Source organism: Hippocampus comes, unplaced genomic scaffold, assembly GCF_001891065.2.
Source record: "Hippocampus comes isolate QL1 unplaced genomic scaffold, H_comes_QL1_v1.1 scaffold86, whole genome shotgun sequence".
NCBI classification, from domain to species: Eukaryota; Metazoa; Chordata; class Actinopteri; order Syngnathiformes; family Syngnathidae; genus Hippocampus; species Hippocampus comes.
Window position 1 is genome coordinate 5152466 of NW_017805882.1, and position 68604 is coordinate 5221069.

At 40.6% G+C, this 68604-nt stretch overlaps 1 long non-coding RNA gene across 2 annotated transcripts; it reads left to right on the forward strand.

The window, feature by feature from the left end:
* Positions 1-25827: 25827 nt before the first annotated feature.
* On the forward strand, positions 25828-55340 carry LOC109527270 (uncharacterized). 2 transcript variants are annotated; one of them, XR_002170500.1, is made up of 4 exons: positions 25828-26080; positions 40132-40362; positions 54314-54504; positions 54685-55340. It is a non-coding gene; the product is annotated as an uncharacterized LOC109527270 (long non-coding RNA). The 2 variants fall into 2 exon arrangements; XR_002170501.1 differs by lacking the exons at positions 25828-26080; positions 40132-40362 and adding an exon at positions 44459-44526.
* The last annotated feature ends 13264 nt before the right edge of the window (positions 55341-68604 follow it).

Genomic DNA, 68604 nt, shown 5'->3' on the forward strand with positions numbered 1-68604 from the left:
AAAAGCGCCGGCTGTCTGCCAAAATTAAGTTCTTCTGTCACCGCATTATTATTGTTAGTTCAGGCTGATCTGTCTTTCATATCTCTGTCCCCTCATCCTTGTCTTCCATCCAAGTTGGGCCGGCTCTCTCTTCTTATCCTAAGTTTGAGGTTGTCAGGGTGTCAATTAATGCGAGCTGCTGCATGTTGTTTCATCAATTGGGACGTTTGATGTCTTGATATAAAAGTGCTTTGAAATCTGTTTATTTTGTGTTTGTGTTGCTCTTTATTCAGCATTCTTCTTCTGGCTGGCTGCTATGCCGCAGGCTTTTCTTATCTTGTGTGGCTGTGAATTAAAGACTGGGCGAGGAGGGGTTGGGGGGATGCATAAGGACCAATGATGCCTCTTATATAGCGGCTAAAGACGTGTTGAAGCACTACAGGGGCAAGAAGACAAAGGAGATTAATCAAAGCAGTCGATGGTATTCATACAATATAATCCTCATACACAAAATGCGCAGATTCATGATGCTTAATGGACATTTTATATAATTATAGGCCTCAAAAATGTTGATTTAGAAAAAAAATGAGTACATGTTGTAATTCCGTTCATAACATGAATACGAACTGCACAAATACGATCCACCCCTCCAATTTGTGTCAGGCTCGTCATCAAATTTGCAAACACATATCCCACCTGACTTTAATCGAGAGGTAGGTTACACCCTGGATTGCTCGCTAACCAATACCGGCGGCACATAGAGACAATTACTAATCCTCATACATGAACCTTTTTTAACAATTCAGAGCACAGGCTTCAAACTCAAGGCCTGGGGACCTTTTAGAAAAGTTAAGATATTGCATCCATTTTTTTTTTGTTGTTGTTACCAATCTCTCTGAAACTAAATGTCACAATATTTGAACGAACACTTTTTACACAATTCAACTCATCTTTTTTTTTTTTATGTAGCGCACTTTCAAAGCAACCACGGCTGCAAACAAAGCACTAGACATCAAGTAAAAATCAGACATATTAAAACAATAAATAAATATTAAAACAATAAATGAATAACTTTAACTCAATAAACAAAATAAAACACAAAAACAATGTCGAGGCTCATTCTGAGTCGAAAGGCAAAGAATAAAAATGTGTTTTAAAACAAGTTTAAAAGATGCACAGAGGGCGCATGTTGTGTATATTACTTGTATCGGCCCGAAACTTCATATGTCACAATTACATTTTAGTCGCTGTCATGTTCTGTCTTGAGTGTGTTTCAGTTCCAGCTGGAGTGAAGTGCGTTTCCCTCCAGCAGGCGCACCTGTTCCACATTTACCAATCAAGCCGGCCATGTATTTAAAAACTACCAAGCTATCGAGTCTCTTTTCGGATTATTGACCTTGCTCGCTGTTGCGCTTCAAGTCTTGTTTTCTAGATCTCTCGATATCTTTCATAGTGGTTCTCATTTTGTCGTAGAACTTTGTATTTTCATTATTCCTTTATATCGACCTTGAGCTTTGGTTTCACGTGAATGGACTTGTCATATTTCGGTTGTGTATTCTCAGTTCTCTTGTACCTTGCCTTTGCAAGAGCTTTTTGTTTTGTGCATTTTTATTTTCTTCTGGCTCCCTGTGACCAGCGATTTCAGTTTGTACTTTTCTGAAATATTAAATATTTTTTTTATCACAGTTTGTCTGAGCCTGCAGTTCTGGAATCCAGAACATTATTTGGTTTGGTTCAGAACCTGAGTCGTCGGTCATCCCTCATCCAACCAACCCCCAAGGAGAGGGTTTCTCGCTTTAGCAATAATGATATTTTGCCTCAAACACATAAAACGACCCTCTCTGTAATACTACGCATAGATAGATTTTGTTTTTGTGCATTATTTCACCATATGATAGTGGTGTGATCAAGAGGTGGATTGAGTCCCTTAAGCCCCCACTGAAGGCCCAGTTTTGAAATGCGCTGCCTGCCACTGAATTATTAACAATATATCCCACCATGATCGTGATACCTTTACAGTAGTTAGCTTACAGTTAATGCTTGAACAATCTTTTTGCTTACATCAACCAATGAAAAAGAATTGAACCTATGAGTAAAATGGTGTGATTTTCAAAAATGACAATTCCCAAATGGATTCATTATGGATGGCCCAGGGCAAATTTACATTTCAATGGAGAAGTAGTATGAGTTGTATACATGCATTCGCATAAATAATATATCATCCCAGCAATGTATGGAATTGTCTATCAATGATGTACAGTAATTGCTTAAAACCATTAAAAGCACACATCACAGGAGACAAATAGAGTCTCAAAGGCTGCAGTATTTATGCATTGGTAATTACGTCCACCAAAGAGGTTTTCATTGGCTTGGGTTTGTTGACTCGTTCTTTCTTTCTTCGTTGTTTGTATGCAACTAAATGGCTTCTCTTTTATGAAGCACTTCTAATATTTATTAAATATTAGCGAGGATCCACATTCTCATTCGGGCAAAAATGTGGGAAATTTAAAAAAAAAAAAAAAAAAAAAAAAAAAAAGATGTATTGACAATGGCTGAACCTCAAAGGTCAACTGTGAAGTAATTTTAGAAAATCCCCAAAAGAAATATATATTTTTTCTGTGTCAAGTAAAATTATTCAGCAAAATACATTAAATAAAGCGTGAAAAAATAATTTCTTTTTCATAAATTTGACAAAGTAATCATTTTCCCCAAGTGAGATCCTGACGAGCTTCGACTCGGAAAGTGACCTTTCAAACTTATCTGAGGGGATGCAGGTGTTTGAAGACTTGGAGGTAGAGGAGGTTGTGGGCAAGATGTACCATACATGTAAGAGCCAGATGCTTTGGATGCAAAAAATGTTGTGCCCAAACGTCCGGACATGGAGTGGAGATGAGTCACATCGGGATTGGAAGAACGATAAACCTTCTAGGTTGCAGTTATTAGCCTCGCATTATGGTTTGCAATTCGATGCTGTGGCGTGCTGTAAATTGCACATGGTGGGCTTACCTACTTAGTCCATGCATTCTCGTTTGCATTGCTCACGTCGTATGCCTGCAGTGTTCTTCTTGCTGGGCTTCCACCTCTGGTAACTTCCATGGTGACTACCAATAATAATTACAATAAATTGTTTTTATATACTGTAGTTCTTTTTAAGATATGCAAAAACGCAAAAAAAAAAAAACATTCACACCTAATGTAGGAACTTTTTTTTAAAAATTCAGAATGCCTCTGCAAAAAAGATTATTTAGTTTCAAAAGCACATAGCATGAATCACCATCGTCTTCTTTAGTAGACATCTTCATGAAATGAAATCAAAAAGCCTCGCCTCATTTCCCCCAAAACATTTCAACCTGCTCCCGCATTGCTCATCTGCAGATAGGAGATGATAAAAAGAAGAGCCACTACGTGCTGAACCATATTTACTTCCGTAAACATTGTCACGTGATGTAGTCTTTTGTGTAGGTTATTGACGGCGTGCTATGTGTGCATGCATGTCACATCACGGACATGTTTCGTTCATATTTGTTTTCGTAGTGTGAATGAATGCATAAAACGATTGAATTTAACACACAAAAAAAAATCTGAATGGCTCATCACAACCTGCAGCCTCAACAACGCCAACATGTAAATGTAATATTCTGCACACATCCCCCTGTTCCGCGGACTGCTTTGATTTCCACGGAGGGCTGTGAAATCTGCGGTAAATTCCATGATGGTGGAATCACCGTTTCCTGGAGGGGACTAGATAAAACTGTATGCCAAGCTACTAATTCATACACTGTATGTATTGGGTGTATTCCAAGCCATTACTCTTATCAATATTATGATCATCACTTCTTAATATATTTGCGAGTCCTGGCTCCTGACCAGGTAGGGCTAATGAGTTGGCGGTCATTGCACAAAATGAATGTTAACATTTTTAATGTGGAAATGTAAAATGGAATTGTTACCCTGTCACGCACCCTGTAACCTGATAACATGATAAGCTGTCCACTGTAACCGACTGCTGTCCCTGAAAGGGTGACTGACCACTTATAATTGTGTTCAAAATCTGTATTTCCTAATTACAACAATATCTACAATTTCTATACTCATAGCAATAGACAGCGTTCAAGTTAACACATTGGCTTGGCCCTCAGCAAGCATGACAGTCTCTCATATGGCCCTTTTGCAAAATAAATTGCCCACCCCTGCCTTAGACTGATCACCAGTCAGTCATCAGGGCACATACTGGTCAGTGCAAGACAACCATCCACTCACATCAGTGAGTGAGAAGTGAACAAATGCAATGAAAAAGATCAAAGTAGACCGCAAACTTGTTTTAAAGAGGAAGCTCCGGCCCAAATTAATTGGGCCTTTCCGTCTCCACAGTCAGGTAGCTTATTAGAGAGAGGATCTGTATGTAAACAGTCCAAAGGTAACACTTGGCTTGTCAATGTCCAGGGATGCAGTGTCAATCATGCTATAACCAAGACGTTTGCGTGGAAGGGCTTTAACAATACACCAAGGTCATGATTCAATATGTATCACCATTTCTGAACCATGTTTCGACACAGGATTCCATTTGTGGGGTGGGAGCGGGTTAAAAGAAATTGGAGCAGTGTTTCCCATCTTTTATTACTCCAACGCACATATTTTATATGAGAAAAATCTTATGGCATACGATTGAACCAAGCTGTCCAAAAAGTGGATACACCGGGAAATTATTGTACCTGCTACTATCTAATGGAAGAACGTTTAACTGTTCTTCTTGTCACTTTCCAACCCTGGCATAGTTAGATGATCAAACACTCATTATTTGTCGCGAATAAAAGATTTTGGGACCAATTAAGTGAAATTAAATAATTTCCCATGGCACATGTGATGATCTCTCACGGAACAGTAATGTGCAGCGGCACACTTGCTGGGAATCAGCGATTTAGAGCACTTAATTAAGCATGATTGTAAAGAGGGCTGGTTATAAGCTGGGGCAAGAGAGGGCATGCACAAATACGTGCAAGCTTCTTCAACTTTTTTTGCTCCGCTTTATGCGATATGTGTGGCAGCTGTCTGTCTGCCACCGTCTGCAGTGAGACTGGAGAAAGCCCCACAGAGTTTTGGTTTAAGGAAGTATGCTCATCTTGATGATTTTTTTTTTTTTTTGCTTTAAACGTTTATTAATTTCGTGTGAATTTATTTAATGCTGGTTTTTTTAAGAGTATAATGAAAGTGTGCAGTGTCACTATTTTGCAGTCAGAAATTTTGAAGATAACCTCTGCATTATATTATGAGTTTGCCTAGCGGTCTAAATGATGTCATGCGAATACACGTGCATGCAAATGCGTTCTGATTAGTGGAGAGATAATGGGTCAAATATTTATTTAATTAATTGACGGCGGCTTGAATTTACAATAAAATCAGACACCTTAAAGAGCACCACGTCTGTTTTGGGATTAATTTTAAAGGGCTTAACCAGAGGAAAAACCTGTGGAAATCAGTCATTAATAGAAGGATCCTACATTTGGAGAGTTTTTTATTCTCGAAACTTACATAGGAATTGGAAGAGGTACGTCACAAGGAAACTAACTATGGTATTTTCACAACCATAAGACGCACATAAAAGTCTTAAATCTTCTCCAAAAATGGACGGGGCACCGAATAATGCGGGTTGCCTTGTGTATGTTCCAAAATCTGTGAATGCTGTTGTGTGACTTCGATGAGGGGCCGCTTGACAGACTGATGTTGTGCCTACACATTGCTTACATAGATGAAAAATGGACATAATTGAGGACAGCATGCAGACATGAAAGTGGGAAGGGTGGGGTTGAAAGAGGATATGCATTGTGCAAAACCGAAAAGGAGTCACCCAATGAATGAGCAGTGGGAAGTTCGTCCTGATTCAAATCTCGCAGTCAGCGGTCAAGTGATTTGAAAAAAAGAGGTGGCAGGAAGATGTTGGGGATTTTTTTTTGTGGTCCCGCAGCGCACGGGAGGTTTGGTGCGCCTCACATTTGCAGTGCACTTTGCTTTTCGTGTCTGCCTTCCTTTGTTTCGTCGGTAGTTAAGTATGCTTTTAATATTATCTTTGTTTCATAATGGTTGCGATCAAAAGTAGTTGTCTGTTGGAGTGTGTCGGCAGAACCCTTTTACGTTAACAAATCGTTACTGTTAATAATCACCACAAGATGGCATCGGAACACTAACAGGGAAACAACTCAATGGGGAACATAGAGAGAGTTACAGGCTCTTTATATTAGGCGCATTGGACTACAGGGCGCACTGTCGGCTTATGAGTAAACCAAATGCTTTTAGGTGTGCCTTATAGTGCTGAAAATACGGTAATCCATATGGGACATTTGCAAACAGCTGCAGTTGCAGACCAACCTAGTAACAATTGTAATTTCTATTTGAAACAATGTCCTGTTATTTAATAATAAAAAAATAGCAATTTAACATTTTTTTTAATCTGCTTAGTTAATTAATAGAAGAACAACAGATCAATTGATTATTGGACAAAACTCTGCAGATGTAGCTCCTAAAACCCCTGGTTTACACCAAATCCACATGAACGGTATCTGCAACATAAAATCCCGAACAGAACATCCCAAGATGCAGATGTTAGTTTTGGGAATGGAAATTTACAGGGTGATTCCATGTTTTATTTTTCCATCAAGATTGAGTGATATTTTTTTTTTCATTCTGTTACCTGTTAACTGTTACCGACTACCCCGTTTTTTTCTCGATTTCTTTTTGTGTTTCTTAATGCCAAAAAGTTGCCATTTTAAATGTTTTTTGTTTTGTGGCATGTCGCTGATCAGCTTTTCCCCACAAATTTAGACATCTGAATGAACATCCTCTGAAACTGGTGACTCCATAAATTTTGCCAGGGTTTGTATTAGATGCACTAGTTAATACTAGAACCCTGGCAAAAAGACACGCATCCATGCTTGGCAGTCAACTGGAACATTTTCATTTTATTTCCAGAGTACCGTACGATACCGTAGACATGACTAGCAGATAGTATTTCCAAAAGTCTAACAGAACATTGTAGAGATTGTGACGACCGAAAAATAGATAGGCTGGAAGAGATTTTCAAGCAGAAGACCAGCTCTGTCTCTGACATAACCCCCCGATATCTTTGGAATCTTGTTTTGGATCTCACTGTGTTTGGCGAGTGTTCATCATTTTGTAGCTGGTTGGTATGGCTATTTTACGTCGATGTTATTCCTTGATCCATCATAAAAGGAAAACATAGCAAGATATGTTCATTCATTCATTCATTCATTCATTTTCCGATCCACTTATCCTCACAAGGGTCGCTGGAGCCTATCCCAGCTGTCTTCGGGCAGTAGGCGGGGGACACCCTGAACCGGCTGCCAGCCAATCACAGGCCACACAGAGACAAACAACCATCCGCGCTCACACTCACACCTAGGGACGTTTTTTGAATGTCCAATCAGCCTACCATGCATGTTTTTGGAATGTGGGAGGAAACCGGAGTACCCGGAGAAAACCCACACAGGCCCGGGGAGAACTTGCAAACTCCACACAATGAGGCCGGAGCTGGAATTGAACCCGGTACCTCTGCACTGTGAGGTCGACGCGCTAACCACAGGACCAACGGGGTGCCACGCAAGATATGTTTCTCACCTAAACGACTGTGTGTTTGCTAAGGCTGATAATGCCTGAAAAGGCAGTTCAAATATTAGTTTGTGAAGAAGTGGGGTCCTTACCATCATGGTCGAGCTCTAAACATCTAACAGCTAAAAGAGAGTTGACAGCCAACATCAAATGCTACTTAAGTTCATGAATGACTCAGACACTGCACTGCTGAACACCAACACATCAACGATGGCATCATGTCCGTTGGTACATTAATTGGCTCTGAAATCGGCCCACCAAGCCAAAGATTTGAAATGATGCTTTGTTCATCATGTTTCATCATCATCACTGAGCGGCAGACATGGACAAAGGCTGCTCCAATGCCAGTATGGAATGAGTCTACTTCTTTTATTTTGTGCATCACAACGATAGCCAAGACTCAAAGAAGAGACAAAAGTTGTCTTTTCTCCCAGTGGAGGTTTGTATCATTACAGTGGTCATATAGCAATATTGTTTTCCAATTTTGTCTGTTGCGGAGGTTGGTTAGCCACAGATAAAAAAAATGTTCCGCTTCAAACTAAGTCTGTGTGCCTAAGGCTACCCAGTATGCAATTCCAAAAACAGAGAGGCTTTCTTTTGAGTTCTTCACAGTGTGACCTTTTTTGATTGGGTGAGATTGGTTGGCATGGAAATCAATACCACATTGCACATTTGATGCAGCCTTATCTCTTCTCCACACTGTCAGCAGGTGCAGACAAGGGAATTGTGCGTGCGTGTGCTTGTCAGTGTATGTGCGCCCGTATATATTTAACACTTGTCTCGTGTGATTTCATACCAATAGAAACTCTTCATGTGCAAATGACTTGGATATGCCACTGAAAAACAAACATTCGAACAAACACGGGAAAAAAAAGCAAGTACCAGTGTCAGAAATGAGTCTGAGCAGACTGGAAAATTTCGGATAAAGCATGTCTACTTTCCACACACATCTCACCATTTGGGGTTGGAATAACAATAAGGATATTGCTAATGCATTTATCCACAGTACTGTAATTGCTATTGCAAAATAAATAACAAATACTGACAGGGTCTTGTGCTCGTTTCCATTCACTTTTGAAGCCGACCAATAATTGACCCAATATTTACGCCATATCAGGAAACTTTACAGCAAGCATTGCATCCCTGCTGATTTAAAAGCAGAGTGCAAACTTTGAGCTCAAAAGATATATTGTGAACAAAGCACCATCAGTGTAGAGGAATGAATTGAAACGAGCAGGGTTAAGCGGAATCCCACTCAAGTTCCCTTATTCAGCCTTTCTGAAAACATGTTACGGTTAACCACCTCAGCAACCAACTTTTCATGTGTTCCAAAACTTTGTTTATTGTGAATCAGAACCTCCAGAAAACTTGTCACACCCTGAAATGCATTAATTACAATCCAATTATTTTGTTGAGCATCCGTTGTCAACCATGTGTTTGCATGATCATGTGTTGAGCATGACGCCCCGACACTTTTTTTTTTTTTTTGGTGCACATCAACAGGTACAGCAGGCAGCTGTTTCTCACCAAACAGCTCCAAAATGCACATCTGAAACCATTTAAATCAAAAGCAGTCACAGTTTCCATTATAGGCATTCCAGCATGGCCTTTCACTTTGTGCTGCAGCCTTTCTCAGCATGGGTGTCTGTGTATAAAGTGGGCACATGGCAGCACAAATATGACACCCACTGTGCATTCCCCTCAGGAACACTAAAAGAGAAAGAGACCAAGAAAAGGAAAGATTGCGCCAAGCCGAATAACCTCCTTGGACTTACATTTTTTTGCTGCTTCAGATAAGAACCTTTACTATAACAAACAAACAAAAATGACAGGGAGAAGACAAATCATATCATGTGGTCAAGCAGTGAAAGACTCACAAAGGCGGAGGTAACGTTTAACTAGCGAGAAAATGAAATCGTCGAACCCAGTGGCTCTTAACCTTGTTAGAATTACCGAACCCAACCAGTTCACATGCACATTCAGCAAACATAGGATTTTTTTTTTTTTTTTTTTACAAATTCAAGACATTAAAAACGCATCTATTAAAAACTGAAAAAAAAGGAAATCAATTTTCAAGACATAAGTATAGGTTTTTAAATTTAATTGTATGGGAGAGGCTTCGTCGAACCCCTGAGACCGATTCACCGAACCCCTTAAGAACCACTGATCTAACCCGTAAAAATACTTAAATTGGAATCAGGGTTGACAAACTTTTCGTTCAGAAGAACCAGTGCAGAGGTGCAGGGTTTGATTCCGGCTTCGGCTTTCATGTGTGGAGTTTGCATGTTTTCCCCGTGCCTGCGTGGGTTTTCTCGGGGTATTCTGGTTTCCTCCCACATTCCAAAAACACGCATGGCAGGTTAATGGAACACTAAATTGTTCATAGGTGTGAGTGTGATCGTGAATGGTTGTTCATCTCTGTGTGGCTTGTGATTGGCTGGCAACCAGCAGCTCAGGGTGTACACCGCCTACTGACTAAAGACAGCTGGGATAGGCTCCAGCACGCTCGTGACCCTCATAAGCATAAGCGAATTGTAAAATTAATGGATGGGTTACAGTATCGTCATTTTTGCTAGCTCTACCGACGTTTGCTTACTGTATCCTGCGCCTTCAAACATTGACAAATAATAACTTGCTGGTCATTAAATTGCCTTTCCTGCCTTTTAAGCAGTGGTGTCAAAACGTACAGCCTGTGGGCCGGCTTTCCGCTCGACTATTACAGCCAGCAATGACACACATACAAGGCATGACCAACGGCATAAGATGCTTTGTTAGTGGGGCTTGCCTTTCAGTATGTCTGCTAGCAATGCATTGTGGGAAATTCAGAAAAGCTCGAACCTCTAGATACTGTTGCTTCAATTTGGTGCTAATTTGGCTCTTCCCCGATCGATTATGAAGGACCGGGGCTGCTGTCGTCGCTCCACCATGTCTCCATGCTTCACCGCTCAATGCACAATTCAGCATTTCACATTTTCAATTGTGGGGCAACTATATGAACACAAGTTAACCGTGAGCCAGCGCCGTCTGCACAATATCCCCACATCTACAACTGGCTTGTTGTCAAGCAGATAAAATAGCCTACCACAACTATCCAGCAACTATTTTTGCTTGTTTTGAACCTTTTACGGCAATTTGATTCCTGACTTTTCTTTTTATATGTCTGTAACAATTAGTGGCAGTAACAAGCTGCTGAAACACGCTCTCGAAGTGGCATTGATCAAAGAGAAAAAATACAAGTGTATTATTCATGAAATGCCCATTGAACCATGACCACTGTATGGAACGATTCGATACAGAATGCGTATTATTGCACCCTTAATATAAACACATCTTTTCCTCACTTGAAATCAACGGCATTAGACTGCTTATTTGGCGGTCGAGAACTTGGATGACAAAAAAGAAAATAAAGAAAAAATTTTCCAAAAACCAGGCAAAACCAATAAATATGATTTGAGACGGAGTTTGCACAAATGGGGATTTGGAGGGTGCTCACTTTGCTGCTCATCTTCTGATACAAACTCCCAGACGCAGCCACTGCCACTTTGTATTATTTCGTAGCAGCCATCTATAATCTGTTCCAGCACACTTGCCATGAAATGAGTGATGTGAGACTTGTAATGTGCTGGGCAGGCAAAGCCTAATAGATAACATGAGCATTCCCCTCCCTGCATCTAGTCCTCATTCCTTTCCACAGGCAAATCAAGCTCCCTCAGCGGTAAACAAGGCAACGATTTGGTTCAGTATGGGGGAAGCTGATTTCTCTGGCTGACTATTCATCTCATAGACAGTAAAATATCTTTGGCGAGTTGGTCTTATTGCTTTATGTTTGACTCCGATACTGTTCAAAATGGTGATTGTCATTTGGCAACTGTATTGTACGGTATGCGTGTGCTTCTATACATATGAAGCTTGACGGGAAACCAGTGCAGAGCTGACAGTTGTAGTCTGTCGTCTCTTGTGGTGGAAGAAAGAACCCTGTTTTGATTGTGATGAATATATAATTTCAGTTTTTTTTTCCCCAAGAGCTGTCCGCCTTTTCTTTTGTGCTATTGTTCCTTTGATCTGGCTTTGGTCAAAATCGCATTCCATCTGGATGAGCTCACTCTCGCCCTGCAAATAAAGGCATTTTCCACTAACATATACAGCAGCATACGAACTATAATAACCAGTGCATTGATAGGCCTGTACATTTGTAACTGGTAAAAACAACAGTTACCACATGATTATTAATCTCTTTTGTTTATTTGGGTTTCACCATCCTTTTCTGGACTTTCAGGAGGCCCGTGTGGCTTTAGTTCAAATTTATGCACTGTAGGTGTGCATGTGAGTATAAATGGTTATCTGTATCCGCATGTGTCCTGCGAATGACAGGCAACCAATCCAGCTTGCACCCCATCTCTCAAACACAGTCACCAGGGATGTACTCCAGCTCTCAAATCCCCAAAGAGAAAATGTTGGAACCAGATTAGCTTCAGCCATTGTGGTCGTCAAAGCTTGACTGTACAATTACTTTTTTAAGAAATCATTATCATGGCTGACAAAAGTTTCCACAGAAATGCATGGAAACACCACTCACCGACTTTTACTTTATTATACTTGACTGAATAATAATAATTAATAATCATCATAATATTAATAGGGCGGCTCGGTGAGCGAGTGGTTTGCGCGTCGGCCTCACAGTGGAGAGATGCAGGGTTCGATTCCGGCTTCGGCCTTCCTGTGTGGAGTTTGCGTGTTCTCCCCGTGCCTGCGTGGTTTTTCTCCGGGTACTCCGGTTTCCTTCCACAATCCAAAAACATGCATGGCAGGCTGATTGAACACTCTAAATTGTCCCTAGGTGTGAGTGTGAGCGCGGATGGTTGTTAGTCTGTGTGTGCCCTGCGATTGGCTGGACAACCAGTTCACTGTGTCCCCCCGCCTACTCCCCGAAAAGAGCTGGGATAGGCTCCAGCACCCCCCACAAACTTTGTGAGGATAAAGCGGTTCAGAAAATGGATGGATGGATGTAATGTGCAAAACACTTTATTTAAATGATATAAAAAACACGCAAGTATTCACTTAATTTTCGATTGTTTACTTTAAAAATGTCATGTGTTTTTGAATCTTTCCTTGTGAGAAATCAGGAATGGGTGTGATTACAGTACATGTACAGTATATTAGAACAATGTGACTCCCAATCATTGTGGACATGTTTGTGTCCTTGATCCTATATTTAACAAGAGGAATTAGGGATTCCCAACATGCCGTGAGCCACTTGGACAGCCTCATACTAGAAAACCCTGTTGAACAGGATGATCATCAATCTTCGAAGGACAGCGGGGAACCCTCGTCTTTTGCTCTGCTTTAGCTCGTTTTTCACTTCTCCTTCCTGAAAACATGCATATTTAATCACGTTGACATCTCTCTGATTCAACACTCCTTTTCTTGTAGTCTGTAGTGCTGCTTCTTCCCGCCCTTTAAAGCAAAACTCACCTTACTATTGCTGTGGGTCCTTGACACCAAGTGGTAGAAGGTTCAGTCCATCCATTTTTGTCCAGTATCTGAAATGCACTATCAAAGGATGCCAGGAAGGTCAAAGCAAGAATGGCTTGCTCTGTTTGAGGATGCTGCCAGTGGTTGAACAAACACGCAGATTTTGTGGTCTCCGAAAAGTGATAAATTCGGAGGTACAAGGATTCCATTCAGCGTCAATAATTTGCGATTGGCTATGTGCAGTTTTGCTCGCGTGACATCGGTCATCCGGCGCGGCCCTGCTCGAAACAATGCAACCACCGTCCCTAATTGGGTTGCGAGTCAAGTGCGTAAACCAACAGTCCAAAAGTCAGGGCTGCTAACCCGCCACTCACTTGCACTCGCTTTTGTATTTCCACTGCTCACATTGTTTGTTTAGATTCTTGCCTTTCACGTAAATTTGTAACGCGTACAAAATTAAACATATTGCTACACTGTATGTCCAGTCAGCAGTTGCCAGTTGGTCCTCAGCTCTCTTTTTCCAATATGCAACTAACAATGCCTCAGTACATGAAATCGGTGCTGTGTCTGTTGACTTGGAGTCAGGCTGTAAATGTAATTTTTGTATTCACAACTATAAAGCAGCTGACAGTCTTTTATTGTGTGAGAGAGTTTGTTACATCCCGATGAATCTCTAATCAAGACTGACTTTTGAAGGAAAATTTATGTTCATATGTGGTCTGATTTTTGTCTCCCCAAACACGACTATAATTCTCATAGCGAACAATTGATGCTAAATTGAGAATTTTCAAGTGATCAATAAATCCTAAATATTCGATAAATATGTTTTCATAAGTAATCTGATTCCATTTTGGTCACATTCTGAAAGTGCAGAACATATTTATCTCTGGGAAAAGCAGTAATGTTTCATTGTTGTTCGGGTTGTCATGTTTGACAACAAAGAAGCCCAGATTGGGATCATTGCCTTCCCAGCCATCATCTTTCCAAGTGTACTGTGGCTTTTGGGGTTCTGCAAATACACCACGAAGCAGGGTCCTCCCATCTTCTCTGAATCAAACCTCATCTGGGTGGTTTTTGTCATCTGCTTCTCGCTGTTGAGAATGCTGACAGTGAGGATAACTGTTTCCTAAACCTTATCTGGGAGCTTTCTAATTTGTGCATGTTCTTCTGCCACTTCCTCCAACCGAAGACCTTTTCAAATTTATGGCCACATCGGCACCCCTCTTTTAAAAATGTTTAATGATTTTTTTTGTCCCCGATTCTGCCAACATTCTTTTTGTTTCTGTGTGCCTTTTCACCATGTTTCTGCTAAAGGTAGTTGGCCAAGGCAAATATGTTCTGCATGATGCAATTTGAATTTACTGGCATCACATCATCATGTAATAATTGACCAAAATCAGACTCGACCTACACACACTCACACACATGCACACATTCAGTGACACACTGAAGGGATCCGCTCATACTTCTACAGTTCTGTGTGTGTATGTGTGTGGGTGCACAGGCACACACTTCTACTATCACATTTCAAATACAGTGAAAGTGACAGACCACCCACCTGCTCTGGCTCCTCTTATTTGTGTTTGCACTGCATTCGTGGGAGAGCAGCTAATGGGATTTCACTATCAGCATTTCAGTGTTGCGACCATGTCAGCTCACACTCCTCCGTCTCACTCTAAACAGTCAAGCAAGGTGAAGCTGCTCAGTCTGCACGGCGACAAAATGACTGTGAATGGCACAATAAATGAAGTCCAACATAATGCTGCTTTCGTTTCAGTTATTCACAGGCAGTGGAGGGACAGCGCCAACAGAGAGCACGCCACTGTCCGTTTGGAAGAGTTATGCAGCAACTGTCGTGACTACTACGGTATTTGCTACCTGTTAGGAGCGGAGGCCGGCTTGGAGGGTGTGAGAAACACGGCGCTTGCCAGAATGTCCGCGACAGCCTCGCGGGGCTTTACCGCCTCAGTTGTCATGGACGGCCGAGGAGGTGATCCAGACGTGGGGCGTCCCGGCCTCGCTCTAGAAGGGGCACACCAGTGTTTGAACCTTTTGGCCGATACAAATGAATATTATTGTTGAGAAATTGCGGTATAAGGTATGATATAGGAATTCATTACTTGGTTGCAATTTCACAAGTTTTATGAAGACTTTTGTCAAAAAATCAAGTATTAATATTTTGATTCATTCATATATTGACCTTGTTTTTTGTCTCTATCAGCTATCTCTTTGCCAAAACGAAAACACTCACTTCAAGTTCAAGTCGAAATAGGTCATGAGCATCACAACTAAAAATGAAATGATGGCAGACAGTCATGGTGTGATGGCACCCTCTGTCTCAGGCTGACATGAGGTAGAAGGAGTTACAGGTTTTATCGGAGGTGCAGACAGATGTTAACTCAGCAGGCAGGAGCAGAAGTGAAGCCACATCGAGTACAATTCAGTAGTGTGTTTGTCACATCTTGGGGACATAGATTGGTTTCCATTGTCACTCATGGAGTGACATAAGGAAAACCAACTTACCGGTAAATTAATCTTGCAACTTTTCTGGACATGCCTGTTTTAGTGTGTGTCTCTGTACTTGCAATCAACATAGATTTGATGAGGACATCTGGGCAGCCCACCGCCCGTGAACAGAACCGCTGGGCTGGCTATTCTGGAGGTGCATGTTATGTTAACTAAGGATATGAAATGCAAGGTAAGCATCTATTTTTAGCACATCCTGTATATTCAGACCTAGGACTAGCTTTCAAATGGTTTACTTTTCCATTTCAAATGAAAGACGATACCACAAAAAGTGTTTTGTCCGTGCCTACCTGAAAGCACAAAATAATGTACAACAAGAGAAATGACTGCTTGGATTCCGCCAAGCCTTATGCGCTTGATTAAAGATGTGTCAAAGATGAGTGAACTGTTTCCATTTTGTCACTATATCTACAAATGCAAGTCAAAAATCAAAGCAAAGTGAAAAAACACATATATCAACAACAGAAATACCACCGACTTCTCTGGGCCAAAGCTCATCTGAAATGGATTGACGCAAGTGTGGTTTAGTCATATTTCAAATTTTTTTAGAAATCATATACATCATGTCCACCGGAGAAAAGAGGAAAGGGACTCTTCTGATTAATATCATGTCAAGTTCAAAAGCCAGCATCTGTGATTGAACAGGGCATGGCTTCACAGTAAAAAGAGTGCCCATACAAGACTGGCCTGCCAGCAGTCCAGACATGCCTCCCATTGAAAATACATGTTGCATTATGAGGTGAAAAATACAACAACAGAAACCCTAGACTGAAGAATGGGAAAGAACTCCACCTACAAAGCTCCAACCATTGTACAACAATTGTTGAGTATTGTTATTGTTGTCGTAAAGTAACAAAGTTAATCAGTTTGAACATTAAATTGCTTGTCATTGAATTAGCTTTGTCTTTGTATTCAAATAAATATAGTTTAAGTTGAACATATTGACCTATTTGTGCTTTTTAAACTGTTTCAGTATTTTCGGGCCAAATTACCGTCTGCACTGAGTAAAATATTTATTGTGTTGTACCATCTTTGTGATTGCGACATTGCACGCTTCCTGTTGATTATAAACATAAAAAAAGCACATCAAAGTAATTGTCCTCGATGCAGCATATACAGTCGGTAGATGTTCCGCATTAGATTTATAATTTGCACAGCAAAAATATTCCAGAAGGTTTATTCCAAGGCAAAATACTTATACAGTGTTAAGTGTATTAAAGTACTGTATGTCTTCCATTAAGGCAACACAAAATTAATGTTGGACATAAACATACCAAAATAATTACCAAACTTCCACTAACCCACATAGGTTGTGTGGGTAAGCGGAGGTTCCACCACACGAGCTCACCCGGTCACAAATTTAGTAGCAGCCGTGTTGGATCTGTGAGTGACAGTGGGAGCAGATAGATAAGATCGTGGCACCCATGTCAATGGTGGCTCGCATAGAGCCCCTGCGGTCTACTCACCACACATAAACCGATCAGTGTACGTCTTGTGCTGAAGGAGCTGACACGTCGTAGCAGGAGGGAAGAGCTTCAGGACTAGACAGTCAGGGTTAAGAATGACAGAGAGGTGATTTCTGACATGACACTGACAACTTCTGTTCCTCCACTGACTGATGCACAAGTGTTTCAAAGGACGGAGAAATAGTCTGAACAGATTTTCTCTCTCCACAATAAATTATATTCATTGTGTTTGGACCTGTACTCTATAGATCAGGGGTCAGCAAACTTTTTGAAATGGAGACTGACATCTTGGCTATTGATTAGCGCAAAGGGGAACCAGTAGATGTGTCACAATGACTCGATCGATCAAGAATTCCTTAATCATCTCATGAATCGATTATTTTGATAAGTGAGTAATCGCTTTTAGCCATTTTCCCTTAAAATTCCTGACATCCTCTTATGTCAGCCTCACATAAGTAAGTATTTACAGATTTCTCTCATCCTCACTGAAAGCAGACATCTTTTGTTTTTGATCAATGTCAGACATTTGCAAACATCTGTTATTACTTTGGAAAACAATGATCAACATTTTTCCCTATTATCACACGTTGCGGACCAAACCCGTAATTGAGCCATAATTTATGAGATTCTTGTTTGTAGTTCAATCCATTACAACTCAGAACAATTACAATTACATTGTGTGTGGGCGTGTGTGCGTGTGTATGTGTGTGTGTGTGTGTGTGTGTGTGTGTGTGTGTGTGTGTGTGTGTGTGTGTGCGTGTGTGTGTGTGTGTGTGTGTGTGCGTGTATATATATATATATATACAGTGATCCCTCCACCATGCGCTATTTTGGTTCGTTTATCGCGGCTTCAGTGCAGCGCGGATTTTTTTCAAACATATTCATAATTTTTTTTTTTTTAAGTCCGCAAACAGTCCGCGAGAAGCAGCAAAAGTCAGCAAAACAACAGCGAGTCACATAGAGCAACATATACAGTACTACATGTATATGTTTACTGTATTTTGTTATTCATACACTAATCTAACCTAATTTATAAATGTTTAAATCTATTAGTATACAGCATTAAGTAATGCTAATTACTACAAAATTTACTTCTACATGCATGTATACCATTAAATTTGGCCTTATATTTTTAATAGTCATACACATGTCGATGTACCTATACGGGTGGGGGGTTGGGGGCGTCACTACTTTCGTTTATCGCGGGTGGTTTTGGTCCCCATTAACCGCGATAAACGAGGGATATCTGTATATATATATATATATATATATATATTATATATATATATATATAAACCAAACAACTACAGGTCATAAACTGACAAGGAACTTGACAAATAAAGGTCGCAATACTATCTTAAGTGCGCGCGCGTGTGTGTGTGTGTGTGTGTGTGTGTGTGTGTGTGTGTGTTTAATGTGTCCAAATTGAAAAATTTCCCAGTGTGAGAATAAGAAAGGTTACTTTATCTGATCTAATCTTATATTAATGTCGAAGATTATATTAACGTTTTGTAAGTAAAGGCAAGACAAACTTCATATTTGGATGTAATAAATTACAATCAATACAAGATACTGTATCTTTATTTACATAGCGTTTTCACAACAACTGCAGCTGTAACAAAGTGTCGTACGCAACATTTCACATAAAACATTGACAAGAACAGATGTGTAACTATTCCAACGTACGCCTTGTTTGAAACAGTTATAGATGAAAGAGGAGACAATCAAAGGATGGGAAGAATGAAATGCATCCCTGTAAACTGGCTCAAAACGTCACACGAACAAACCACAGACAGACTTCCAGGAACCACTGTCCACTTCCACAGTGGAAATCACTCTTTCCCAGCAATGACTGACCAAGGCATTCCTCAAGTTGGAGAAGATGACGCCATAAAAACGCAGAGAAGCTGTACATGAGGCTTGTGATGGTTCTGGACATACAGTCTTGGTACTTTGACCTTGACTCCATCTAAAGTGTGTGGGAGCAAAAAGCACAGTGTCGAAAATCCTCTGAAACAAACAACAGTGATGCAGCTGCATTCAATTTCCTGCTGCATGCTGTTTTCTATCAGAAGGTCTTTCAAGATGCATCAAGAGAGCCAAGCTTGGGAATGCCCGTGAATTTAAAACAGTTCTCCCTCAGCACTTGGCTTAATTTGGGATATTCACAAGAATGCCAGTTCTCACTCCACATCTTTCCTCATGGGATTTTCATCTTAGAATGACAACAAGAAAAATACAATAATTTAGATTTTGCAGTATGCCAAGTGTGATCTGTCACATATTTTAGCATTTAATATTGTCACTCGTGAGCAGTCACTACAATAGAGACCATTGAAAAAAATCAGTTATCAAATCCACTCTCATATTTAAAAGCCAAACCTTTCACCCACATACAAAAGCAATATCCTTACATGTCAATTGCTGATCAACTTTATGGGGCAACCATGCTTTTTCTTTGCTGTTTTTCTTCTGCTTGGTTTAAGGAGAGGGCGGCCCGGTGGACAACTGTTTAGCGTGTAGGCCTCGCAGTGTAGAGGTGTAGGGTTAGATTCCAGCTCCTGCCTTCCTGTGTGGAGTTTGCATGTTCTCCCCGTGCCTGCGTGGGTTTTCTTCGGGTATTCCGGTTTCCTTCCACATTCCACAAATATGCATGGCAGGTTAATGGAACACTCGAAATTGTCTTAAGATGTGAGTGTGAGCACGGATGGTTGTTTGTCTATATGTGCCCAGTGATTGGCTGGCAACCAGTTCAGGGTGTCCCCCGCCTACTGTCCGAAGACAGCTGGGTTGGCGATAGCACACCCGCAACCCTTGTGAGGATACGCGAATTAGAAGATCTGTTTGTGACCAACAGGTGGCACTGTAGGGCACCGCCTGCAGCTGCACACCTGTTGGTCATTGTGTCGTTAATTGTCACTTTAAAAGACTTGATGCCCGACCACTCAGTGTCGGATCATTGTTTGTTGCTGTTCCTGTTACTGCTTCTGTTGGTTTGTGTTTATCACTTTGTTTTTTGCTTATGCCATCAAGTTGCTGTTTGTACGACCCCCCCCCCGCCATTTTTTTATGCTTTCATTTTAATTTGATATTATTATCAAAGCAGGTATGTTGATGTCAATAAATGCTACGATAGAGTTTTTCAACATTCAGAAATTAACAATATAAAGAAACAGTGACCTGATATTGTTTAATTGACAGAATCAAATGTGCAATAACCATTCATGCCACAAAGTAGGTCCGAAGCATGCAAAACTGATGGTGCCGTAAACCATCCATCCATCCATTTTCTGATCCGCTTATCCTCACAAGGGTCACGGGTGTGCTAGAGCCTATCCCAGCTGTCTTTGGGCAGGAGGCGAGGGTATGTAAATGTAGCATAAGGCCAACCAGTCACAAACCCGATTCCATGTTGTCCATGGTACTGTGTGCGAGCTGATCATGTGATCGGAAATTGGACCCGATCACATCATTTTCTGGGGGAGGAAAAGATATATATCGATACATCTATATAGATATAGATAGATAGGGTGGCACAGTGGTCGACTAGTTGGCATGTCTGCTTCACATTGCAGAAGTCCACACTGAAACAGAATTTCATCTTCACACAGGTTATACACTGGTACAGCACAATGTTTCTGGTCTGCAATAGCTGTGTAAAGAGGACATCTAAGCATATAATATGATTTGAAGCTGTATTATTTTTTTGCGTTCTGAGCATCAGTCTGAAACTGCTTTCCATTGTGCATTGTGCGTCTAAAGAACAATAAGAAAGGCAAAAAAAAAAATCAATGTACTGTATCCTCAAGCAATGAAAAGTCAATAGATTTCTGAGAATCTGCACATATTGACACAACAGACGGAATGCTTGGTTTTGTGTGGCCACAATTCCTTCAATTATTATCCCAGCAATATAACCTGTCATTAATTATTTGTTGAACTGGTGCTTGTTAATTCAATGGACTTCATATGTACAGTATTTTTTTCCTTTCCACAGGCTTATATGTGAAGCAATATATGCTTCCATATTCAGAGGTGAGGATGAGAGCGATGGTGGTAATGCGAAGGGATTTTCTGGCTCGATTGAATGCTCGTATCAATTGCAATCTAGTCAAATATAGTTAGCTCATCTTTATTTTCATTATACAAGACATATGACGCCCTGGACTTACCCGATATTAGTACCACCTAATCTTCATTATAAATCTTACCCCATTTCCCTGTGTGAATGAAAAATGAAATAGATTATGCAGATGTAAATTATGCAGTCTCACTGTTTTATACACACACACACACCATATATATATATATATATATATATATATATATATATATATACATATATAGCTAGCTTGGTAAATGGTTTCTTAAAGGATGGTATTCCTTATTAAAATTCTATGAAGCACAACCTCAGTGCCTGTGTGGGTGTACATGTATGCGGTGTAGCACCCCGCCCTGACCGAATAAACTGCATTAACTATCCTTTTGCTGTCACGACCCCATAAGAAATAACTAGATAGCGGTTGGCAAAATACTGCATTTCTTATCCTTAGCAATATGTTAACCCTATTCCTCAAATGAAGCATATTATTTATCCAAGTTCCTCACAATATGCCAACTGTGTTAAATACGCACACACACACACACGCACGCACGCACGCACGCACGCACGCACGCACGCACACACACACACACACACAAATTGTTTATGGAAAATGGGTACTTTTTAAATGGGAATGAGTTCAGAGAGCGTTGACTGCATCAAACTGAAACCTGTGATCTGCGGCCAGTTCATAAACTTCCCAATGAGAAGTGAGTCCAATTAAATGTTGTTTGGATTTCATCCAGTTTTAGTTTGGGGCCATGTAATTCGGTGCAGGTTTTGGCTCGTATGTTTGCGGGGATGCATCCTGCATTATGTTTTATTACTATATATTGGTTTTGAGCATTCCAAATTAATTTTTGATGGCTATGACAAGATCAAACCTGAACTGAAACATCTGGTTGAAATGCTTTTGTGATAAAGTTAATCAAGCTACATTTTGAAGATTATTCCACATGCTCAATTCATTTGAAATCAGCATTTTTTTGTCAAATAAATACAGAAAGCTTGTTTTCCCCAATGGTCAAACAATTTGGTAACCAACTAAACTTTGGCGGACAATATGCCTCACATGATCAATTCACCCATTCTCAATGTTTGTCATCCTGTAAGCCTTCAGTGTACCAGGACTGTGGGCTCTGAAACGTCTACCTCACAGTTCGAAGTCTATGAGCAAAAAGAATGCTGACAGCTCAGTGATATCTTGTAATTATTATGATTATTTTTTTTTTAATATATAATTTCTCTCGATGTCATCACATCCCTCATATGAACCATCAAAAATGCATTCAGGTGCAAAGACTTTCCGACCAAGTTGTCTTCATTATTTACTGAAAAAAATATAGGAATCCTAACATTGGAGTAAAACATGACACACGACCTCCAGGTCTTATTTAGTGCATGCACAAAATATATGAAGGAGATCCCCGTTTTTGTAAAATAAGTAGTAAAAACATCCTAATCCATTTTACTGTTATAGTGGTGTCTTCTGTGGTCTAGAATGTGTAACACCGTGTGATACTTTCTTTGTACTGATTGGAGCGGTGATAGACTCTGTATTAGTGAATTCTTGCAAATCTAAAAGCCGGACTGTTAACAGATGAAGTGAAACCACCTCTCAAAGCACAAATAAAATCCCACCTGCTGGCGTTTTGTTGGGAAATATCAATCTCAAATCACCATGTACTCTAAACTGAACCTTGTTGTGCATCTGCGTGTCAAGGAGGGGAAGCATTTGGTTTTGGTTTATATTTTATTTAGCAGGCCTCGTAAGCAATGTGATATTGACAAAAACTACGCCTTTGATGCTCCTTTTTCGTCAATGCACCAAAACAACACTTTTATCCATTGAATGTGCTGACTAACTGAGGCTTTACTGCCTCGTCTTCACGCTTGAATTTGCAGTCGTTTGTGGTTCCTTGCTCCTAATAGCATCCTCTTAAGTCGGATCTGATATTCTCGTCTCAATTAAGCACGGTATGTCCCACAGAAAGGCCCTCGTAAATATTCCCCTCTGCTGGCTTCTTGCATGTCTTTGTCAGAATGTAAATTAGGGCTCGATCAAGATGGCATCAGCTCACCGCTATAAACAGCAAAAGGTAGCACAGAGAAGCAAATTGAAAGCCGTCACTGCTGGAGCAGTCCGGTAAGCTTGGCAGACTCCTACATGTAACATGAGGAAATGAGTTTGTGTCAGGACTATTTTGGAGATGCTTTGAAGTCTTATTTTACCCCGTTTGCCTTCGGGTTGGGGGGGGGGGGGATACCGCCGAAAGTAGGGAATAGGGGTCGTTTGAGAGGTTGCCTGGTACGATTTGGGGAAATCTACCCTCATATCCCAAAAGGCACTCTTCTCTGCTCTCCTGATCTTGTTCTTGGGTGGTCAAAGTAAAAATCTCATCAGATTTGATGTGCATTTGACTTTGCTGCAAATTGCATAGGCACACCAGTGTTGTACGATTTTAATTTTTTAATGTAGAAAATTATTGCATAATACATGCAACATTATCCATTCCGATGCAAACATTTTCAGAGTTCCCTGTTGTGTTTTTTTGTTTTCTCATTGAAAAATTGTTCACTTAAGCAGTTAAGAAAAAAGAAGAATCGAAACATCACCATCCCAGTGAAAAGGGCATTGTTATTCTTATATTGTCCAATCAATAGTCAGCAGAGAGTCTGTCGATATGAGCCTTGAGCAAAGAACTCCTCACTGGATGGATGGGGGAGGGGGACATTTCTTAAGTAGATCAAACAATCCTTTCTACTCACTTACAGGCAAAGACAAACATTTTCACATGTGGGACATACAGTACAGTGTGATATACAGTACAGCAATGGAAGAAAAAAGAATAGGCCTGGTCATTGGCAAAATTCTAGGCCTGTGTGGTTGGCCGAAGCTTAACCTGCTTTCGACTTGACAATCGACTCTCCCATTTGTTTCTATAGCATCAGCAGAATGGACGCTGAAGGACTGCAAAACTCACACACGTGCTCATGCACACATCCAGACTTCCTTGGTAAAGATGGTGGATGCGTCCCACCCCCCTGTTGCTTCCAGAGCGATGTTCCGAGAGTTGGGACAGTGAAAGGGGCATCCCGCAGTGCTGTTGGAGCGTCCTTGGCAGCGCCAGACAACTTCACTATATCCCTACCCTAGCAGGGGGCAATAATCACATCAAGCTCCGCTGACAAGAGGCATTGAATTCAGCTCCGGTCTGCTTTAGAGTTTGGCATCCAGCTGCCTCTTCTGAACATGCTGCTGAAATGCCCAAAGGTTTGTATTCCTTTTTTTCTTCCACCATACAGTTTTTTTTCTTCTACTTTTTGTGTTGCAACCATAACATAAATATATATGGAAGCGTTTCGAAATTCCATGTCACCAGGTCAAGTATCTGCATGGACAGAATCACCTGTCATCGGCATTGTTGTACCGCGCCTTCTGTTTGCCATGGTAGCTTTGATGCAATACACATTTTGCCTTGTCATTCTCTATTAAAGTATACATTTTCAGGGGGAATCATATATATTTTGGGAATCAATAAACCATATTTTGTTGACATTTAGTGTGTGGTGCTTTTACATGTATGCTGGCAAACCAATATAACTGCAAATAACCTGAATTGGCATGACGTACTTCTTCTAAAACCCACCAAAAGTGATGCTAACCCCACTGGACTGTTGTAAACAGCTTTGAGGCCCGATTGAACTCATCGGCGACCCAGTGAGTCTGGCTTCCAGCAGCTAGACTCCATTCATCACCTGCTTTCAATGGCCACCACCAAGCCGCCTCCGGCTTGAAGGCCAGGTAGGGAGCCGAGTGGTGCACAATGTTTAGGGGATTAGCAATCAAAGGAGTGCAGAGGCTAGGGCCTTATGTCTCAGGCGGCCATTCTATTCTAGCTTGTGAGAAGAGCTCCAGGAGCGGCCAAGGTCACCGTCTACTGCTCGGCAGGAGGTAATTGGGAAAGAGTCTGGGAACTGTCCGTCTGCGCTTTGCTAATCATGTGCTAGCAGACTAGCAGCACAGCAGGTGTCTCAGCCAACAAACATTCATTGTTCGTACCACGGTTAGCATGGCTGACAACATGATAATGCCTTTTGCCAGCCTTGCACTTTTCCTCCGTTCCAGTCTGTCAGATTACTTTATCGATATTTGATGTAAACTGTAGGTCAACGTAGACAACAGATCAGTTGATCTAGTTGCATTGTACCTAAGTTGTTTTGAGATATTCCCGTGGAGGATATGGTTGTGAGATGATGGGGAGTTATGACAAAGGCCTTTTGTGGAAAGGAAGTGAAATGTAAATGTCATAAATTTTCTCGTGTATCTGACAAAGCATTTATGTATTTATTTATTTTTACCATTCTTTTTTGATCATCTGTCACCATCCTGAATAGTTTTAAGCTGATTTGGCATCCCGTGGTGCAAGACACTGAGCCATTAAACTGTGATGGGCCAGCTGGTCGTAGACTTGGATCGTAGTTCATATATTCCCCGGAAAGGCACACTGAAAAGATTAGCGTAGCCTTCTACGAACGAGAGGGGGGGAAGCAAGCGGTGAGCGAACAGTGATACAAAACAATTCGTAATCCAGTTTGGAGGCAAGAGAGCAAGCATGGCTCGCCAGTCCAGCCTCCCACAAACACACCCCTGTTGGGATATTGGCAAGTTGTCATGACGACAGGGATGTTCTGCTGATGAAGTCTCGCTTAACGTTGTCCAATCAGATCGTGAAACTACCACCGCAGCGTGAACAGCGCAGGACGCACCTATTCCGGTTGCACAATTCCAAGAAAGGGCTGGCGAAATCCGAGACCACCAACGGAAAATTAACAGTCTATGGGATGTTGTCAATGGAATGCCATGGTTCGACAAAACGCAATCAGCGGGGGTCGTGGATCCAGGGGCTGCCAGGTAGGGGGTCCCCCTTATTATGCCGTTAAAGCCGTATTTCTTTCGTGTTATTAGTACAAAATGTATATTCAACATTCGTTATGATTATTGTGGTAAACTAAATCAAACGTGTGTTAATATGACTTAGTGGTTTGCGTACCGAGTTGAAGCGATCCAGCTTCTTTGGAGAACTCCACTAAAATGGTTAAACACTCCTGCAGGTGGTTTTTGCAAATCTGCACCGGCAATGATAAACCCGATGAAAAGTGAAATGAAATCTTATGAATGGTTGGAAGTGTCATGCATATTCTGTCAAATCCAAGTCATATGATCGACTGTAATGTCATTTGCTATTCATTCCACTGCGGGATGTGAACCAGGAGCAAGAAAGGCTACTGTTGCTAAAGTGCAAAGTGAGCTAAAAACTCTCCTGGTGTTATTTTGAGTCAGGCCTTTTATCACAAACTGCAGGGAGGATTTTCTATTCATTTTCTCCAAGCTGACCAAAGGAGAAGAAGCCTTAGCTATGTGAAAGATGGAGGGCAGAGTGGGGGCGCATTCTTTTTTTTTTTTTTTTTTTTTCTTAGTGCACTGCAGGTAGCCGTTACGGTCATCATCCTTTTAAGCCTGTTATTGCGTTCTATCAAATGTAACATTTTTACTAATAACACAACATGACAATTCTTTTTTCTTTCTTTTAAAACATAAAATTGATATTATTTTCAAGTAGTTTTTAGCTTTTCGTTTGTACACTTCACGTTTCTGTCTTTAACCCCTCCCTTGCTGAACTCTATTCTCTCACACTGGTTCTCTGTGGGATACCATTTGACAGACTTGGACATAACACAGAGTGTATTCAATGGTTCAGACTTTGAAAATCAAATGTATGTATGTCTTCCTGAAAATAATTTGCTTGCCTGTTGGCTGGTTTGGACTTGTGTTGGCAAAGGTATTATATGTGTCATTTTTGTCTCACAGAATACTGATTTTCGTTTTTCTTTAGTTTCTCCCAAATGTGTTTTTGTCAATTTTCTATATTTGCTGGTAAAGATAAATGCAGCAGATGGGATGTGAAGCTGTAGCCATTCAGTCAGATTTCTCGAAAGAACAAGAATAATGTGTCGCTTTTAATGCCACTTTCATTAAATGTATGAGGAATTGCAGTAAGTCACGTAACTGTGTCAACATGGCAGCTCACCACCATGTCTTTCTTTCACTTAGCGATCTGAGGCCAGTTCACCATCTTATACTCAACTATATATATTAGTTCTGTTTTGCATATAATTATCCCATTTCATTGCTCTGTATCGGTAAAATAGATTTGGGCCGAGTTCCCCCAAAACCCTCATCAGCACTGCCTGATTGTTGTGCTACTAAAGTATATGTGTGAGGATCACTTGATTATTAGAAAGTAGGGATTTAAATCTACACTGATTCATTCAGTAAAACACTTTGATTGTAACAGTAGTGAGAGCAAAAAGGTTTTCACAACTTTGTCACTTGAAGTATTACAACATGGTACATTGTCATGGTGACCACTTGAGGTTAACCACTTTGAAAGAAAAAAAAATCTACTAATGCTTCATACACTTTCTCCATGCACAATATTAGTCAAAGCAAATAGCTGTACCACACCGCATTATACTCAGTTTTCTACTTTGATTGCTCAGGTTTTAATCTCGAGTCTATTGTAAAGTTTTCTTCGTCTTTCCCTGAAAATATATTCTTGTAGGTATTTCATTTTGTGTCTGGATATGTTTAAACACCTATAGCCCAGTTTGTTTTACTCATATAAACGTTCCGTGCCTTGGTCGACCACCGTAGTCCCATCACGGCTGGTAGAAGTGGGAATAAGCGTGCCATGATTGTTCATGCACAAACACCTGAATGAACCTGGACCTGTTGTATAATTATCGCACAACCTCCAGTTATTGTGATAACCGTCATCTTGCACGAAAGCTATCCAACAGACAATAGAAAATCAGGTCAACTCAAAATAATCCCGGGAGTCGGGAAATGTGCATTCATGTATTATGAAGTAAGGACGAGTTTGTGAGTAACCATGTTGACGGATAGTACGAAAACTGACCCAGTATAAGTGCACTCTTATTCACGGATACGTGCGAATTTGAGGTGGAAAGTGATCATTCTATTTTGGCCGAGTAATTGTTTGAAATGATGCACCTCAAGCAGGGCATTAGCACGACCATCGCCACGATGCTCATTTGAGCAGCACGATGGCATATTTTCGTGGATTTGCTTGTTCGCCATTAAGGACAGCAAACGCCTTTTCTTGAATTTTGTGTATTTGAACGGAACCCAAACATTGACAATGAGATTCAAGATGACTCCAGAGGATATGCCATTTTCAAAGTCATTCCTCTGAAAGGAAAGAACCACTTCACATCTTAATACCGTATTGGCGCGAACATAAAACGGTGTTTTTTACATTGAAATAAGACTGAAAAAGTGGGGTTCGTCTTACATTCGGGGTCTAGACATTATACCCATTCACGACGCCAGATGACGCCAGAAATCATTGAAGCGAATGCTGAACTTGACTCCCCAGGCCAAAATGAACCCCTGTCACAAAGAATAAAAATAAAAATAGCGGTAGCACGAAGAAGAAAAATTCAAAATAGCGGTAAGAAAGAAAAGAGAAGAAAATAATAGAAGAGATAACAGAAAATGGAGAAACGTAGTGACAATCTGGAGAAAAGTGGGTCAAAGCTCGGCCAGGTTAACCGGCAGCTGAGGTGAAGTTATGATGTAATTTACATTTCAAAAACCAGAAGCCATTCATTTACGAATGTTATTGCACTTTAGATTTGAATGAGGCAAAACAACATGCTTTTTCTCTCAAATATATTGCTATAATCATTTGTTTCAGATGTACTTTAACTATTTTCTGTATAAAAATTAATTTGGTGTTCAAAAAGTCTTTTTTCAAACTTGAGTCTTGAAAAAGAGCGGGTCGTCTTATAATCAGGGCCATCTTATATTCGGGCCAATACGGTAATTGTCATGACCACCAACATGACTATACATTCAAATTGCCTAGCAGGAAATGTATAACGTGATGATCGGGCTTGGGGTTGGCACAATTAATTGCCTGTCACTTGTCAGAGAAGTGCATATAAAAACGAGTACTGTTGTTTGAGAGACTGTCAGCCAAGGACAATGAATGTATCCAATTTCATCCCCAACTTCCATCTGATTTAATAAAGAGAGACGTGGAGCCCAGACAGAACTGTGAGAAAGTACTCGGCTGCAGCGCGGTCAGGTTGTAAACACAGACATGAAATAAAAGAGCCGCATTACAAACAGGTTTGATCTCCTCGGGGCTGTCCAGGCTGACTGACAGGGGAGGGGGTGGGGGTGGGTGGGGGAAGCAATGGTTTGGACTCCTTTTATTCCCATTTCTCACATCAACTACCTCTCTTTTGCCAGCAGCATTGTCATTTGAGCCGTCCGGATCCAAGTGAAGGTCCTGCATTGACAGAAGCAGCACCATCAAAGAGGGAGACAAACTGGCAGACAAACGCAGCCAGAGGCTGAAGACTTGAGAAACAGCTGAGACCCACCAATTTGTTAACGGCACCATTTTCGATGGAGTCATAACATTTCCCCCCTCCATCTCAGCCTTGTCTTTCCTTCGTTATGTCTTTGTTCATAACAAAGAGGCACAAAGAGATAAGCAACACACATTTTTTACCCCGTTTAGATATTTGATGGAAACAGCAGACTCTCATTCGGATGCCAAACTAATCAAATTAAATTCCTTGATATAATTTCGTTTTCAAATGATTCAAAAGCTGTTGTCATGCCAGTAAGATTGAGTTCTTTAAGAAACTCTAATTATTATCCTCTGTGTTCTTATGCCTCTCGTCTTGGAACAACCATGGGCAGATCATGAGATAATGAGTGTGTGTCTTTCTTCCGATGATGAGGCCCAGAGTGAGGATGACACGGTCCACAGATGAAGAGGCATCCTCCCCGGCTAATTTAGACAGGAGAATTAAAGGTCTAACATAGCTCCAAAGTGAATTGTGTCCTTGAAGTAAATGTGAGACATCAAATATCATTTGTAGCTGAAAGGCAGTTTCCTCAATGAAAGATAATTATGCATCTGCAGTCGAGGAATTCGCTTGTGCCTTCAAGAATCTAAATATATTATAAGGTAATGGAGAAAGACATTAACTTTAAGTCCAACTTCATTTCCATCTGAGATTGTTCTTTATCTTACTTCTTACACACAGCACAGAAATTTACCACCCACTGCCTAAGAAAGTTAGAGGTACGTGTGACATTGGGCTTTCAGCAAAGTGTGTCATGATATTTGTGTTAGCAGCAGTATATGGAGAATGTGCAGGTCTGCTGAAGTGGAAAAACCGGCACATCTTGATTTTTGTACTGGTGCAAACCAGGTTTTGTGTCTTTGTAAATTTGGACGACTTGACATGACGCTCCCGACTAGAAATAACAGTTTTTTAGCCACCTTGTACGTCAGTACACCACAGTGCCAGTGTGAAGTGTTTTGGAGCTATGAACAAAGAACAAATAGGCTTTTTCAACTTCCGAATGCTAGTACTGTCAAAGTTTCTACACGACACGATCTAGGGCAGTGTCCATATCATGAATTACTTAACATTATGTTTGTTCAGGCTATTTTCATCACCTCTGACATCAGGAAGATCATGTACTGTAACTGTATAGAAGGTGTCCAAATGTGGTGGCCACCTTACCTAATGAACAAAAATATCCCTCAAAAGGTACCATGAAATCCTAATCGGGCAATGTAAATGTCCGATTTTTTTTTTTTTTTTTCAGGGAAGAGTTGAAATAAATCATTTCAAAGAATAACTGAGTTAGTTTTTGGCTAAGGATTGAGTGGGGTGTTCCTTTTAGTACAGAATGACAACAGTGTGCAACAAACCTTCTGAATTACTGTTGAAATCAGTTCACTGAATGCATTAAGATAAGGTAAGAAAACCTTTATTTGTCTCACAATGGAGAAATTCGCCATTTACAGCAGCAACATTTTGAATGAAAGTATTTGCATGCAAACAAATACATTTAAAAATGAACTGTACACAGTACAGAATGAAGTATAAAATATAAAATAGAAAATGTAAGCATATATGCAGCTGCATATGTGGTGCATATGGTGGCTGTGCTATTTAATATGGGTGAGTGGGGGTGAGTCCAGGTTTTCAGGTGCGTCTATTCTGCGGGTCGGCAACACGCGGCTCCAGACCCGCATGTGGCTCTTTAGCGCCATCTCGTGGCTTCCTGGAGCTTTATAAAAAATGTTTGAAAATGGAAAAAGATGCGGGAGGGAAATGTATTTTTTTGTTTTAAATATGTTGTTTGTAGGAGTAAAAACATGACACAAACATTCTTAACGTTTCCCAATGCCGTAAAAATGTGTAGAAATTAATATTACATTTCAACGTTTCTGTCAACGAAGATTTGCGTCATATGCTGTGGCACACGTTTCTATTAGCAGGGCAGGAGGCAAGGCAGGTGGCTGTTGCAAAGAACTAAACAAATAAATAAAAATAAAAAACGGCGTTTCATGTACAATTCACCGAGGGTACTGGCAAAGAGAATCTGGAGGGCCGTGAAAAGCATTTTTAAAACTGTACATGTGGGCTAAGATAGTCAAAACGCTGCAAAAGTGCGTCCCATGCCTCCGCATCAGATCTCGACGAAGGTCGGTAGGCATGCGTCTGTCAGTGTGTTGTGTATGCGCGGGTCGATTGCAGTAGGTTGGTTGGACAAAAAGTAGATCTTCGGTCAAAAAAGGTTGGGCACCCCTGCCCTACAGAATGCACTGCATGGGGAAAAAAATAATCATGAAGGCTGATCGTGTAATTGTAGCAAACGTAGTCATTTTGATAGTAAGCTAATATAGCTCATATAGATATGGATACATGTTCCAGCAAAGAAAAAAGGAGAGCTGTGGTGTTGTTTTTTTTTTTTAAACGTACATTTTATTTACGCTTTTAACAGTCTCGACAAACAAAGACACGCCTGCGTCCGACTCCGTGCCGTCCTCTCGTTGTTCGACTCGAGAGGCGTTCAAAGACAGCCTCCGGAAAACGGAAATTAATGATCACTTACATGACACTAAGAAAAGCGAAAAATCAAGCGAGGAAATCACAAATTCCATTCTATGGGGGCATTTGTGAACACACAACAAAGGAATGAATAACAAACAATTCTGAGACAGTCCAGTCTCCTACATACATACAGCCTGTGTTTCCTTCATTGTAAATTTTATAGAAGGCTTTTATTTTTTTGTGGCTCCAGACATGTTTGTTTTTTGTTTTTTTTTCGTCATATATGGCTCTTTCAACATTTTGGGTTACCGACCCCTGGTCTATTCAATAGCCTGACAGCAGTCGGCAGGGATGATTATGATTATTATCATCTTTATTCCCTCCATCCATCCATTTTCCGATCTGCCTATAGTCACAACGGTCGCGGGGGATGCTGGAGCTTATTCCAGCCGTCTTCAGGCAGTAGGCGGGGGACACCCTGAACTGGTTGCCAGCCAATCGCAGTATTATCATCTTCATTGTATTTTTAAAGTCACCCCCCTGTTCAAGGAACAGCTGAGAAGGGGTGTCGGAGGGGCATGTCACATGTGGAAGGCGATCTGAGGTGCCCCTTTCACAGCCACCTGCGATCGCACCGAGACATCATCTGGCAGTGGAGGTCACCTTGCAGTCCCTAATTAAAATACTTTGTGTGTTTCAAACTCCTGCATGAACTTCACCAAATCAGTTCCTACTTCAACCATGTCAAGGACTGGGCACCTCTCGCGCGGAAATGAGAGGAGCCCATTCCAATGTCTGCCAACTAAGTCTGCTGTTTTAACGACTACAATGGCGCAAACCGCCCCCTTCCGCACCAAACTGACTGCGTCTGCAAAAATACCAACACTTAATATACATGACAGACTTGCTCTAGACACAGATGCAGAGCCCGTAGCTTCACCACATTATTACAAAAATCGATAACAATTAGTGCACTTAATATTGAGAATTTTTATTTGCATACCGAGTTGAAGCGATCCAGCTTCTTTGGAGAACTCCACTAAAATGGTTAAACACTCCTGCAGGTGGTTTTTGCAAATCTTCACCGGCAATGATAAACCCGGTGAAAAGTGAAATGAAATCTTATGAAGGGGTGGAAGTGTCATGCATATTCTGTCAAATCCAAGCCATATGATCGAATGTAATGTCATTTGCTAAATCAACATCAATGGAATTTTCCGGATTGGTTAAGAGTGAACATCATTCAGCGGCTGAAAGTTATGCTTGCTATAGTTAGACTCCCTGAGAAGGTGTGTAAGCTGGTACAACAATTTTGAATTCATCTTATAATTGCCCCCCTCCTGTTCAAAATGGTAAGCTTCTAAATGTCCCCACTGTGGGCCTGATAAACATTGTCTTATGTTAATTTCTAGATTTACCAAAAATTGGGGAGTCCAGATCATGATGCTGGGTGATTTTGATGGTAGGGATGTGCCAATGTGTGCTTGGGCTTCAAAGCATGTTTTGCAGCATTCCATCAATGGGTTTGTGTGAACATGAAGCGTCACGAGCGAAACGAAAGTCTTGAAGAAGGCTTCCTATGAGCAGTATGTCAGGTGGTCTAATACATTTGTTTAGTGCAGTATGTGCAGTAGAACAGTACATTTTTGAATGGCCTTCTATTAATATGTACAAGCTGACAACGAACCAAAATTGTTAAAACAGCAAGTTTCCACAAAAGCTCATCATCACGTCAAAATTAGCCTAATTCAAAGTTTAATGGGCAATTTAGTACTTTGTATTTAGCTTTGACTGTCATAAATATGTTATCTCTCTATCTATCTATCTCTCTCTCTTTCTCTCTCTCTCTCTCTCTCTTCGTTCGCGCTCTGCCATAATGCCATTGCAGTGTCAAACTGAAATCGAGCGACTAACTGAGCATCGTGGTGGGCTGCTGCGCTTACTAAAACGTGTGTGTGTGTGTGTGTGTGTGTGTGTGTGTGTGTGTGTGTGTGTAATAGAAATGTTATAAACGTTACAAATATTAATTGGTTAGACAAACTACCCCTCCCCCCCTTTTTAACCCTGAATTATGTCCATTTAAAAATTCAGCATTTCATCAGTCATTGATATTGAAGGAAAGTGTTGCTCCCAGAGTTGTATGATTGGGTTGGCCATGCATTTACAGACCTTGTTTTATACACTGGAGTAAAGGCACAGTGGAATAAGCCTAGGATTGCCCAATATTAAGAAAAAATATAGTTGGATGTAGATCAATTTATAATATATTAATCAACTGCTGAAGAGGTGTATTTTTTTTCAACATGAATGTTCCTATATTCCAATATATTAACACACTCACTCTCTCTCTCTCTCTCTCTCTCTCTCTCTCTCTCTCTCACACACACACACACACACACATATACACATGCACACAAACCACACAGACACACACTAATTGGAATAGGAACATGTGTCACACACAGGACCAGTGGTTTGGTTAAAAGATGAGGAACGCTCTGCTATTCACATGACTGCCCATTGGTTTTAATTATGGCTTGCTCTTTCAACTTAAAATCAAATATACTTCAAAACGCTTTGTGATTGCCCATTGTTTCTGTAGGCCATTGAGCATGGGGGAAGGGGCCACATATGTGTGTAGGGTATCTGTGAAACTGTTCTATATTTCTCCTTGACTATATCTGACACTGGTTCCTTCATCTATTAGCATGCACGCACGCACACACACACGCGCGGATGCACACTTTTGGAAGTGATGAGCATTACTCTGTCCACAGAATTTGTGTGCTCACGTCAGCGCACGCGTTTTCATGCAATTGCAGGATTGGTCTGCTTTATTTTCCCGACACAGCTGCACAGGCACTGTATTGATGTGTAACCCAATCCGGCACTTTAAAGGGCGAGAGGCCTGGACAGACGTGGTCTTGCTAGTATACCAGATGGGGCTTTATGATGAAAAGAGCATAATCCCCATCCAGGCATCACTTCCATCACTTGTGCCCTACAAAGCCATTCACGGTTTTATTTATTGGAATAAATAATCCCTTTTTGCACACTCCCAAGCAGAGCCCAATTTCGATGTTTCTCTCCTCATCCACTTACTTTCAGTTTCTATCTTTATCTACCCCCTTCTGACATTCTTCTGTTTCTTCATGCCTTTCTATCGCCTTCATCTCTTTGCCCCTCACCCCCTTCACCAAACCCCCTTTGCACTTGAAGACTTGCAAATGTGGTATTAGCTAAAATTCAGAGAGCCAGGCAAGTGATCTCTTTTTATCCACGAGGGCCTTTCTGATTGAGCTACAGCATGTGCATTGGAAATGAGTGCTGCACTGGGGCTGGCAAACCTCATGCCTGTGATTGGTATTCAATATACATGTCACTGCAGGACATGCTTGTTTGGGGCTACGAGTTTACTATGTCTCTATTTCGTGCCCTCTCGTGAGCTTGCCCCGAATTCCAGGCTTAGAAAATGGCTTTCGCTGCAAGTATCACACAGAGAGAAAACAGTAAATTGGACTCTCTGGAAAATAGTGTTTGGCCGGGGTTGGACTTAAAGTGTGTCAACATTATGCTGCGGGTGTAGTCGGGCATATGAAAATTTTGATGATGATTGATTTCATGAGGGGTAACATTATTACAAAAAGACAGAATGCTGTTTGCTTCTCAGATTTGTTTTCCATTACCCCTTTGTATTCAGTTGAACTCTATTACATAAAATAAGAGTATTCACAGAAAATATCTTTTTTTTTTAATGTTTTGCTCATAATCTTTTCATAGTACCGTAATCTGTGCCCGCTGTCTAAAATCCCCTGCAACTTTTAGTCTAGTTGCTGCTTCAATTTTTTTTTCATCCATAAAATACACACGCGTTCTCCCTCAACCTATCGATGTAGTTGCCTGTTCTCTTCATTCTCTGAGTTTCACTGACGTCACCATGATTTTGTGATGTCTAACTACTTATGTCACACTTGCAGAATAACCCAGAGATTGAATTTGAATTTACATTAGGCAGATGCGGCACACATTACGAAAACGACATTGCTTAAGTTGGACTCAGACACTGATGTATGAATGAGCAAGTGTGGTTTTACGTGTACTTTATCTAAATGAGGAATCCTACCCCAATGGACGAGCATCTAATTTATCACCCCAAATACATGGGTTTCAAGCATTTGATGAGCAATCATGCACATTTTTTTGAGATGAAGGAGACATGACAATAGCTCACAGTGATTGAGTGTTTAGCACATCCGCCTTACAGTTTGTTGCATGTCCTCCCTACCCCTGTGTGGGTTGTCCCCTCATGCATGCAATTCATATGTTAGGGTCAGTGAAGACTCCAAATTTGTCTTAGTTGTAAATATGAGTATGAATGGTTGTTTGACACCCGAGGTCAGTTGAGATCAGCTTCAGCTCATCTGCAATGCTAGCAAGTATAAGCGGCATCGTAAATGGATAGACCGATGCCCTACTGAGACCAATCTTGGTTTTGTGGTCCAGACAAATTCTCTGAAATTAGGGGATCAATCCATACCAAAGACCTGGTCATCTCAGAGAATTGAAGACGTTGGCAGTGGCGAGCCAATATTACATAAGAGGACACAAATGCCCCTCTTCTAGTGAAACCTCAGGTCTTTTCTGTCGGTTCTTTTTTCAAGGTTTGCCTTTGCTCATTTCCAAGTGTAGAAAGTGAAGTGTCAACACAAACCCGGTCAATCAAAAGCAAAATCCTGAAGGTATTGAGAGCACTGAAAGGTACATGGTAACAAATGTGAGAGGTTTGAGTGACTGTTAAAAGAATATTCCAGGACGATACAGCAGGAAAACAGAAAGCATTTTTTTCTAGGAAACTTTGAACAGTAAAGTGTCACTTGAACAGGGTGACGGATTATTATGAGATCAGTTTAACAAAGTGCTGATGCACGGTGCTATCGTAACTGCCTGTCAAGACTTTGTAAATGAAGATGAGCCTGATATAAAGTGCAATGTTGGGTGGAGTAGCTGTTGCTCGCAAGGAATCTAAGTTTAGAGTGAAGAACAGAATCTAGTGGTTTTATTGTCGTGACAGACACATGTCTGTACTATAGATACTGGCACTGGAGTCCAAAACTGATAGAAAGACTACTTTGACCAGATGTTTCCCACATGGTAGGGGAAATGTGGTTTTGATCTGCTATAAATCTTTTTTTTTTCCACTTTAGTTGACACGAGAGTGTATTTACACAAGTTTTGAAGACATTTTTTGGGGGTCCAACCCAAGGCCTAGATATTTTTGTCCAGTGAAACCTTCAATATTCTTTCAATACACACGCGAGATCAGTTTTGTACATTGACCGAGTCAGTCCTATTTGGTAGTAAAAAAAATGAGCCAACTTGAGTCGGCGAGTATGTGCAATCATGGCAAGCCGAGTCGGTGCGGTGCAGTGAAAACGGCCGATTCAGTGATCATATCATCTGGTTACATGAACTGATTGTTGGCGGACACACATACACACACACACACACACACACACACACACACACACACACACACACACACACACACACACACACACACACACACACATTTGCGCATATCATTCTGAATGCTGCAGATGCTGTAACAGTAAAAGTAAAAACAGCAAAATGAGGTGGAGGCGACAAAGAGCTTTGAGGAAGTCGACATGTATCTCCAAGGACACATACCACCCAGCAGATCAAAGGACCCGGAGGACGTTTTTGATGGGGAAACCACAGCGGTTTTCAAAGCATTGTCGGGCCGCATCTCACCATGCCACCAAGGCTCGTGATAGAAATTCTAATACATCCGCCTGTCAGTTAATTGACGCTCGATGCTGTCCCTTGGGGGACGCCGGGCTACTCTTTGGAGAGCGTCTTTGCTCTGCTGCATGCTCATTATTAATTTTTTTTGTCCAATCCGCTCCTTACTAACATAATTTAATCGCTGAACTATATTGTGTGTCTTGTCACTGGTATCTAATCTTAGGTGAAGAAAACTCCAGTTTTACACATATTCATTTTTATCTCATCAACCTACTTGTATGACGATGTTGACTGAGGAGATGTGTGTTTGTATTTACTCAGTTTTATTTGATCATTGAGGGACTCTTTTTCATTGTCTATGTGGCTGAGGACACGAGGAGGACACGGAGTGAAAGTGACAGGCAATTGTTTCATAGCTTTGCTGCAGCTACAAGGAAAAACGCTGAATGTAAAACCAGCTGTCCTGTCATTCCAAAGAAATGCCCACAACTACAGAAAATACTTGACAAGAAGTCACACCACTCCGTGCGAGAAGTAATGATGACTGGCAGCTGATCTGACCTTGAGTTACGAGATAGACAATTGAGTTATTTCTACATATGATTATTACATATGACTTTTGTGTCATATTTTCTGACACGATCCAAGTACTTCATAATAGAGCCATAATGCATCAATTCCTTCTTGTACAATTTCTGCTCTGTACAAGAAACATTGCTATTACATGTTTGCAGAAGGTATGCAGATGTGTTTGTTTTTACAAAGCAGCCTTTTTTATTGTATTGTATTGTATTTCCCATTTTGTATTGGATCTCATTAATTCGTGCAGGTGAACACCTCTTGGCTTCTCAGTGTACAATCCTATTCTTACTTCTTTCTCTGATCATGCGAGGGACCTGACGAGACCTCATTTGGGGGCAGCACAGTGGTCGAGTGACATGAAGTGTTGCCTCACAGCAAAAAGGTGTCAGGGATCAAGGTCTTAGAGATAATAGAACCTTTCTGTGTTGAGTCAGCATGCTGTAACGGTGCTGTATCATAGGTTAATTGGAAACTCTAAATTGGAGTTGCCAATGTCAGTCAACTCTGATGTGCAGTATGTGTCAGACACGTAATTGACAGGAATTTTGCGTAGCCGCTAGCCAGCATTCCAAGTTAATTTTGACAAGAAATTAAAATTTTGTTTTAGTCCAATTTTAGTTGATGAAAGCAGAGCAATTTTAGTCAACTCAATTAATAATGAATATAATTGATGCTTTCCTTCAGGATGCACGAAAACTTTGATACAGAAAAAGACTTGTTATTACTATTATATTGAAAAAATGCTTTGACGCCATTGAAACTCTTGGTCAAATCTTCACCAATTTTCAGGATTCCTCTTGTCTTTTTTGCTCTGCATCTGCGATGATGTGCAGACGGTATTTACATTCAATATATACTCTAAACAGTTACGTGGTCCTGCCAGAGAGAAGTCTATGACGTTTTTACAAAAGAGCTTTTTGCTATTTATATTCCTAAAATGTAATGTGGTTTACTTATGCAGCTGGACGGCACAAATCAAAGCATTCATTGCCGGGGATCAAGTGCAGGCAGAAAAAGGGAGCGAGAAAGAGGGATTGAGGGGTGGAGGAGAAAATGTTCAAAGCGTTCAAGGTCACGTTAAGGGTCAATCCCCGTGCCTACTCACTGCCTGCATGAATTCATAACTGCCAATTGACTTTCCAAGGGCTTTCATAGGGAGGTCATTAAATATGCAGTTTAATAATAACAGTCATTATGCTACTTTTTTGTTTCCACCATGCATTTAGGACAGAAGCATCTAAGCTTTGGTGTATAATAATTGGGCTGGTACCTGCTTCCCTTTAGCTCAGTGTTTTCCTCTGAAATACAAAATGACAGCCAACCATTTCCTGCAACCACTCATATAAAAGGACTCCCACCACTGGTTTTTGCTCTGATTGGATCAAAGCTTTGACCTGTGTTGCCGGGTGACCTTTACTGATCCCATTGGAGGGTGCAGAGGGGTGGAGCTTTGCCTTGGACACCTGGGAATTGCTTCAATGGAGGCCTCTTCAGGGGCTCGAACCTTGGCTTTTTGATACCGCCACATGGGATATCTGACACTCTTCTCATCTGTGAATTCAAGAATGCATTTGCTTGTTTCTCCCCATCACTGTCACTTGCATTAAATATTATCCATGCTTATCTTGAAGAGTTATGCGGTCTTGCTGATTGTTTCAGGGTACAGAGCAAGGTGGTGGCAGCCGACCGTGGGAGCCAGCTGGCGACAAGGTGGTTCAGCTGGCAGTGCTCAAAGCTCCCAAGAGGAAAAGAAATGTTTGAAGAGGACACTTCAGGACGCTGGAGGATGACAAAGGACAGCTGGACAAGAGGAGGCTTGACCGGCCTATGGACTGCAGTCATGACAAACATCAAATGATGGTGACAGTCCGTCCAGTTCCGATTTGTTCAGTAAGTTAATGAGACACATGGCTTGCTTTGCATTTACACTACAGCTGTACTCATTACCTTCGCACAACACCAGGTGAAGAGCTGTTAGTTAAACGGTTACTTAGTTCGTTAAGCAGTTAGTTCAACTCGGGAGGTAGATAGGTTGGCTGGTTGGTCGATACAGGCATAAACCTATTTCTAGTCTCTGTAGAGGGATAGCACAAAAGAAGAATCCAATTTTGGTCATCGTTGTTGGAATTTGGGGCAGGAATTTACATCCATCCATCCATCCATTTTCCGATCCGCTTATCCTCACAAGGGTCGCAGGGGGTGCTGGAGCCTATCCCAGCTGTCTTCGGGCAGTAGGCGGGGGACACCCTGAACCGGTTGCCAGCCAATCGCAGGGCACACACAGACAAACAACTATCCACGCTCACACTCACACCTAGGGACAATTTAGAATGTTCAGTTAGCCTGCAATGCATGTTTTTTGGAATGTGGGAGGAAACCGGAGTACCCGGAGAAAACCCACGCAGGCCCGGGGAGAACATGTAAACTCCACACAGGGATTAAACCCGGTACCTCTGCACTGTGAGGTCAACGTGCTAACCACTGGACCACCGGGCCGCCAGGAATTTCCATGTTTTTTTTTTCTCTACTGTATTTCATCCTCTGTGACTTGACAACTGACTAAACTTGCTTAAAATGTGTGGTTGAGTTTTCACGTGTTTGTTTGTGTTGTTCACATATTAATTTTGTACGAAGGAATGCATCTTTTCCCACATTTCAAGATTAATAAGGGCCCGGGGCAAATTTCTGTTGGGGAATGCCCCTATGTACTCTCTGACCTTGATGATTAAGAATTTATTCGGCTCTTGTTTGTTCTTTTTGCGATTAACAGCAACAAATAGCTTGGTGCTGTCTCAAGCAAAAGTATGTGTTTGATAGATACCTCAATGGTCACTCGGTTAGGCTGTGTTGACACAACATAGAGAAGAAAACAGGAAGTCACAATTCACTGAGAATAAATGGACAAACTGGGTTTTTATCAGATAGCTGCAATACCAGTTATATTTCCCACGCCTCATAGTGACACATTATAATCGTAGAAGATACAATACATAAAGTGACTTGGAATCTTTAGTTTCTCCCAGCATGCTTTGCTTTTATATCCGCCAATCATCACCTAGCTCCTACGCAAAATCCAACTGTCTTTCTTCTTCTATCTCAATTCCCACCCTTTCGAACTACCACTAAGCTGTTTGGAGATACAGTGCAAACCTCATTCTAAAATGCACACAGAAATGCTCAGTGCTCCAACGTCAGCATTTCGGGCTACTACAAGTTCTACTCAACACACACACACACACACACACACACACACACACACACACACACACACACACACACACACAGAGCGAGTGCCAAGGAGAAATGAGAATGTGAGGTGAAATCTGCTAAATCAGCCAAAGCCAGGAATGTATTTTCATTAGACAAGTTTGTTTGAGGGGATTGGTTGCTGAAGGAGAAAGAGAGGTTACGCCAAGGTATCAGAAACGGTGATGGCAGTGCTGGTGCGGTAATTAGATTTGTGGACAGAACAGAAGTTTATCAGCTCGCTGAGGATGGTGACAGGGCTACAGGGACATCTTGATGGATATTGGATGTGCTTGTGTGTGCGTGCGCCCGTATGTGTCTCACCTCCACTTAAACCACAGTGTTTTGTCACCTTTGAACTGATGACATTGAAGAGTCAATTGCCTCTAAAATTGTCCAGTTAAGAATTTAACTCAATGTCAAACTCAATGAATTTAACTTCATTAATACTGGTGCACGTGTCCCACTAAATGAGGTCTGGGGATGACCCTATTGTCAATGTTCTGTCTTGAGCAAGCTATCTGATGAAAGCAACTTTCTGAAAATCAGATCAGGATAAAGAAACTGATGAATGTTTTGCGCCATCTCTCGCAACTTTAACCCCCCCCCCGCGCATTGGCTGAGATGGATCAAAATGGCTTTTACCTGGAAAATAGGGGCGAGGTTTATGCAGATTGAAGCGCCGCAGGCATAATTCATCATTTAAAATGAAATCGGAGTCATTAACATATGCACAGAGGTGCGAATAAAATGGGCCAGTGCGCTTGTGTGATGAATCTGACGCTGCGCAAAAAACATTTCTATGCGTGTATTACGAATGAGGTCCAAAGACCCTTTACGTATGTGTAAACAAACGAGCAAAGAGGCAAAAAACATTTTATGCTAACAGTGTGTGGGGGCGGGATTTGAGTCGTGTATTCCGCTTTTCATCCAAAGTCGGCTGGGATAGGACACAGCACCTTGTGAGCGTGCACAGGATAAGCGGTATCGAAAATGGATGCCTGGATGGGCTATAAAAGAAATATGGAACTAGTGGGTGGGAGCACATGTGGCGATTTTCACTCTGTGTGGATGGACACTCTGAAAAAACATGTATGTTAGGTTCAAGGACCTGTAGCATCAAGGTGGTCCACTTTTCACTTACAAGTTCACTTTCCTCAGGAAAACGAAACTAACATTCATTTTCAATAATATGCATCTGTTTTGGAGCACTTTGAAAATAACTCAATGTACCTGGCTGGATTGCCCATTTTTCAGGATCTTAATCAAAATCGATACAATACAATACAATCAATACACTAAAAATCAATGTCATATATGTCTTGGTGACATCTGGCCATTGGGGCAGACTGTGCAAGTATCTCTGGACTTCTGTCAGAGGGGGGATGCCATGGACCCGCAAAATGTAGCGCACTCGGAAATTGGCAAGCTTAAACCCGAAAGGGAGCTTTTGAGCAAGACAATGAAGTGCGTCATCTTTGAAAAGTGGGCCACAATCGGAAGGATGACTATTACTTCTCGGAGGAGGTTAGTCAGTTACAAAATCTAATGCAATGTGGGCCCATGCGCTGGATGGGCTGGGGGGGGGAGGGGGCAAAAGATCAGTAGGAGCCGCATGCAATGCTGATGGAGTAGGCAGGAATAAATTGTTTGGCATCTGGAAGAACAAAAAAAGGAAAAACAGAGGGAAGAGCCAACTGTCAGAAGAAAGAAAACATAACTCAGAGGATCATGACACTCTGTTGTATATTTGGTGTTGCCCACTACACAGAGGACCACGTTGCGCACATGCAGGCATGCACCGAGTGATGTCAAATTGAAATGAGAGAACAAAAATGCTCCACCACTTCATCTGGAGAGGTGATGCCTGGCGCATGGGCACCTCAATACTCTCAAGCGGTACTCTGAACATGACCTTTTGCTTTCAGAATCCAAACTCTTCATTTTTAACTATGAGTAAGAATTAAAAGCATTCATGATTCAATGATTTGTATTCCGTGTTTCATCACTGAATTCCCTTAAAGAAATTGTTTGAGAAAAACAAAAACGAAATAACTACAAATAAAAATTTACTAATCAGTCACGAGGATATACTGGTATTCACATCCTAACACATGATGCAACAATAGCATCACCTAAAATTAAATAATGTCAGGTGTCATTTCCCACGACTAGTATTCTGTGGAGTTTTTTTTCAGAAAACACGTTGGTGAATGCCACATTCTTCTTGAAATGTGCATGGGGCAAAATGGTTTGTGAATAAAGCCACGAGAGCCCTTGATGTCTGAGGGCACCTAAATGTCACAATAATAATATTCATTTTAAGACCCAACTTGTTTCTCTCCTGAGGTCTTCTTTTTCTTCCTTCCTTGTTCTTTTGCCACCGTCCTTGTCACCTTGAGGTGTAACAGCAGAGTGATGGATGATATTTAGAGACCCGGTTAGTGGAGAATGATAGGAATGAAGGGAAAATGAGAAAGATGAGACAAGCATAAAGGGAGTAGAGGTGATGGTGGGTGTTTTTCTTTTTCTTGCCGTTTCTTGCATTAAACTCCTAAGGTGGCTGTGCACGGCTGATAGCACTGCAATTGGCACATGAACACGCATTATAGATGCAAACATGCGCTTTCTCTCGCTTTGCTTGCTCTACGTGGCAATCACCATGGTAACAAAATGTACAGAACACAATCGGCTGGGATATTTTTAAGTTTCAAAGACATGGAAACAACAACGGGGACAACAAAGGGAGGAAGAGAACTCGGGACCAAGAGAGACGAGTGAGCGAGAGAGAATAAGACTAACATCAATGTAAGTGCAAGCAGATGGAAATCTGAGGTGTGCGAGTGTAGTGTGTGTGTGTGTGTGTGTGTGTGTGTGTGTGTGTGTGTGTGTGTGTGTGTGTGTGTGTGTGTGTGAGTGTGTGGCTTCAAGGTCACAGCCGAGAACTCTCTGTACTGAAGACATCAAATGATAGTGAGGTATGGAATATTGACAAGGGGTAAAGAATCTTGAATATTTTCTTCAAAATAATTTTCACTGAATCAATAACCATATTTTCCACGCTAAAAGGTGCACTGGATTATGAGGCGCACCTTCAATGAATGGCCTATTTTGTAATGTTTTTCATATATTGGACGCACCTCATTATAAGATGCAATCTACAATGCATCCACTAGATGGTGCTACGCTTAAAGAAATGCCAACAGAACACTACACTACACCCTGATTTATAGAGCGACGATTAGATGTCAGTAAAACTTATTTAATAAAGCAGTGACACAGTTCACTTAACCAACAGCAAGTTATAACATTGACTCATTAACGTTGAACTCTCTTGCCGCTGCTCTATTTCCGTGTTTAACTGCGAAACCAATCGCCTTAAGTTTGAACTCTGCGTTGTAAGCATGTCTCTAGCAAGGAGCCATTTTGGGGTTGACATATTACCATAATGACCAAACACAAGGCGCATCAGCTTTTAAGGCACGCTATGAGCTTTTAAGAAAATGGAAGGCTTTTAGGTGCGCCTTTTAGTGCGGAAAATGCGGTAAATGATTTGGTCCTAATCATAGCTGTTTAGGATGGCTGAAGGTGCAAATGATTATGATTATTTACAGGATGTCAAATTGAAATCTCTCAATGTGTGCGCATCATAGCGACATGAAAGGCTGTATTGACTGAATCAGTGTTCTTGTTTTAAACGCTTTAAGTGACAATTATTGGTTTCCATGAAGTGATCATGATTCAGTTACTGGTTTGCTCTGTTACATGACAGAAAATAGGGAAAATGTAAAAGTAAAAGTGGTTGCTTGCTAATGTATCTTTTGATTAAGACTGTGTGCCCCGAACTGTAAAACAGCTGCAATAATTCTGAGGATTCATCTACTCTCTCTGTATCTCTCTGTATCTCTCTCTCTCTCTCCCTCTCCCCCTCTCCCACTCCCACTCACTCTCACACTCTGGCTGTTCTGCTTCATCTCTTCTTCTATATACAGTATATACATATATATAAAAACCTGTATAACCTCAGGTGCATTCAACTTCAGAGCTTCCACTGCATGTGACTCCCATTTCAGAATATTTGCAACACCGGTTTTTACTTGAGTCTTGCTTTTGTCTCTCAAAATGATTGCATAACTCAGATGCAATCAGATGATTGTTTCTAGCTTGCAGCCTTGAGACTAACTAACCGTACATGCACATGCACATGTAGGCTTCACCTTGACACCAGCTGCAATTTTAGTTTTTAGGCCAATGTGCTGCAATCATTTTTTAAGGAAAGTCGGCAGTCCAATTCACGAGGTCTCGTGAAGTAGTGTCAAATGGAAGCATTTCAACTGTACATCTGGGCTGAACTAAATTCAGACAAGAAGGTCACAACAGGGTTACTGGCTGTGTTGTGTTGTTGTTGTTATTGTTTTGTTTTTTGTTTTTTCATAAATGCAGATGAAAAACTAGTGTGGTGAGCAGCTACAGATTGTGCTCAGTTTGTTTTACTGTCACAATATGCCTCAAAAGATAATTTGATGATTTGTTTATTTTGCTGCCAGGTTCGACTTCCACCTCCACTATCTTCTTCCAGACCTTCGTCCTGTTCATTTCTTTGCTACCTTATTCATTTCTGTCAGCTGGTTTTCTCTGCCATTTAGCGATACTAATAAATCATATTATGTCAGTCATGGATTACGTGTACCGGCAGCCAATCTCATTGAATAGGAAAAAAAAGATCAAAGATGTTCCTACAATCGCATCTTCATGGATATGGGAGGTGGACATTGATGTGTGTGTGTGTGTGTGTGTGTGTGTGTGTGTGTGTGTGTGTGTGTGTGTGTGTGTGTGTGTTTATTTGAACATATGCAAACATGTAAGTCTACTATCTGAATGTGTGGGTGTGTTCATCCTGAGTTTATTATGAAATTGATTTTTTTTTACTTCTTTGATGTCTGTTAATCTGTTTTTCTTTCTTTACACTGAAAAAAAAAGTCACCATTATCATTTACATTTCTGAGGGCCAGTCATGCATGATTTTGAACTTGAAACTAATTTTTAAGGATCTGTTTGGAGTCCTTTCATAACAACACGAATTTTTGGTGACTGAGAAAGCAGACATCGACATTTCTGTTTCGGACTCGGTTTATGAGACCCTGCATACTCAGGTCATGTTAGGACATTACATTTCTGCTTCCCAGACCAGTGATACAGTACTTCATTTTTTGACCTTTTCTGAACTTATTTGAACTTATTAGGCACATTTGGGCTCCCTGCCCACATCATATTGTTGTGACACCACAACATTATATTAATTCGAGTAAAAATAAAATGGTAGCCAAATCTGCAAAAGACTTCAAGAGCAACTCCTAAAGAAAAACAGGGAAAGGTAAAATGTATATCCAAAATTTCGGGAATTAAATCAGTGTATTTAGGTACAATAAAATCTCTAGCTTCATATGACATTAATATTTGACATGGTTTAGAAATAGCTGGAAAATATAAAACATCAGTTATTCTTATAAAAAAATTTTAGTACATTGACATTTGACGGAATTGTTTTCAACTAAATTTGTGATTAATTTGAATTTATACTTGTAAATGGTTGTTTCAAGTGGCACATTTACTGTACCTATTTATGTGGTTAAATAATTTAGAAAAGTAAGAAATTGTAAACAGTTCTTATTCAACCAACATCGAACCATCTGTCTTTGTGCTAGATTTTCATTTGAATATGGCTTTAAAGGGGAAGTAAACCCAAAAATGTTCTTTATACTCTATTAACATATTCTATGCCCCTTCATTAGTCTGAACATGTAATTGTGAATCATATTGCGCTTGTGGAATATGAGTGAAGCAGCAAAATCCACCTATTTTTCGTCATCTGTGGGGGGCGGCCATTTTGCCACTTTCTGTCAACTGAAAATGACATCACAGTTGCTCAGGGCTCAGGTAACAACCAATCACGGCTCACTGGTTGTCTGAAGATGACCCATTGGTTGTTACCTGAGCCTTACATATACCATGATTCTGTTGAAACACTGGCCTTTGTCGCACCTATCTCACTGATTCTTATTTTTCACTAATTTTTCTTCTTCTTTGGTGTTCAGGCTTCTTCTCTGTTTTCCGTTGACCACAGCACCACTCTAGACTTAGGCTTGTAAATTGCAGCCTTTCATTATATTCAGCATCTTCTTGTGGACACACACATTTCTTGAACTGATTCCATGTTTACGAGATTATGATGATGATGAGGATGATGCTGATGATCATTTTATGAATGGAGTTACCGTTTAGGGCGGCCCGGAGGTCCAGTGGTTAGTACCTTGACCTCACGGTGCAGAGGTTCAACTCCAGCGCCGTCCTCCTTGTGTGGAGTTTGCATGTTCTCCCCGGGCCAGCATGGGTTTTCTCCGGGTACTCCGGTTTCCTCCCACGTTCCAAGAACATGCATGGCAGGCTGACTGAGTTCTCAAAAAATTGTCCCTCGGTGTGAGTGTGAGCGCGAATGGTTGTTCGTCTCTGTGTGCCCTGCGATTGGCTGGCAACCGGTTCAGGGTGTCCCCCGCCTAGTGCCCGAAGACGGCTGGGATAGGTTCCATCACCCCCCGCGACTCTTGTGAGGATAAAGCGGTTCAGAAAATGGATGGATGGATGGATGAAGTTTCCTTGTGAACATGGCCTAGTTTTGCAGGTGTTATGTGTGAATGCATATTGTATACCAAAAAAGGCAGCTGTCTAGCTGAGTGAATGATCTTCAATTTAACATAACTCAACTCAACTGTATTTATGGAGCACTTTCAAACAGACATCACTGCATACAAAGTACTGCACATGGAGCAACTAACATATATACAACAATAAAGCGATAATCAGTAACAAAGATGGTTGTAGGCACCAAACAGTAAAACTAAGATCAAATCTGAGTCATGCTGAATCAAATGCCAAAGAATACAAGTGAGTTTTGAGGCGGGTTTTAAAGATGGGCAGCCAGGGGGTTTGCCGAATGTTCAGTGTTGTTCAATTTAACAACAAAATGTGCATGATGTGGACAACAAACAGTTGACCGAAGGACAACGATGGTAAAAACGTGCATCGTGAGTCCAAATAAAGAGAACATAGAAATGACACTGGAGGGCAGATTTGAAAGAGAGACATTAAACTGGGAAATTATAATCACAGCCAAAATGCTACTTGAATGGAACAAAACTACTCAACATAGTGGTGTCCGCAACACCTTGAAAAAAATACTAAATAACAGTATAACAGTCCAGGTGATGAGTAGCGAAGCAAAAAAAACAAAAACAAATTTGATGACTCCGTTCTGCCATGGCCAAGCTTAAATCTCCACCTGTTGCAAATAGGCCGCAGGTGTGGAACAGCAGCACCCTCCCTCCAGCAGTCACGACTGGAAAAAGAAAAGAAAAGGAAAAAAAAGTAAACAGCACAGAACCAAAACATGACGTCAGATGCAGGACTCAGAAGGATGAGTAGAAACATTGGTCATCAAACATCTGTCTGAAATCTTGACTGCTGGCACAATAGCGTATTGTGAGAGTTTCTTCACCAGGGCACGAGGTGTAGAGACTGAATATAATGTGTAACTGGTACAGTGATAAAGAACTCGATCCCACAAGCAATGAAAAACCTACAAGAAGTCTAAACTTTGAAATGATAAGGAAGACGTACCTCAGCCACAGTAACACGGGCAGATGGAAAACTACACGTAATCAAGCCGTATGACAATCATCTCTTCTTTTTTTTTTCTTGATTGTTCATGCTGTTGCTGTTGCTGTTGTGCAACCTCCAACTGGGTCCCAAAGCGGCTCCTAAAGCCACAGTGACCCGAGGACCTGCAGACCCAGTTGTCGGCTGTTGACTGGGAACTATTCGTAGCCCAAAGGCACACCCAACACCGCTTGGAGGTCGTTCCCGAGTTGGGTGCCGTCGTCCAAGAATGACAAAATACTGTTTTTATTTCTTTTGTTGTTTAGCCCTTGTCTTTTATTAGCTAAGTCCAGAACTAGAGTGGACAGTTGCAAACAGTCATCATTTCATTTAAATATTTTTATTTTGGCAGACATCAAGCTGTCTGGGGTTGACTCAGCGGGCATTAATGATATAAATGTTTTAGCCTCATGCTCCAACATGGCACGAACGCAGGTCCTGAAATTAAAACACTCACTTATGGGCGTTAATGTACGTAAAGGGAACTATTGCTGACATACTGAAAAATAATTTCAACTCTGATATCTGTGTCATTAGATCAATATTTTGAAAGGTCAGTATGGTATGTCCATAGAAATCTCCTGTGCATTGTTTGCATTTATTCGTCTTCTTACACTGGCAAATGAATTAATTTGCATATCAGTCGGTTTATCTCCCTGTTTTACATTCTTATCAGAAACTACAATGAAGCAAGAAGAGAAAAAAATAACTCTCACAACGATCTCTTACAGGACAAGGACAAATGACTCACATTTATAGGACAATGAGGAGACTCAATTGATGTTTCGGTTCAGTTTGTACAAAGTATATTCAATTGTTTGCTGGGGAGGTCTCATGAGAACGCAGAAAAAAAATTGACCATGAAAGAAAAATGATGGCAACAAAACAGAAGGAGAGGCTCAAAGAGACAAAACAATAAAATCTCGTCCTTGGTGATCAATGCATGTGCTATTGTCTGTTGTTTTTCCTTTGTCCTCAAGGACGAAGGAAGACAGGAAGTACAAAAGTGGTGTATGAAGTGTTCAGCCCACCAGATAGATGTCGATGTCTGACAGGCTGGAATGAAAAGTAATGGCTGCTGCTTGCACCTTACTTTGGAAGTGTGAACAGTTATGGTTACTTTCTATCAATTCATCAGTTCATTTGTCTCAACTGAGGGCAATCAAAGCGTGGTCCGCACATTGCCCTCAGAACGCAAAGGTCTTACTTCGAACCTTGGCTCGTGCCTTTTGTATATGTTCCCCCAGTGCTGGTGGTGATTTTCTCCTGTGATTGACTGGCTGCCTGTCCTTCATATATTCCTGATCTCACCAGTCAACTGGGACAGGCTTGAGTTTATCTGTCACCCTGAACAAAACAAGTGGTAAAAATAAATAAATACATGGATGGATAGAAATAATATTGAAGCCAGCGGCTCATGACTGTGTGTGGCTTGGGCATTTTCCCATGAATGCATGTACTTGTGGAAAGATCATTGTGTGCAATCCATGTGGAAATGCAGTGGCGGGCCGTGCATTTCAACCTTAGGTTGTGCAATCCATGAGGAAATGAGTATCTAAATGTAATTTCCCACTTAATGTAGGGGACGATTACTATTCTTATTATGTGCATTGCCATGGAAATTGTGATACATTATTCATAATATCTCAGTTACATACAAACTCTAGCCAAAATGTGGAACTTTTCATCATAATTTTTTTTGATTCATTTTATTTGAAAGGGACGATGCACATTAATGAACACTGGTCCAACACCTGCGTAAATGAGCCGAAGTTAGCATACAGCTAAAGTAACATTTGGTAGGTAACGTAGGATATTTTCACCCATGTAGACATCCAACGTTCATTCAGTCTTTCACACTTTCACATACAATGGTCAAGTGTAATTTTTGAAAATCCCAAATGTAATAATTTGATGTCACAAGTACAGTAATTAAACAAAATACATGAAATAAATCATTAAGAAAACATTTCAATTTCGTACATTTGACAAAGTAATAGTTTTTCCGAGGTGAGATCCTGACGAGCGACAAACGAGTGACGTCATATCAAGACAATAATAGCCGGGCGGCCCACTATGGAAAGTGTACAAAGCCAGTCAGAAATCGATTGAAAAGCGATATTTAGATTTATCTGAGAGGATCCACGTGCTTGAAGAGTTGGAGAAAGATGAGGTTGTTGGCAAGATGTGTGTTGGACAATACATGTACGAGCCAGATGCTCAGGAAACGGAAAATGTTGTCCTCGAGCGGCTGGACATGGAGTGGAGACAAGACCTTATATAGAGTGCGGTTATCACCTTAGCAATAGTGTTTGCAATTTGAGGCTGTGCCGTGCTGTCAATTGCACATGATGGGATTACAGTACCTACTTAGTCCACGTATTCCCGCTAGCACTCAGAGCACACGTTATAGTGGGTGGTTGTCTTACATTGTCATTGCTAAGATAGTTCTCTTGCGTTGTCGGCCATTCCACACATTATATCGGCAGCACTGTTAGTTGCAAACCCTGAGAGTTTGAATGTTTTTGTACAGGAGTACATCCATGTACACATATAATACTTTGAATCGAAGGTTTTTAAAAACAACAGCCAGAGTTATTCATTGATTACTTGCAAATCCGTTTGAGAAAACAGAGGTCTTCTCAGTTTCTGTAACAAGGAATGCTCGTTGACACCGGTATGAAATGCATTCGATTTGTGAGACCGAAACTGTAACAGTTCCAATTTTCTGGTTCATTTACGTTCCTGCCCTATTGTTTTCTTTTGGCCACTCAAACAACTGTTTAGCTGAATGTGAACAGTGCATCGCCACACAGCACCAAAGAATTTCTCCGAATAACTTGATAACAATGGCAAAGAGCAGTTAACAGGACAATGAACAATGCATTACTATGACTGACTGGCGACATTCTGTAAATGACGTCACTCGCTGGAAATTGCCAAATAAAAGCAATTTTGCTGTTGTAATTATGTTTTGTCATTCACAGGCTGTCTCTCCATGGGGATTCCAGGGCTCTTTTCCTGGTCGGAGGTCAGAAAACTCACTCTTCCCACTTTTGTGAAATGCATCATCAAAACTTATCGAACAAACAAAGCCCCCGCTGACTGTACTTTTACATTTCAATAGACTGGCAAATAAATGTATGTGAAATGTACGTGAGTTAAGCGTGTGTTTGGGAATACACCGTATGATATAGATACACTGATAGTGCACTCCATTAACCAGTTTAATCACATTGGATTTTTCATCTCTTGAACCATATTTGTATTTATATTGCACTTAATTGAACTGTGTTTTCTTTTCTCTTCTTTCTACCCACAATCTTGCTGCTGAAGGCTGTAAATTTCGCCAGTGTGGGACAAATAAAGGATATCTTATCTTATCTTATCTTATGATGTGTTTTTTGGTGGGGGCAGGTGACGGACAGATTCGCAGACTGGCAGACCAGTGAAATTTACAGATGAAAGCGCACTTAAAATAGCATGATATAAAGAAGTCAAGAATACAGTCATGGTTTATTCACCTATTGTTTAACTTACTGTAATGAGGAGTGTGGTCACAAGAAAATGTTTACAGTATCACTCCTATTTATTACAAATGAGAATTTGAAATGTTGGTAGAGATTTTAGCAAGCATCATGAAAGTTTATTTGCTTTCGCGGGCCACATAAAATGTTGTGGCGGGCCAAATCTGCCCCCCGGGCCTTGAGTTTGACACCATGACCTATAGGTACCCAGGCCGTTTTTGAATGACAAAAGGGCAAAATTTTTAAATATGTCAAGTCAAGTCAAGCTTTATTGTCAAATATGATCCGAGTGCAACATACGTCACAGATGGAATTACTTTCCTCTCAACCACAGTGCAAATATGTAGTGCATTGAAACACACACAGCTAAAAATAAGGGCAGTAAAACAACTGCATAAAAAGACAGACATAAATATATAAATATAAACAATATGCCCTCCTCTGATAAGAACAACAGCAAATAGACTTGAGTCAGACGCTCTAGAATCCGCACCCCAATAGTAGACAAGCGAGTGAGTTAGGAGAAGAGACCTAATGTTGAAAGAAAAATAGGGGTTCTTGCGTCCATAGTCGTGAATAATTTGTTTTTTTTTCTCATTGTTCAGATATAATAGTTTTTATTTAGTTACAGTACTAACTTTTCTAAAAAAACGCTGAGCACCGAGTGTTTGGACTTCTATTTCACTGTTCCAAAAGTGTTTTGAGTGAAATAAGAAAATGTCAGTGTTTTGAATTGTTTTGTTTTTTTCAGTTGAAAATTATGTGCAGTAGAAAAGCTTGTTTTTGTGCTGTGTGATAAATTTGAAAAAATATCAAAAGGTTTCGATTGGCACCGATTCTGATACCAACATGATTGGCATCATGACAGCTCTAGTTTTAAATGGAACTTAACATGCATGTTTTTGGAATGTGGGAGAAAGTGCAAACCCACAGAACAATGAGGCAAACTTGCAAACTGCTTCCAGCAAGGCTGCAGCCCGGATTCAAACCCCCAACCTCAGAAATGTGAGGCACGTGTGCTAACCACTGCACAATGCTGCCCTAAATAAGGGAATGTTGAACTTTTTTTTTTTTAATGTGTCATAGCAGACATGCAAAACCTGTTCACAGCAATGATCACATCTTGTAAGTCAGCTTCAATCTTGACCAGCCTCACCACTAACCTGAATCAAACCATCAAACAGCTCCCCTCTTCTCTGCTCTTGCTTTTTACACAGGCAGGAAAGACCTTGATGTTCCTCCAATAATTGGCAGTAGAGGTTGACTTTTATTCCTTCTCCCCCTCCCTTTTTTTCTGTTTACCGGATTCTTTTTTTTTTTTTTTTTTTTTTTTTTTGCTTTTCCTCTTCCTTTAGAGATGAATAGTTGGCCTAGGATCAAAGTCCGATCCCAACCGGCCACTGTGGCCACCACAAAGGGGTGTTGGGTGCTGGCGTGGGGCCAGATGCTGCACATGGTCACATAACCAGGGACATGACATGCAGATGGGGCCAACAGAGCTCTTGTCGTCTCCCCTCCCACCCCCACACACGCCTGCACACAAGAGGTCAGTGGCAAAATTATCAGAGCGTGTGCTTCCTGTAAGATGATCTCGTCACAAAATCCCTTTTTGTTTTCATCTGGTTGGTCTTCCTGTTTGTTTCTCCATCCTTCCAACTGTCATATCTTTGTTTGTTTCTACAACCCTCACGTAATCTTCCTCTGTTTTGTTGCATTTTCTTTGCAGCTCAGAAGTGGGCCTTCCAAACACACCGCCAGCATGCACAACAAGAAAGGAAGCTGAGGTAAAAGTTCTTGTCCCCAATGACAACCAACTGCAGTTCAGCTAAACAGCCCTTGTTTACATAAATATGTTTCGAGGGCCAGTAAAAATTAATAGAGGTGAACGTTGAGCAGGGCTGTTTGATCAAACAAAAATGATCCGACCTATATATTTTTATGCAACACCCAACAGACCCAACAGACTGTTTTGCTTAATTTTCGCAAAGAATTATATAAACCATACAAAGAACACACCAAAAAAGTTTTGTTTAACATTTACATTCAAAGTGTTTTTGGTAAATATCTAGAGCCATATCGCTTGGAAGGACGAAACAGGACAGGACTTATATTTACCACAATGAATGTTTAGTTAAATTCATTCTTTTAAAGCCACAGTTATCTCTTTTTTGTGACAACAACAACAAAAAACACAACATATTTCAGAAACTTTTAATGGTCATTTAGGCTGGATTTATACCGCAGGTCCAACTGCCGAATTAAGATTTTCCAAACATGCCCCTGTTACAATGTGGTTAAGATTTTTTTGCTTTTATTTACATATGTCAGTCATAAAAACATCTTCTAAATCACAGATGTCAAAGTCAAGGCCCAGGGGCCAGCTCTGGCCCGCCACATCATTTTATGCGGCCTGCGAAAGCAATTCAAGCATGTCAACTTCCATGATGCTTGCTAAAGTCTGAACCAAAATTTCAAATTGTCATCTATAATGTAAGAATTACAATGTTTGCACAATCCATTATTCTTGACTTCTGATGTCAAAACTAGTTACCCATCTATTTGTTGTTCGCTGTGTATGTAATATTTGGAGGTGGTTAAACATTTGTATGCTTTCACAAAATTCACAATCATAACGGCCCTCCAAAGGAAACCGTAACTACAAGGTGGCCCGCGACAAAAAATGAGTTTGACACCCCTGTTCTAAATAGCTAAAATAAAGTACAATTTGCTGTGCACGTTCATTAATAGTGTTGCTTTAATTAAATTGAGACTGTCTGAAAACCTTGCAAAAATGCAAAATGGTTTCAACGCGAGTCATTTATGGTTGCATAAACAGTGTGCTGAGGTACAAGGCTGCCAGGAGAGGTGGGATTGGGAAAGAAGGGTTTTCTTTTTGAGAGGCTGGGTTCAGTCCGAACGCTATAGCGCAATTTTGGTTTTAATCATACGGTATCGCCCAAGTTTGGTGTGAGGGGATGTGACATGGAGGAGGGAGTGAACGTTTGTCACGCTCTCCTTTAAGTCTCAGTGGCAGTTCAATGCAGGAATACTTGACTACTCTTTTATTCCACCGCAGTCATGTGGATCAAGTCGTTAGCATGTTATTTCATGATGGCTTGTCAGCGTTTACATTCAGGATCACGAATAAACTTATCACAGGCTCCACCCAATCGGGTAGATCCACCACAACCCTCTGAATCTGTAGCTGGGGTTCTGTTGAAAATACAGCAACAATATACTGTAATGTTGATGTTGCCAACATTATGCGCTCTAATATAAAGTGCTAGAGAAAAAAGTGACATCTACACTTGCTATGCTACTTATTGTACGTGCTGGAGTAAATTTCAATTGAATCCACAAATGAAAAAAAATGAGTGGAAATGTATTATTTGTGTTTGAAAGTTTGTATTGAAATGAATTTCAATTCAATTATTTCTATTTTATTTTGGTTAAAAAGGGGGAAAAAAGCCAATGTTTAAAAAGTAAATAATTTAAAATGAACAGTGATAATAATAAAGTAATGAGAGATCAGATAGGATATATTCTTTGGAATGGAAATAGAAATAGTCAAAATAAGACCTTGGATTCATATTCAGAGATTGGCTGTTGCTAACCAATTATAGGGCTCTTTTTGGTGAAATACATGCATTAGCCTCCCAGAGTGCATGAAGCGTAAGAGGTCTGTATCAATTAACACGCCAGAGTTATGCACAATCATTCTATTTGTCATACATTCTGCTCTTATTAGAAACCTCCTAGTTTTAAAACATGTTTGTTAGATGTCATTGATGACGTGGGTGCTTATTATCATTAAAAAATAAAAGTTGATGTCATGGCATTAACTAGATCTGAAAGGGCCTTGCACATTTACTGTACATGTGCCGAAGAAATTATAATCGTTTCGTGATAGTCTACCTTCGGGGTCATTGATAGGCATGCATTTTGTTATCCAATCCTGTGAGCTCAAACTTAAAACAGCACAATTCACAAACCATTGTAAAACATCTTTGGGATAGACTGCAGTATATGTGTATGTGGGGCAGTGTGGGTGGGCTTTGGCTGGGCTGTGGAGACATTCAAGGAGCCTTTCTGGGGGTCCAGAATTTGGTGCTACGCTACTACGCCCCTGTTCAAATTCTAGCTTTCTGAGATTTACAATATGCGAAGGCGATCAATAATTTCAAATATTTTTTCCACCAATAATTTGGCCGATAATCTGTATTCCATTTTAAAAAAATCTTTCCGAAAGCAAAAATAAATAACTGAAACAATTATAAGAGGGATGTGTCTTTGTTTATAACAGCATTACAGACACAATTTCTTATTTTGATATTCATGGTTCAGTGAAATCACCCTTTTTTTTCAAAGCAAACTATAAATTCAAAAGGATGTGGAAAGCGGCATTTTTTTTAACGAGAACTAACTGACAATCATCAACATTAACAAAAGTCAGCAAAAAAAAAAAGTCAGTTAACATTGAATGCAGCTGTGCTTTAACAATTTCACGCTACGTGTCTGTGTGTGGGTGTGGGCGAGGGTGTGGTTGTGGGTTTGCGCGCTGTTCTGGACCAATTTGTGCATGCATGTGCAATTGCCAGGTAATACGTTTTTTTTATTTATTTTATTTTAGTTTTATTTTTTTATTCTAAGCACAATTTCTTCCATGACAGCATGCAATTATTGTGCCGAGCAAGCTATCATATGTCTATAACCCAAAAATTGCATTTTACCTTGGATGCCCCACCTTCCAGAACAGCTCAATGTCAGCATTTAATATCTGATATGTTATGAAGTTTGTGTTATTCGGGCGAGGATAATATGTTGAAACATAAAGCATGGTGGAGTTTAGAACTAACAGGAAGTACGTGCTCAAATCTGTCAGTGTGAGGCATAAAATGCGTGACACTGTCTTTCAAAAACAGTTAACAGCTAACTGTTATGTGGACCCATACATGACAACACCAAGCAATTCGATAACATATTGGGCAACTTTGTGCTCCGTGGTGTCCAGAAGCCTGCTAGCCTGACATGGAAAAGACCTTTGACAGCTGCATGGCAGATATTCTGCAGGCACCCGAGGCTTCACAGGTGTCAAACTCGGGTCCTTGAGGGCCGTTACTCTGAATGTTTTCCATCTCTTCCTGCTGCAACACACCTGATTCAAATGATTGGTTCATAAGCAAGCTCTGCTGGAGCCTGCTAATGATTTTGATAACTTGATCAGGTGTGCTGCAGCAGGGAGAGATGGAAAACATTCAGGGTTAACGGCCCTCGAGGACCCGAGTTTGACACCTACGCTTTAGGTGGTATATATTGCGGCAGATCAGCATTCAGTCCACACCCCCACAACATCTGAAAGCTGAGAGTATGGCTCAGTTTTTCCTTTTTTTGTAACCTGTAACCTGATAGAACATGATAAGCTGTCCACTGTCCCTGGAAGGGGTAAATTTGACAGGCTTTTTAACAACACACCTCTCAGCTGTGTGTCAAAATACATTTTATTTCACTTCAGAGGTAGTTTTAGTCGTATATTTTCAACATCTTTTGTTCTCTGTGCAGTTAGGGCTTTCCATGCCTGCATGTTTTTTAACACGTTTCTTAGTATTGACAAAAATAAGTAGCACCTAAGCTCAATTCAAGCCATCCATGAACTAAATCACTGGTGTTAAACTCAAGGCCCGGGGGCCAGATCCGGCCCACCACGTCATTTTATGTGGCCCGCGAAAGCAAATTGTGTGTCAATTTCCACGACCCTTGCTCAAATCTGGAGCGAAATGTCATATTGTCACGTGTAATAAATAACGTTGAGATTTTCCAACATTTTTTTTTACCCTGTTTACACTCACTTGGAAAATAATTGAACAAGCAACAAACAAACATTTGACTGATTTCAAAACTAGTAATCCATCAATTTGACTTGTTGTGTACAAGTAATATAATACAATGTGATGATTAAACATTTATTCGGTTTCACTGTCGTAATGGCTCTCCGAGGGAAGACGTAAGTAACTCCAAAGTGGCCCGCGACAAAAATGAGTTTGACACCCCTGATCTAAATAATGTATGCATAATAGAATTTCCAACATGACTTGCGCAAAACAAGGATGTGTGCACTCATCGGCAACCCGATTTCAACCCCTCTGTTACGTGGCACTTGTGACAGCAGTGGAGAGGTCAGTAAAGCCAACTCAATAAAACTATACAATGCTTTAATGTGACCACCGTGGAAAAAGCAGTTACCTCCAGCTCAGATAATGACCCCTTTAACAATGAAAGTGGACTCATTAGAGCATGAGAAATAAGTGTTCGGTTTCTCGAGTAGGGTCAACTGCTTGTAGCTTTGGTGGCAACTTTTGCCAGTTTAACGGTATGTTATGAGGAGCACCGAAGGCTAATGCTGTTTTTCTGTAATAAAGAACATTATTTTCACTTTTATGTGCTCCTCCTACGGAGAAAATAGGCCTGATCTCTCCCTTTGTGGTTGCTCCAACTGCTTACTTCCACCACCCACACAACACATTTTCCCAGGCAACAATGTTCCTCCAAAGTTTACAAACAACATGCCCAAAGCAGTTAGCAGCTTTCCGTTTCCTGGCTGGAGTTGAAATGAAATGGTAATTTTGACTTGAGGAGGATTTCAAAGGGATGGCCTGTACTTTTCATCTCGTTGGATAGCACAAGCTCGCCGACACATTCGCGATGGGAATTGAGGTTGGAAAAAAGACAGGAGAGAAAGGTGCATTTTAAGTTTTTTTTTTTTTTTTTTTTTTTTTTTAAGTTTAATGTTCTTTGCTGTTACACCCACCCTCCCCCAGCATCTTCCCACAACAAAAAAAGAAATGAAGCAGTGTGAAGATCTTTATCCCAGATGGACAGGACTTATATAAACATCCACCCACAACTCAGGGAATATTTGATGTGTCAAGATTGTTTCCTGGTATTTAAATAGATCATTTACTTTTTCAAGTCCCAACATTTTTATTCAAAGAACTGAGGGGCCAGTGTGTGGGTAGAGAAGTTGTGTCATCTCTTCCCCGTGTTAGTTTCCAATAACAAATCCAAGAGACCAGTCTGCTTTTCATAGCAGTTCTTGTCATTTGCTCGAGATTAGTACAAGGGAACACAACCCTGTTCCAAAAAAATGCAAGGTAATCTGTGATGGGAGCGGCCGGTCTTTTCACTGTACTGAATCACAAGAATCTGTTCTTTCGAATGGCTTGTTCACTAAATCAGCCCTGATATTCACATTCACTCTGAAACACATTCAATTACTGATGCAGTGTGTTCGCAGACCACAGTGCACAGGAATTCCTGCGAGCTAGAGCTTTACTTTTAGTAGTACATTCACAGAATTCTTACACAGCTCTCTTTCTTTTATATTTCAGAGTTTGTCAAATATCATTCACTAGAATAGGCTGTTTGATATAAAACTAACAGCTCAGCTAAGTTAGCGGTGGCTGCCAGGGACATGCGGTCAGGGGAGGCAGAGCCACACATGCATCATGAAGACAAATGTAATAAAATGAATTTTAATTTCAGATCTCTGGTGTGTGTTTCATATTTATTTCCTTGTACTTGCTAAAAATTTGAGCTTGGTATCGATCGATACCAAATTAATACTGGAGCCAATATTGCCGATATCAATGCCGATATCAAAAGTATGTTTTTTTTTTTAAATATATTTTTTATTATTAAATAACATGCATTATGCCAACTAAACTTTCTTTTTGGGTTCTTAACCATTCCATAATATAACATCCTCAATGGAAACATAAACATAAACTCTTGTTTAAAGTTGCACATATGGTAATCTTCATTCTCCTAGTCCCGGTCTTTCTTCCGCACTCAAAGAAATCCTGGCCATGTTCTTCTAGCTTGTTTTGATTTGGTTCGTTTTGGTACACCTTAAATTCAACGTCAAATTATTCTCAGACATCGTACATTTTATTATATTATGTACTGTACTTCATGTCTTATGCTACGGCAATACACATCTAGTAGTTGTAGAAGATAATATTCACTGTAAAAATAATTCATTGAAAATAGCTACTAGTTGGGCCATTGATTTGTAAAAACAAACAATGTCCTTCCATCCTTCCATCCATCCATCCATCCATCCATCCATCCATCCATTTTCTAATCCTCAGGAGGTTCGCGGGTGTGCTGGAGCCTATCCCAGCTGTCTTCTGGCAGTCGGCAGGGTACACCCTGAACTGATCGCAGGGCACACACAGACGAACAACCATTCACACTCACAACCACACCTAGGGACAATTTAGAGTGCTCTATTAATCTGCCATGCATGGTGTACCCCACCTACTGCCTGAAGACAGCTGGGATAGGCTCCAGCACCTCCAGGACCCTTATGCGGATAAGCGGATCAAAACAATCCACCAAGAAGTTCGTGAAATCCACTTTCCCAGGCTGGATCATCACATTTGATTTTCAGTCAGCCCTGCACGAATTGTCCCCATGTCAAAAGCTTTGTGTGAAAAAAAACAACGTGTCATTTTCACTTCACTCCCCAGCCAGTGAGGAGGGGCAAGGGTTAATTGGTGTTGATTAGCTGGCTTATCTCCAGGAAGGTTCACAGAGGAAGATGAGCATAAGATGAGGTCACTTGCGGACAGTGATGTGAAATCAGAGTAAAGTGCTCTGCCTCTTTTCGAAGCTTGGAAAGACAGATAAGCAATACTAATATAGCACCGTCAAAATATATTTTACTCCAGTGCTGTGTGTGTTACTCTGGCACTGTTTGCCGATTGTGTTGTTTATGTGTCGATGCTGGCTGGTCTTACTAAAAAAAAACATTTGTTTCAACATCATCTGGTGGCATTTTACAGTCTTGAAGAGAAGAACATACGTCATTGCTTGGTCAATTCTTCACGTTTTAATGTTTTTAGTCAGCTACCTATGCACAAAAGTAAAGAAAAAAAACTCACAATGGTCACTAGCACCGATATACACAAATTACAAAAGAAATGTTCAGTGGAAATCAGGCATTGCCTTTAATTTGAAGTCCAACAGAGTTATGAAAAATAAAAAATGGCATCATCAACTAACTGTAAATATTTGCTTGCAGAGCTTTGAGAGGCAATCATTGCAAGCCAACGTTTTCTGCAACTCCCAAAGATACTTGCTTGCGATACGAGCAAATTGTTCCAGCTGTCTGAGTTTTGAGGAGTGCCCGTGCTCCAGACTGCATGTTTCAGCTCCTTCCACAGATGTCAAAATACCTGTCAATAAGTTCTTTCATTGACCAATGTGGTTTTTTTAACTTAAACCAATATTTCTGAATCTTTACTGAGCCAAAGTACAAATTTAATTTTAGAACAAATCGCACAGCTCATCACCAAATAAAATGGTCACAAAAAGTGGAAACACGGATTAGTTACCATGAAGGGAGTGTCAGTTCATTGTTCTGCGTGTCACCAAACCGCTGTTGAAGTACCAAATTTGCTGTTAACTGCAACCATTATAAGGGCTAAAATTCTTTTCATGGAATGATTAATGTAAAGTGCTAAATAAAAATTATTTATGTCAAGAGCTTTTTTCCAAAACAGAATATTTGAAAAAAGTATGTCTTGCCACGCCATGCTACCGTCCATCTATCTATCAATTTTGTATGCTGCTTGTCCTCATTTTTTTCTTTTTACTTCTAACATGGATGAAAACAAAAGTACAGTAACAGTAAAAAAAAAAAAAAAAAAAAAAACATCAAAATTAAAACAATCAAAAAAATAAAGAAGGGGAAAAAACTGAGCACAGCAAAATTATAAATAATCAATACACCACAGGTAATATCATACCTGCTTAAAAATGAGTTGGAAAAAAAATAAGTAACTGTTCTAATCTCAGTACATTTATTTTCTTATTAGTATATCCCAGTGCCATTAGCATAATGGTGAGCTGGAACCTAACCCTGTTGACTCAAGGCGAGTGGTGTCAGCCAATCGAAGGGCAGCCATAATATTGTACAGACTGTATTTTAGTTTTTAGAAAATATGCAGACCAAGCCAATGAATTGCTTTAAAGGGATACAGTTCATGCTTGTACAATCCGTAAATCTAGGTAAATGTAATTTTTCTCAAAATAATCAAAATTGTGGAAAACAATATGTCTCTCTGACAGTAAGAGTCATCTCCTTATCGTGGGGAAGGGGTTTGTGTGTCCCAGTGATGCAGGCAGCTAAATTCCTTGGGGACTGTGGCAGAACTTTGACCGCGTCCCAGGGGAGGCAAGGGACATTGAGTCCGAGTGGTCCCTGTTCCATTCCTCCGGTATTGAGGCAGCCGACTACAGTTGTGGCAGTGCCTGTGGTGACGGCATCCACCCTTACCAGCAGTAAGGTCTGCTGTCAGGCTTAAGAAGAATTTAAGAAGAACCAAGCCTGTTTGAATTGCGGAGGCAACTGATTGGCCAAACCGAATGCAGCTTTGTTGGCCAGAAGCAAAACACAGGCATGGAAGAAGTTGAGTGAGGTCATGGAGAACAATTCCCAGATGACTTTGAGAAAATTCTGGTCCACCATCCAGCATCTCAGGAAAAGAAGAAGTGCACCATTAACACTGTCTGTAATAGGGACTGCTGAACTCGACTCGGAACATTGTGAGGCAGTTGGGAGAATACATCAAAGAACTCCTCAGTTCCACTGACATGCGGGTCTGGGGACTATGAGGTAGGGTCTCCTATCTCTGGGTTTGAAGTCTCCAAAATGGTTATAAATCTCCTCAGTGGCTGGGCCGCCGGGGTGGATGAGATCCACTCTGGATGTTGTGGAGTTGTCCTGGTTGACACACCTCCACAAAATTGCATGGACATCAAGGACAGTGCCTTCGGATTGGCAGACTTGGGTGGTGTTCCCCCTTTTTTAAGAAGACCAGAGGATCACAATCGGTCTTCCTGGTAAGATCTATTTGGGGGTACTGGAAAGGAGGGTCCATCCAAAATTAAATCTCAGATTCAGAATTGGGCAGCCACAATTATTTTGTAAGTCAACCAGACACCGAGAGTGGTTGTGATTAGTCGATTAATCTTTAATTCGCAGCAAATAGCATATAACCATCATTATCTTACAGCTTAATGTCTTGACAGATATGAAAAAAAGTCAGTCTAAAAGCTTTTTTAAGAACGTTGGGTACATTGAAATATAGGTTTGAATGTACAGTAGCAATTCGAGCTGTATTTCTTTTAAATGTAATGAACATTGAATGTGTTACTGTCACAAATTATGTTGTCAACATTTAAAGTGAACCATGAGTTTTTATTTTATTTGATTTTGAAAAAAATATTTTTTCCATGTCATGTAAATTACCCACATCAAAGAGGGCCAAGCAAATTCCACTCCTCTTCTTCACCATCATTTGATGTTTTGGGGAAAACAATGTTGAAACTCGACCACGAGACCAGGCCAAACAAGGGTGCTGATTGCAACTCTTTATTAGTGGTGTGACATCTCAGCGCCTAACATCTAAGAGTCATCACAGAGTAACAGAGGCTGCTTGAGCAGATAAAGTAATTAGACTTAGTGGGGCCCTTTCATCTGCAACAACAGGGAAGGCTTCTGGATCTTGTCACTGCACTCTCTGGTATTGTCACAATAGCCCCACTGTGCTCAGAAGGGCTAATAGGCTGCTGTGCCATTCAGTTTTGAAAACTTTTTTTTCTGTTATGTTGTTTCAAATGTTGTTGTAATATTATTGTTTGATTTTATGTTGAAATGATTATTTGTTGTTGTATTTTCCAATTTCAAATATCATCATCATCTAGTCCACTCTGAATATTGAAACACATCACCATCTCTGAAAACGTTGAGGCTGGTGTCCTTTTTGTTGGATGTGACTCAAAGCCAAAGTGACTTGAAAGGACAACTTTGCCTGTGGGAAGGACGGTGTATCAGGTTCAGCTGCATTTCTGGTTATACTTTGTATTCTGCAGGCACTGGCGACAACTCTTATGCTTGTGTTTGATTATCTCTTTAATGTTCTCTCCTCCCCGCCTCTCCTACACAATAATCAGGAAAGTGGAGGTGAAGCAATAGCCAGCGGACGAATGCAATGAAAAGAGACTGACGTGCGACCCAGTTCTACTGTACTGACGGATAGAAGAAGATAGATATTGGCACCCCGATAGGATTTTACTTTTGTGTATCAATACACCAAAAGCTCTGTTAATTCAGAGTGTAGGTAGTTGTCTGGTGGGAGGTTTTTTGTTTTTGATTTTTTTTTGTTTTTTTGTCAGAAACACCACAAAGCTCTTTTACAGTGTCATCATTTCATAAAAACAGAAATGACTGGTCACTAACACATTTTAATGAGAGATGGTTTTATGTGTATCAGAATGTATTTTTGACACTTGTTTCAAAAATGTATTTTTTTTTCTAGCACATCAGGTTTTGAGATTTTTTTTTTTTTTTTCTTGCTTTGGCAATAGGGATTTTACAGATTGAGTTGGAGACCAAACCCCTCACTACAGTAACTTAAACAATAGTTGAATAAACCGTTTTTATTGATTTTTTTTTAATTTGGTTTCAGTCATAACGGCCCTCCAAGGGAAATGGTAATTAAAATATGGCCCACGACAAATATGAGTTTGACACCCCTGCATTAAATGATACACGAACCTTTGGTTTATGCTGATTTTAAGGTGTTGCTGAGGAATGTAATGGATTACTCACCTGACTAACAAGCAGCCAGTGTGGGTTCAGTCACATGCATAAATGCATATCAATGCAATGCTTTGATGACATTGAAAGATTTTTCACTCCTCTTTCCACTGGTGGAGTAGGATCATGGTACACCAAACACCAAATCACGGTTTGGTGGTAACCGCGGTTCTAAAATGGCTGTTGTAATTCGAAAATTTCAGACTTACGGTAGGTTCGCTCTATAGTCATGAAAATACGGCAGTCATTTAACACCCGAGTTAAGTGCTTGGTGTACTTTTCACAGGAGGCTGGCTGGAACTACATTAACGCAGAGAGCATACAACTTTGAACAGCAGAATAGCTGGAAAATAAATATGTGTCCGGACGATGGAGTTTGGGACATCCCATGAATGAAAAAAAGAAAATTACAAAAATTGAGATACAGTACATGTTTTGCACAGGGCAGCGACGATATGGCCCTTAGTAAATGTGGCGGTATGGTTGAAAGCATAATCACAGGTACATGTTTTTTGGACAGAAGAGAGATATTCTAATACCTTTTTTCCATGGTTATTTAGCAGCACATGCTGAATTTCATTCTTCTGAAGAGCCTTAGATTTAGGAGGTTATCAGACCTTCAGGAGACAAAGTCAAGGGCTATTAACACACCATCCCGACAACAGGTCATCCCAAAGAAGCCAGTAGCCCATGGGCCTGTTCTAAAAACAGCTAACCAATGATGGGACAACTAGATTTACAAGGAATGTCAAGGAAGTGATCATTTGAAAATGTAAAAACAAGCAGAGATCAGCCGTATACTGTATCTGTTTCCTAACCTTCAATTACTGTTGATAAATTTTGTGAGAAATCGTGAACATGATCTGGATCTTTACATCAAAAAATGTAATTATTCTTCGCAGCTTACACTCAAAGGTATTATGAGCATATTTGTTTCACAAATGTGCATCACACCGGTAGCCTTTCACATTACTCAGGACCTAAGAAGTAGCTGTCACGTTCCAAAGAACTGGCTATGGCTGCACAATAAGTCAGCATAACTACAGCCAGTGTAATTCCACATGACAAAAGACCTTAACTACAATATCATCACAATATTTGTTCTTACTTTGTGGCCACACATATCTCAATTTTGCTCAAGAATTTTAGGTGCCAACTCAACTTCCTTTCGCCCTTTTCCTGTCTTCGCAGGCTATTGTGTCGAGATGGAAAAAGACTACCCACTACTGTGAGAGAGTGGCCCAGAATTGGTCCTACTCAGTTATAAGACAAACATATAAGAGTATTAGATCGAGTTTAATTATACAGGGGCTGGCGGCAGGGCCCCCTTTTCTCTCAGCAGTGAGGATGCTTTGTGTTTGTTGTCGGTTCAAGGCTTCCTAAAGGATGTGCTGGCATGTACAAAAGGTTCTGGCAAAGAGGAAACTTGTGGTGGTTGCGGGGGCGGGGGGCTGAACTGTTATTGTTTGCAAAGCGTGTAAGCGACCATCACAATGCCGCATCCATGGAAATGAAGCAAAGATACAGAGAAAAAGCATGAATAAAATGCAGCTTTGACTGGCAACTTAACAAGCAAAACCAAATTTGTCGTTTGCCGAAAGACGTCAGATGTATTGCCAGTGAGCGAGAGTGTATGTTGAGCGAGAAATAGAAAGAGCAAAAGCAGACCGCAGAATCTTTCCTGCATCTCTTTCCCTTTTCTCCTCTGGTTTAAGACGACTCGGCGAATGTAGCAACATCAAAGGGCCTCGCTCTCTGAATGTACATTCTTGTTCCAGTATCCACATGAAACAGAGAGAGCTGGAGAAAAGCTGCGAGAGATGAAGCAAGTTGTTTTCCACTCCTGTCCTTGTACATGCAGGTATCGATGGGGGGAAACGGCTTAGAAATTAACTCGTGCCATCTTCCTGCCATACCAACAAAACACGGGTGTCTCTAAAATTAGGACATCTGTTTGTCACAATAATAATGGCTAAAAGCAGCATTTCCAGGCTACAGTCTTCCACCCTGAATGTTAATTCTACGCATCAAGATGTTTTTGGACCATTGTGTGCTTCCAACTCTCGGGGAACAGTATGAAGAAGATCCTTTTCTGTTTGTTTCCATGAAGGCATGCTTTATGAATTTGGTGTGGAGGAACTTGAATGCCCCGCTCAAAGCACAATTCAATTCAAATCAAATTGAAGAGCTAGACCCGTGACCCTACAAAATTTTCTTCTGAGTAAATGTACAATACATTCACCATATACGGTGCTGACAATCCACAAGAAGTAACTATGCAACCATGGCTTAAATCCACGATAGGCTGAGTACTAGTTTAGCTTAGATGGGCACTTTATAATGTTATATTGCTCTGTTTTGATTCCATAAAAAGAGCTGTTAAAGCAGCTGTTGTGTGACAAAATATTTTTTTCACTGTTGTTGATGGACAGTAATATTGTGTGAAAGATTACGTGTGAATAACGGCTCCAAGTGAAAAATGTTCATGTAAAATTGAAAATCGAAATTGTTATTTCAGTAAATATTTGCATTTTGCACGTAGAAAACTGATTCATGATTCCATGTTGATGAGAGCATTAAAATGGGGAAAAATTAGACAAAAAATATAAAAGGAAATTCAGAAATGATAAAAAATGCGTGAGTAATCATGATTAATTTTTAGTTAATTTGAGTTAAGTATGACAGTTGCGTTTGTATATATATATGTACGCTCAGTGGCAGGGTCCTAACAGCAGAGCTGACCCACCAAGACTGGAAACTGAAAGGTACTGGAAAGGCATATGGGAGAAGGAGGTTGCACATAACAGCAGTGCACAATGGCTGGTGACCCTGAGAGAGGAGCACAGCAACCTCCCTGAACAGAACCCAGTTACCATAACAGTGGCAGACATACAGGAAAGAGTCTCAGATATGAAGAACTGGACAGCACCAGGCCCGGACATGGTCCACACCTACTGGCTAAAGAAACTCACAGCACTCCAT